The sequence below is a fragment of the Sus scrofa genome, chromosome 2 (genome assembly GCF_054392235.1).
Source record: "Sus scrofa isolate SSC_HxYL_T2T_F1_AM1 chromosome 2, Sscrofa_HxYL_maternal_Yorkshire_Landrace_v2.0, whole genome shotgun sequence".
Taxonomy (NCBI): Eukaryota; Metazoa; Chordata; class Mammalia; order Artiodactyla; family Suidae; genus Sus; species Sus scrofa.
Window position 1 is genome coordinate 73,196,801 of NC_139384.1, and position 72,089 is coordinate 73,268,889.

A 72,089-nucleotide genomic window follows, 5' to 3' on the forward strand; every position below is an offset into this window, starting at 1 on the left:
ATTCTGTTGTCTGTAGTTTTGCAGTGAATGACTTTTATTTTTTTAATTTTTATTATACTTGATTTACAATGTTCTGTCAATTTCTGCTGTACAGCAAGTGTGTACACACACACACACACACACATATATATATTCTTTTTCTCACATTATCCTCCACCATGTTCAATCACAAGCGATTAGATATAGTTACCTGGGCTATACATAGCAGGATCTCATTGCTTATCCACTACAAATGCTATAGTTTTCATCTACTAACTCCAAACTCCCAGCGCATCCCACTCTCTCCCCCTTGGCAACCACAAGTCTCTTCTCCATGTCCATGAGCTTGTTTCTTTTCTGTAGATAATTTCGCTTGTGACATATATTAGATTCCAGATATAAGTGATATCATATGGTATTCATCTTTCTCTTTCTGACTTAATTCACTTAGTATGAGAGTCACTAGTTCATCCATATTATAGAAAATGAAATTATTTTGTCATTTTTATGGCTGTCATCCCGGGACTCCAGGACTGCATAGATGCAGAGTCTGTTGTCTGAAGTTTTGCAGGAACTGACTTGTAAACTTCCAGTTCCATGACACATGGGCTCCTTAACATCCAACTTTGAGAGCTTCTTCTTACATATTTCAAGTGTCCAGATTCTATGTTCTCCATCAGGGGGCTAAATGAGTCCCTGTTTCCTAATTCATACAATGACCATTATATCTACAAAGAGGGAGGCCAGTTAGGGGAGGTGCTCATAGCCAATCCCCTAAATGGAGAGCTGAAGGGAGAAACCTCTTCAACCTTGTATCATAGCCCTCCCATCCCCTCCCCACCCATTCTTCTTTTTTATTATACTTGATTTACATTGCTGTGTCAATTTCTGCTGTACACAAATATATATATATATATATATATATATATATATGCAAATTGTGTGTACATACACACACAAATTCTTTTTCTCATACTATCTTCCATCATGTTCTACCCACTTTTCTTGATGGTATGGGCTTGTACTGTAACTCTAGAATGAGAAGTGTAACCCCACTTCAGAGCCTTGTCTCACAGACATTTCCAACTCTGTGATATAGCTCTGGAGAAATGATCTGGAGGACCCTGCATGCTTACTTTCCCTGGTTAACTCTTTTATGGACACAGTCATGGCATTTGGAAGTTCCCCAGGCCAAGGATTGAATATGAGCTGCAGCTATGACCTATGCACAACCTATTGCAGCTGTGGTAACATAGGATCCTTTAACCTACTGCACCAGGCTGGATATCAAACCTGCACCTCTCAGTGACCCAAGCCCCTGCAGTCAATTTCTTCACCCACTGTGCCATAGTGGGAATTCATCCCTGGTTAACTCTTGTTCATCTGTGGGTTTCATACCAGAATTTAATCTGTATTTTCTCATTTAACATTCAAAAAAAACCCATAAGATATGAGGGAAAATGCTGAAATCTGCCTTCCAAACCCTAATCATTTTGGGATGCTGCCATCAGCAGACTCAGAGCTCTCTCCCAACTATTCTCCAAGCCAGGGCTGTTCCACTCCTGCCATGTCCCTGCAGGGGCTCTGTGTCCCCTAGACCACATTATATTCTTTACTCTATATTCCCTTTCTCTTTACATATTATCATGGACTAAACATTTGTGCCCCTACTAAACTCATATGTTGAAGGCCTAACCCACAATGTGATGGTGTTTAGTGATGGGGTCTTTAGGAGATAGTTAGAGTTAAATACACATGGGGCTTTCATGGTTGGATTAGTACCCTTGTAAGAAGAGTTGCAAGAAATCTTGCATTTTTCTCTCTTTATACACTTAAACATGGAGAAAAGGCCATGTAAGCACAAAGTGAGAAGTCAGCCATTTACAAGCCAGGAAGAGAGCTCTTACTAGAAACAGAACCCTGTCAAACCTTGATCTTAGACTTGATTAAGATCAAACCTGATCTCTAGAATTATGAGAAAATAAATTTCTGTTGTTCAAGCTACATAATCTATGGTATTTTGTTATAACATCCTGAGCTAATACACAGGTCTTCAACAATCCTGGACATGGGGATCATGTATGCCTTGTTCACTTTAGTTTCCTTCTGTTTGACATCATGCCTTTCAAAAGACTAAATGTTCATCAAACATTTGAAGAGCTAATGGACACATTTCCAATAGGATGAATAGCCTTCCTCAATATCCTAGGACAGGGGGTGGCAAACTATGGCCCTTGGGCCAAATTTGACTTATGTATAACCTGTTTATGTACAGCTCACAAGCCAGGAATATTTTTTACATTTTTGATTGAGGTATGATTGACATGTAGCATTGTATTAGTTTCAGATATACAACAGAATTCAACATTTGTGTGTTGCAAAATTACAACACAGTAAGTCTCATTAATATCTGTCCCCACACATATTCACAATGTTTTTATTTTATGATGAGGACTTTTAAGATTTATTCTCTTTGCAACTTCCAAGTAGGGCAATACTGTACTATTATTAACTATAGTCACCATACTGTACATTACATTCCCAGGATTTCTTCATTTCGTAACTGGAAGTTTGCACCTTTGACCTCCATAATCCTTTTTACTTACACCCATTGCCTGCCTCTGGTAACCACTGACGTGTTTTCTGTATCTATGAGCTTGAATTTTTATTTGTTTGTTTTTAGATTCCACATATAAGTGAGATAATACAGTATTTTTATTTCTTCAACTTATTTCAGTTAACATAATGACCTCGAGGTCCATTCATGATATCAAAAATGACAGGATTTCATTTTTTCTTATGGAAAACAGTATTCCTGTGTTTGTGTTGTGTGTGTCTGTATGTGTATGTGTCTTTTTTTGTATCTTACATTTTCTTTATCCATTCATCCATCAATAGATACTTTACATTTTTTATGGCCACACCCCATGGCATATGGAAGTTCCTGGGCCAAGGACTGAATCCAAGACACAGTGGCAGCAATGCTGGATCCATTAACACACTGCACCAGGACAGTGATCAAAATTGCACCTCTACAGTAACCCAAGCCACTGCAGTCAGTTTCTTAACCCACTGCACCCCAGTTAGGGTTAGGGTTAGGGTTAGGGTTAGGGTTAGGGTTAGGGTTAGGGTTAGGGTTAGGGTTAGGAGCTCTCTACTTTTACATTTTTTAATGGGTGAAAAAAAATCAAAATAACATTTTGTGTCATGTGAACATTACATGAAATTCACATCCAGTATTGATAAATAAAGCTTTATTATAACACAGCCATGATCAGGAGTTCCTGTAGTGGCTCAGCAGAAACAAATCTGACCAGTATCTATGAGGACACAAATTTGATCCCTGACCTTGCTAGTGGGTTAAGGATCTGGTGTTTCCATGAGCTGTGGCAAAGGTCACAGATGTGACTCAGATTCCCACATGGCTGTGGTGTAGGCCAGTGGCTACAATTCCAACTCCACCCCTAGCCTGGGAATCTCATATGCCATGGGTGCAGCCCTAAAAGAAAGGGAAAAAAAGCCGTGATCATTCACTTATGAGTGTCCTTAGCAGTTTCCATGCTACAATTTCAGAATTGAGTTGTTACTATGGTAAATTTTGTATGTTAAATTGACTGGGCCGTGGGATGTCTAGCCAACTAGTCAAACATGATTTCTGAGTGTATGGGTGAGGCTGTCTCCAGAAGTGATTAGCATTTGAATTGGTGGATCCAGTAGAGCTAATGGCCCTCTCCAGTGTGGATGAGCATCCCCAATCCATTGAGAGACTGAATAGAATAAAAATGTGGAAGCTGGTTAAATTAATTCAGCCTGACTATTTGAGCAGGGATATCAATCTTCTGCTCTCCACACTCATGGTTCTCAAGTCTTCAGACCCAAACTGGAACCACATCATCAGCTGTCTGGCTCTCAGGCCTTCCAACTGTATTACTGGCTTTCCTGGGTCTCCAGCTTGGAAATGACAGATTGTAGGACTTCTCAGCCTCCATTATCATGTTAGTCAATACCTCATAATAAACATTTATACGCACGCGCGCGCGCATGCGTGTGTGTGTGTGTGTGTGTGTGTGTGTGTGTGTGTGTCCTATTGGTTCTATTTCTCTGGAGAATCCAGACTGATACACTGGCCCACAAAGTCCAAAATATACCTGTCGTGATCTGAGCTTTCAAATTATGTGAAAATTGGTGTGAGGATGAAAGAAGATGGTGTCTATCAAATGGTTTATACTTCAATCACCCAGTTATACAGACATGACTTAAAGGACCCTCTAGCAGCTAAACCAACTCTAGCTGCAAAAAATTTACTTATCTCCCCCTGAGAGCTCCATGAAGGCAGGACCTGTGTCTCTCTTGATCTCGCCTTGGACGCGGTGAGTAATAAATATTTTTGAATGAGTGACTAATTAAACCCATAGAAAACAGAAGCAATTAAGAAATACAGACTATGGCATGAACACTATCATTCTTTTGGATGTTGTTTGTATTAATATCTCTTGAGAATGGTTTTCCTGCTCATAGACTTTCAGCATCTGGAAGAGTCTTTGTAGGAAGGAGAGGCTTCAGAAAAGGGTTTACCCAACATGCCTGAGGCGTTGAGCCTCAGCTAGCCCTTGATCTGTTGACAGTTTTCTGAATGCACTGTTGGGCACAAAAAAATTCCAGATTTTGTAAAAATTGAGAATCGAACATGTCCACCACGACTTCTTTCACATTGCTGACACAATAGATTTCTTGAAACACACATAACAAAGTCTTTTTTATACTCTCTTCATGACTCAAAGAATAATACTTCAGATTTTTCCATGGAATTAGAGGATACAGTTCAAAAGATTTTCAGAATATGTTTTTTTTTTTCTTTTAAATGGTTTTTATTTTTTCCATCGTATCTGGTTTACAGTTTTCTGTCAATCTGTCAATTTTCTACCGTACAGCAAGGTGACCAGTCACACAAACTTATATACATTCTTTTTCTCACATTATCCTCCATCATGCTCCATCATAAGTGACTAAATATAGTTCCTAGTGCTATACAGCAGGATATCATTGCTTATAAATTTTAGAAATAATATATGGCTATAGAAAGATAACCTAAAAAGGTTCCTTTGAAAAAAAGAAATAAGAAATTTAAGAAGTCTTTAAGCACTAAGTTTCTTTGCCAGTTGGGTTTGTCAGGGTAAGATCAAAAGTCCTACCATATTGCATTTTGGTAGAACTTGGTCTTTCTCAGGAGTCTCATCTCCCTACATTTCCTACCCTCAAGTTATAGAATATGAGAGTAGTTAAATATACTACCAAAAAATACCTGTCTTTTCAAAATGTATGTCCTGATCCCTCTGCTTCAAGATTTTGAAATATTATTTCCTGCAGAAAGTCATAAAAAGGGGAAAGTGGAAGATTAATGAAAGGTTGGAAATGTTATCTCTTGTAAATCACCTGAGATGTAAAGGAAGAAGCATTCAATTCTTCTTTTACCTATCCTTACCATCCTAAATATGAGTTATTTATTTCTAGGTCTATAGGAAGCTCAGGGTAATTTCAGATGCTTGAGATGGGCAACTTCACATCTTTATCTCTACTCAAGAAGTTTATGAATATTGCACTTTGGGAAATTAGACAGAAATAGACACAAGGGAAAATATTTTGTTTTTCTTGAACAAGACTACAGGAAGCCACAGAGAGATGCCATAATGAGAGGGACACATTTCTACATCTTTTAAACACAGAGACACCAAATTTTATGAGACAGTATAAGGTAAATTCAGTAGTATATTTGTTTTGTCCTTTGATAGTGGAAAGAGCTGATCAAGTACCTGCATTTAAAAATCATTCATTGGCTATATGATGCCATTACTGTATTTTGCTACACAGAAAGTACATTTCCTTCCTCACTGTGTATATTATCTCTGATGGGATAGAGGATAATGGTAAATATTTATTCAAATAGCTATAATATGAGGCAGATTTTGATGGTTCTACAGTAGGTCAACCAAACCTATGTATAATAGGTGTGCTAGGCAGAAAATGGTCCCCTAAAGATATTCACATACTAATCTCTGGAACCTGTGAATTTATTGCTTTACATGGAAAGGAAATGTGTTTTGTAGTGTAATTAAGATAAGGATTTTGAGAAGGAAAATTATCCTGGATTATTAAGATGAGCCAATATAATGACCAGGGTTCTTATAAGGAAACGGGGGAAATAGAGAGTTATATACAGGAAAATAAATATAATGACATAAGCAGAGGAAACTGAGGGAGACTTGAAGATGCTAAAGGCTTTGAAAATTGAGTGAAGCATGGGGCCACTAGCCAAGGAATGCATGCAGCCTCTAAAAGCTAACAAAAGAAACAAATATTCCCCTAGAGACTCCAGAAAGAATGCAATTCTACTGAACCTTGATTTTAGTCCCATAAAACCCATTTTGGAACGACTGAGAAGCAAGAAGATCCTGGCTGGGGGGACATCAGATCTCATTGTTCTCCCAATCTTTCGACTCCCCCCCAAAGCCCCTCAATAAAATGCATTGATCTCAAAAAAAAAAAACAAAAAAAAACAAAAAAAAAACATTTTGGACTTTTAACTTCAAGATCTGTAAGATAAATCTGGTGTTGCTGTGGCTGTGGTGTGGCTGGCAGCTATAGCTCCCATTAAACCCCTAGCCTGGGAACTTCCATATACTGTGCGTGTAGCCTTAAAAAAGAGATTAAAAAGTGTCATGATTTTATCTACATTTTGAAAAGTTAGTTCTGATTTCTGTGTAAAAGATGCATTGGGAGGTGACAAAGGTGGAAAGAGTATTCAGGAGGATGTTGCAGTTGTTCAGGCAAATGACGATGGCAGCCTAGCTGAGGAGGAGGTGATGGAGGTTGAGCCAGATGGACAAACTGGGGACACACTGAGAAGATAAGCACAACAGGATTGAAAAATGGGTAGGTTGTGATGGGAAATAAGACAGTTGTTGGAAATAACTTTTAGGTTCCAAACTTGTGCCACAGGATTAATGTGGTACCATGTAGATAGAGAAGGACACCATGGGAAAGGATTGGACTAGGGTAAAGATTGCAACGTTTGTACTGGAAGGCTGAGATGAAGATGTCTTTTGAGATGTCAAAGATGTCAAGTACTTCTCTAGATTGCAGAGGAAATGTCAGAAGTAGAGAAAGATAGTGGGTAACACTTGCATCTAGCTGATGACTGAATCTAAGGAAGAAATATTATTGTCTAGAAGGAAAGAATTTAATGCAAATTGAAATTGTTTTGGAACCAATCCACTTGTTAGAACTATAAAGGAAACAATAGAGAAGAAAGAGAGAGAATGGAATAATGACATGGAGGGGCATGTAAGTAGAATCTAGAGGGAATAAGGAAGGAGTGTTTCATGAGAAAGGGGTGATGAATAATCAAAAGTTTCTGAAAGAACTTTTTGGGAGATGGAAATCATTGTAGATCTAAGAGATATTTGTTTCAGTGGAATGATGGAGGAAAGAAGCTATATCTTCATGGGTTGAAGGAGTGGTTTAAAGGAAAGGAAATGGAGACAAGAGTGAAAAGTCAACCCTCAGCTGGTAGCTAGAAGAGGGCCAAGTAGGACAAGTTTGTAAGATAGAAGAGGACCAAACATGTATACATGACTATGGGAAGAATACTGTTGAAAAGTTGAGGGAAGGAGGGAAGGAGGGAGGGAGGAAGAGAGAGGGAGAGAGAGAGAGAAAGGGAGGAAATATATGTGAACAATAATGTAAGGATAACTGATAAGGCATGAATGATGGGGTCCAAAGTGCAGGTGGAAGCACTGTCTTCGGAGAGAAGAAGGAAAATTGTGTCAGTATGGAGAAGGTGCATGTCACTGTCTGGTACAGTTTACGACATGGAATTCACAAAGTGTCATCAATGATGACTTTGATTTTCTCTGTGAAATAGGTGATGAAAATATTTCTTAGAAAGGGGGAGGAGATAGAAGATTCAGTGGTGGAACCAGTTCTTATGGAGGTTGGTGAACAAGATAATGAGAGAATTGCTGAAGGACTTCCAGGCATATAGTAAGCTCCTGTAAATAGGAAGTAAAACTCAAGGGATTTAACAGAAGATGGAAGAGGTGATAAAACATCAGTAAAATGTTTGTAAGTTTAAAGTAGTAATCGTTGGTTCTTAGTAGTCACTGCCATGAATTATCCCATGTCATTACTGCCTTTCCTTCTTGGTTTTCCATTGGGTAGACGGTGACAAAAATATTAGGCAGCCTTGTTAAGAAAGTCTAAAGTGCTAGATAACACACTTCTGTTTAATGCATAAATAAGTACATAATTCCAGCCCCAATTTTTGCATTTTTGTAGGGGTGCTGTTGAATGAGTGTTACATGGAAGAAGGTGTAGAGGAAAAGGATAGAATAATGTGTCTCTGTGTGGAATGTGCCTTGCCACTTCTGATCATTGATTCTTGCTTATTTAGTTAACTATTCATGGCACATAGCAGATGTTCAATAAGGGTATTTATATATGAATAAATGATAAACACAGTTCCCTAAGCAACAAGAGTGGAATATATTTTCAAACAAACTAAGACCATTTCTAATGGTTAATGGGTCAATGAGTAAAACCAAGTGTGAGCCATCCTAGGACATCAACTATTGCATACCTAGTTGTTGAGTGGTAAAGCATGTGCTGCACAAGTGGATTAGTTAGTTACACTCTGTGTCCGCAATGTGAGATCTTACAGCACTATATTTGAAAGCATCAGACTCGGTCTTGCTGGACAGTGTGTACTTCTCAGACCTGGATTTGGTTATATAGATCCCTTTGAACCATTCCCCATATTGCTTCCGGACCTGCAGAGGCAAAACCACACTCTGAGTCAACTCGCTGAAAGGAGTGAGGTTGGGAAGAGTCCTGAGTGGGAGTCAGACAGTAGTACCTGTTGGTTGAGGAGGCAATACACCAGGAAGATGAAGACACCCTGCAGGCTGTTGATGATGGTGAAGAGGTAGGCCATGACATGGGCAGCTGGTCCCACCTGCAGGATTCCCAGACACCATGTGCATCCCAAGATAAAGAGCTGAGCTGTGGCTTTAAATGTCAGCTTCCTGGATAGGAGAAGAAAGGAGGCTCATGATGCACCCTGAGCAACACAATCAAGGCCATTCTCATCTTTGACCTATGCATGCTTCTGCCTTCCCCTGTTGGTAATGAGTTTTCAGACTGAATTGCGATTAGCTTTGATATTTACTATCAATGATTCTCCACAATAGAAATGCCACTCAGGTCCAGAATGGCACTTTAATTTGGATTGAAGAGGGTAGTGACACTTCATAATGTAAGTTGAAAAATACCTTTATGATGCTCCATGGAGATCCCTAATTTCATTCAACCAATATTACATGCATTATACACTGTGCCAGGGCCTCAGAATTAAAAATAACAAAGGCAAAATTGTTACTATCATAAAGCTCACAATCTATTCAAATGACAGATATACAACCAAACAATAACATGCAAATTTTGGGAAATATTATAGAAACATGAAAGAAAGAGCATCATTTATGCCCAAGGGCTCCTGGAGCAAAGGACTACCCAAGCCTCCCAGGAGATTTGATTTTGGCTAGGAGTTTCTTTTTTCCCAGAGAGAGGAATGGAAGAAGGGTGAGAAGGAGCTTGAAATGACGGTGGAGTATGAAAGTGTGCTGAGTTGTGGGAGCAGTCACAGATTTTTCTAAGGACTTCATGGGAACATATTTGTTCTTTGCCTTTTTGTCATAGGACTGATGACAAAAGCCCAAAGATTGTTGCTGAGGGAGTCACAAGCTGGGCTTAGAGATGGACACTGTACACCACTGGATCTGAACTGGCTTCCATAGAAGGACAGCTGCATCTGTTCTATTCTGGGTTCCCGCAGAAGACTCTAAAAGGGGCACTAGGAACTTCCCAGGCACACACCTTTGCTCTTGGGACAACACTTCTGTGGGCTTGTCAGCTGCTGTTCCATCTTACCTTGTGTTCTGGAGGGTGGACACATCACTGTTGAGGGAAGAGAGTTTGCTTTTCAACATCCAGAGGGTCACCAGAAAGAAAACTAAATTGACCTTCAGAAAACCACAAAATTTTTATTGAATAAAATTTTGATCCTTTGTCTAGTCTGTCCAACCTCAATTCTGCACTTATATTCCATGTCTAGTAACAGTATTAGAGTGTGAAGTTTTTGCCATAGGAATAGTCTTAGAAAACCAAAGCAAACCCAGGACAAGTCAGGAACATTCTTGCTCCCCTCACCTCCTCACTCCCACCACATTTACAGTTATGCTCTTCTGATAGCCCTCAGCTGAGCATTAATGATGCTTTGATGTCTTCACTCACCGAGAAGATGGAACAGACTGGTCCAAGGAAACTCCATTTAAATCCCTTTTTTGAGTTGAGCCAGCAGCTAAGCAAGGGAGAGAATGAAAAACTCATTGGTCCACAGAAATCTAGAAAAATTATATAAATTCATTCATTCATCAACAAATACTGAGTGTTCTGTGTCAGGCTCCATGGCTGGCTCTGAAGATAGAGTGGTCAAGAAAATAAATATGGTCTTAAGCCATAAATCTCACATCAGTACAAGACACACAATTAGATACATGGTGATGTTAAAAGAAAACTGGGAGGTGATGATAATGTATAACTGAATATCATGCTTAGTTTGGGAACCAAAGGATTAGGATGGTTATAGAGTAGATTCTAACAATCCTAAATGAAAAAAGAAACATTTTAGCTTAGATATTAATAATGAGTGGATGTTTACTAAGGGAAATAGTGTGGAAAGAGGGAAGAAGTCTATAAATGTGTTTGTTTTTGAGAGTCCTGTGACCCTAACATGGTTTTAAGGTGACTTTCTTGCAGTATTCAGTTTAATTTTTTTTATCTGCTGCAACTCCCATCCTCTGATTTTTTTTTTCAATTATATGACTTTATTGAGATATATTTCACATACCGTGAAATTCACCCATTAAAACTGCATAGTTTAGGAGAGGAGGATCAAGATGGCAGAGGAGTAAGATGTAGTGCTCACCTTTTCCAACAAACACATCAAAAAAAAACATATCTACATTTAGAACAATTCACACAGAACATCTAATGAACACTGGCAGAAGAACTTAAACCTCCAAAAAGGGCAAGAAATCCTCCAAATAACTAGGTAGAGCAAAAGAAAAATAAGAGAGAGAGAGAAGGAATCAGGAAAGAACTATCACTTTTGAGATGGAGCTGTTAAAGAGGAAAAACTCACACCCAGGGAAGCCACCTAACTGATGGAGAAATCAGCCAAGATAGAGAGACCTTAAAATTGTTGAGAAATGGCAGAAACTGGACTGAGGAGGGCAAAGAAAAGTGAGAGTCAAACAGAACATCTGCACCACTGCCCGAGGCACCACAGCCTGAGATTCTTGGTCAGATGCTGGGCACTGAAACTCAGGCTCTGGAGGTGAGTACCAGGGAGAGGACTAGGGTTGGCTGTGTGGAGACAGCCTGAGGGGCTAGGAAGCAGTGTGCTACTGGCTTGGAGCAGAATGCCAGAGCCAAGGGAACCTGGGAGGAGTTCTGGGCCTGCAGGAAAAGCAAGGTGCCACTGTTGGGGAGGCTGAGAGGAGGAGGGGTGGACAGCCACAGGAATCTCATTCCCTGTGTATGCACAGGTCCTCAGAGTGTGAGGAGGCTCTGGTGCAGGCTACTGCTGGTGAGAGGCCACTTCCTCAGTCTATGGGAAACTGGGCACCTCTTGCATGGTCCACAGTGGCAGAGAAAAACCAGAGCAGTCATCTCAGAAACCAGATAGAGGTATGGTTCACAACCACTAAGGCTCTGTGAACAGGCTCCACCTGCAGCCCCACTCATCTCAGAGGTCAGCAAAAAAAGGGCATTGCAACTGAGCACCACCAACTGTTGCTCTCACTCCCCTAAGAACACAACCTCCCTGCTGCTGCCACTGCCAAACACTCCAGGCAGTGCCCACACATTCCTTATCACTGTCACTTCCCGGGACCCTGCAACTAGGAGAAGCCTAGCAGGATGAGGCTAAGCAGGATGAGGTGTTTCTTGCGTAGTCTACAGGTGGCAGGGACAAACCGTCACAGTTATCTCTGACTCCAACAGTGGCATGACCTGCCACCACTAGGGGTCCATGAACAGGCACCACTTGCAGCCCCAGTCAGCTCAGAGGATACCACAGAGGAGGGCATTGTGACTGAATACTACCTGTTGTTGCTCTCACTCCACTGGAAATTCACACACCCTACCACTGCCACTTCCAAATGCTCTGGACACTGTCAAAATCTGCCTGAGGCTCATTATCACTTCCCAGGGCCATGCAACTAGGAGCAGCCTGTGACACCTTCCCACAGGTCCTTGCTACTGTCAAAAGCCCAGCAACCAGGCAATGACTACTAGCCCTGCCCATTGCATCCTTCTCCCTAGAAACACACTCAGTACCCAATCAAGGGGATATTATAATAAAAATGGCAAAAGTTAAAGATAAAGAGAGGATTCTAAAGACAGCAAGAGAAAATAAAAGCATTAAGTAGAAGGGAATCCCCATAAGTCTATCAGCTGATTTCTCCACAGAAACACTACAGGCCAGAAAAGAGTGGCAAGATATATTCAGAGTTTTATAAGGGAAAAATTTGAAGCCTATAATACTCTATCTATCAATAATATCATTTAAAGTAGGAGAAATAAGAAATTTCTCCAACAAAAAAAGCTAAAGGAGTACAGAAATACTAAACCCATTCTAAAATAAAAACAGAAAGTGCTTCTCTAAATGAAAAAGAAGCAAGAAGAAATAAGATGTGGGAAATCACAATTGGAAAGCACTTATATAAGCCAATATACAGATGTAAAACGAAAAAAAATCTATTGTAAAAATAACAACAAACACAAGGCACAGCAAAAGGAAAAACTTGAAGATGTTCAAAAAAGGACTTCAAAATCATAAAATATGGGAAAAGAAAGTAAGAAATCTAGACTCTTTTTTTACAGTGTGTTAGAGCATATATGACTATCAGGCTAAAGCAAGCAGACATAGGAAGGAGTTGACATACTTGAAACATAGGGCAGCCACAAATCAAAACCAAACATTACATTCACAAAAACTAAAAGGAAAAGGACACAATAATAAAGTAAAAGTAAATCATCCAATCAAAGAAAGAAAGGAACAAAAGGAGAAACATAAAATCAACTGTAAAACAAGACTTAAAATGGCAATAAATACATATTTATCAATAATTACCTTAAATGTCAGTGACTGAATGCTCCAATCAAAATACATAGCATGGCATATTGGCTAAAAAAAGCAAGAGCCTACAATATGCTGTCTAAAAGAGATTCATATTAAGGCAAATGGAACACACAAATTGAAAGTGAGCGGTTGGAAAAAGATATTTCATGAGAATGGAAAAGACAAGATAACAGGAGTCGCAATACCCACATCAGACAAAATAGACTTTAAAATGAAGCCCATAAAGAGAGACAAAAAGGACACTATTTAATGATGAAAGTATCAATTAAAGAAGAGGATATTACAATTGCCAATATATGCTCCTGATATGGGAATAGCCAAATACATACAGCAAATACTAACAGACATAAAAGGAGAGATTGATGGGAATACAATAATAGTAGGAGACTTTAAAACCCCCTTCACAACAGAATTAAAAGCAAAATTAAACCAACTGGACCTAATCAAACTGACAAGCTTTTGAACAGCAAATGAAACCTTAAAAAAAAGACAACCTATGGAATGGAGAAAATATTTTCAAATGATGCCCCTGTCAAGGGCTCAATCTCTAAAATATACAAACAACTTATACAACTCAACAGCAAAAAAGCCAACAACCCAATTGAGAACTGGGAAAAGACCTATATAGACATTTCTCCAAAGAAGATATACAGATGGCCAACAAGTACATGAAAAAAAAAAAAGCTCAACATCACCAATTAGTAGAGAAATACAAATCAAAACTACTATGAGGTACCACCTCACACCAGTCAGAATGGCCATCATTAACAAGTCAACAAATAACAAAGGCTGGAGAGGGTGTAGAGAAAAGGGAATCCTCCTATACTGTTGGTGGGAATGTAAATTGGTACAAACACTATAGAAAACAATATAGAGGTACCTCAGAAAAACAAAATATAACACTACCATATGATCAAGCAATCCCACTCCAGGACATATACCCAGACAAAACTTTCCTTGAAAAAGATTATGCAGCTTTATTCATTGCAGCACTTCACAATAACCAAGACATGGAAACAACTTATATGTCCATTGAAAGATGAAGGGATTAAGAAGATGTGGTATGTATTCACAATGGATTACTACTCAGCTATAAAAAAGAACAAAATAATGCCATTTGCTGCAACATGTATGAAACTAGATATTCTCATACTAAGTCAAGTAAGTCAGAAAGAGTAAGACAAATAACATATTATATCACTTATACCTGGAATCTCATATGCTGCACAAAGGAATCTTTCCAGAGAAAAGAAACTCATGGACTTGGAGAACAGACTTGTGGATCCTGAGGGGGAGGGAGTGGGATGGACTAGGAGTCTGGGGTTAATACATGCAAACTATTGCATTTATAGTGGATAAGCATTGAGACCCCACTGTATAGTGCAGGGAAGTATATCTAGTCATTTGTGATGGAACATGGTAGAGGACAATGTGAGATAAAGAGTACATATGCATATATATACATATGTATATATATATATATATATATATATATGACTGGATCACTTTTCTGTACAGTAGAAATTGACAAAACATTGTAAATCAACTATAATGGAAAAAATAAAAATAATTTTAAAAACTGCACAGTTCAATGATCTTTAGAATATTCAGAGCTGTGCAACCATCACCATACTCTAACTTCAGAATATTTTCAACTCCTAAAAAAGAAACTTTATTCAAATTTGCAGTCACTCCTCACCCCCACTTTTATGCACCCCCAACCCCAACCCTAGCCCCAAGGCACCAGTAGTCTGCTTTCTTTTTTAATTTACTTTTTATTTTATAATGGAGTATAGTTGATTTACAATGTTGTCTCAGTTTCAGGTATATGTGAAAGTGATTCAGTTATACATATATCTATTTTTTTCAGATTATTATGCTATATAAGTTATTATAGAATATTGAGTAGAGTTCTCTGTGCTATACAGAATGTCTTTGTTGATTATCTGTTATGTATACAGTATTGTGTATATGTTAATCACAATCCTAATTTATGCCCCTCCAAACTTTGGTCACAATAAGTTTGTCTGCCAAGTCTGTGAGTCTGTCTATGTTTTATAAATAAGTTCATTTGTATCATTTTTTATATTCCACATATTAGTGACATCTTATGATATTTGCCTTTGACTTACTTCACTTAGTACGATAATATCTAGGTCTAACCACGTTTCTGAAAAAGACGTATTTCTTTATTTTTATGGCCAATATTCCATAATGTATATATACCACATGTTCTTCATTAACTCATCTGTCAATGGACATTTAGGTTGATTCCATGTCTTGGTTGTTGTAAATATTGTTGCAATGAACATTGGGGTGCATGTAACCTAATTTATGTCACTATGGATTTGCCTATTTTGGACATTTCACATAAATAGAATCATACAATATGTTATCTTCTATGACTGGATTCTTTCACTTAACATTATGTTTTCAAGATTAATCCACATAACCACATGTTTTTATGGCTGAAAAGTCTCTTCATTCTTTTTAATGGCTGTATAATAATCCATTGTATATTGGAATTAATTTTGTTTATTTCCAGTTTTTGGCTATTTTGAACAATGTTGCTATAGCCATTAATATACAAGTTTTTGTGTGAACATATGTTTTCATATGCTTAGAACATATACCTAGGAGTGGAATTGCTGAGTCACATAGTAGCTACATATTAAACCTTCTGAGAAACTGTAAAACTGATTTTTACAAGAGGCTGAACTAGTTTTATTATGACCATCAATTTTTCCACATCCTTACAAACACTTTTTATTGTAAGTCTTTTCTCATTTTAATCACTTTATCAAATAGGTATTAAATGACATCTCATTTTGTGGTTCTTGATTTGCATTTTCCCAATTACTATTGATACTGAGCATCATGTGTTTATTGGTTATTTAAATATCTTTGGAGAAAAGTCTACTCCAATCTTTTTTTGTGGGGGTTATTTGTCCTGTTGAGTTATTTAATTATTTTTACCAACAGTGAAAAACAGAAGTTCTCTTATTGATTAACTGAAGTATAACCAAGGCCGAGACATTTTTAGTCTATTGCTCAAGGTTTATGGATAGACAGTGACAGAATTCACTCTTGTTTTAACATTAGAGTAAAATAAAGAGTAAGGAAAGACATGTCAGGACAATGAAGTACATTGAAAAATGTAAGGAAAAAAGAACAAGTGTTTAAGGACACCTGGGAGGAACACAGTTGGTGAACATAAACTTTAGCAGCATGTTGTAGTTAAGAGTATGCATCCTGGGAGGTTGACTTCCTGAAGGAAGGAGTGAGGACCTTGGCAAATTTTCTCTCCTATGAACACAACAAAAATATAAGCAAAACAACTAAAGCCAAAAATTTCAAAATTCTGGCAAACACCCAAAGCAGCAGAATAAACTAAAAATAGTCTATGAGATAGAATAGAAGCTCAATAATAACGGGGAGGAAGGAGTCTTTGATGTTTTAACTCAGTTCCATTCCCATTTCTTCTCTCTCCAGCTTACTGGTGAAACAGCCAAAATCTGATGGCACTGCAGACAGCAGAGATGTATATTTTTGAATCTGCATTAAAAGCACCATCATTGTCATCCCCAGAGCACAGTTAATATTTTTTTCTAATCCTTTAGCTCTCTGGGAGATCTTTATTCTTCTAATTTGGTGGCTATTTGATTTGACTGAGAGCTGATCTCAGTGGGGGCCAAAATACTTACACCTAGGGCATTATCAAAACTAAAGCAAACTCTCATATCACCAGCTGCCCAAAGCTGTGATTTCAGGTGAGGTCAATAAGAACTTGGGAATTTAGAAGGAAAGAGTGGATACTAAAGAACAATAGGGAATTTTGAAAAAAATCTCAAATCTCTCTGGGAATCTAAGGAAGCACAATAATGTGCCCATGCTCAAGAAATATCTGGGGGTAAAAAAACACATCAGTCTTTTATCTCTGGCTGGCTTTATAGCTTTTTGCAATCAGGAACTGAAGGCCCAACTGCTATATAAACTTCCTGAAGTTTGAAGGTGTGCCTTATCACACAAGTACCTTTGCAAAAGAGTGTAAAGTATATAGGCAAGGAACTTAATAAATCTTATGACCAAACATTGGGTGGATACCAAATTATACTAAAACAAGTATAACCCCCCTAGGGGCCCAGAATTAAAAATAAAAGCAACTAAAGCTAGAAGAGATATCAAAGGCCACACACTGAAGGGAATTATTAATATACATAGTCCAGAAATGTCACAAACAAAAAACATGTAGAAACAACAAACCTGGGAGAGTGGAGGAATCTGATAAAAAGTGTTGTGATATATATAAAACACCTAGTTTTAAACAAAAAATTATGATATGTGTAAAGCAACAGGAAAGTACACAAGATACACAAGAAAAATATCAGGCAAAAGAAAGTGAGCCTAAGTACAAATTTTGTACTTAAACAAAGTTTTTAAATCATTAATTATAAAAACATTAATGTAACTAAAATATACCATGTCTAAAAAATTAGTGGCAAGTATGACAACAATGTCTCACCAAATAATATTTATACAGGGGTAGAAATTGTGAATGGAATCAAATAGAAATTCTGAAGTTGAAAAGTACAATAATTGAAAAGAAAATTTCACCAGAGCGACTCAAGAACAGATCTGAGCCAGCTAAAGAAAGCACTAATAAATTTGAATATAGGACAACAGAGATTATACATTTCAAGAATACAAAGAAAAAAATGAAGTGAACAGAACTTCCAAGATCTGTGGCACAGGACCAAGTGTACCAACATATACAAAATTGGAGTCTTAGAAAAAGACAAAAAACGGAGGGGTGGAAAATACTTAAAGAAATTAATAGCTCAAAACTTCCTAAATTTGAAGAAAAATATTAATCTACACATCAAAGAAGTTCAATGAACTACCAATGGAATAAGCTCAAAGAGAGTCACACCTAAGCACATCATAGACCTGCTGACAAAAGTCAATCTTGAGAGTGATGAGATAAAACTCATTTTTCATGAATAAGAGCTCCTCAATAAGATTAACAAATGACTTATTGCATGAAATCAAAGATCAGAAGGCAGTGAAATAATGTATTCAAAGAGTCAAAAAATATAGTCAACCAAGACTTTCATATAAAGCTACATTCTCCTTGAAAATGAAGAAATTAAGCCATATCAAGATAAACAAAAACAAAATAAATTCTTGATGCCATAACTACAAGAATTTCTACAAAAAATATTAAATGAATCCTTCAGGCCAATATGAAATGACACTAGATAGTAATATGAATCCACAGACAAAATAAAATAAAGAGTACCAGTAAAGGAAACTATATAGGTATTGTGAAAGATACTCTAAACACATTTTAGTTTGTAACCTCTTTTTTCTGTTTTAAAAGTTAACTGCACAAAACTGTTTTGACTCACTTTTGAAAATGGGATTAAGATGGCAGAGTAGAAGGACTGGAGCTTAACTTCTTTCAAAGAAGCAGCAAAATTACAACCAACTGCTGAACAACCTTCAACAAAATAGACTGAAAACTATCAAAAAAGATATCCTACTCCAAAGAGGAGGCCACATCAACATGTTAGGAGGGGTGATTACGTGATGTAAGAAACTCATACCTACTGGGTGGATGGCTCACAGACTAGAAAGTAACTATATCACAGAGGCTTACCTGTGGGAGTGAGAGTTCTGAGCCCCACACCAGGTTCCCATGCCTGGGGAATCTAGCATTGGGAAGGGGAGCCCCTGGGACATTTCGTGTTGAGAGCCAGCAAAGTTTGTATGCAGGAGCTCCACAGGACTGGGGGAAATGGAGATTCCACTCTTGAAAGGCACACACAGGCTGGGTCCCAGCAAAAGCAGAGACTTAATAAGAATCTGTTTGAGACCAGTCTGCAGTTCTTGGAGTATCTATTGGGAAAACAGGGGTGACTGTGGCTCATTGTAGGGGAAGGACTATGGAGGCAAAGGTCTCAGGAATAATCATCAGTGTGAGATCCTCTAGAGGTGGCCATTTTGGAAAAATATGGCCCCACCCACCTGGGCTGAGAATCCTCAGGCTGAACACTAAACCAGGTGGGAACATAGCCCCAATCATCAGCCAACAGGTTGCCTAAAGATGACCGAGGCACACAGCTGCCTCTAATCACACCCAGAGACAAAGCCCCACACAACAGAGGGATAAGAATCTGGAGCTCCCATCATGGCACACAGTGGTTAACAAATCTGACTAGGAACCACAAGGTTGTGGGTTCAGTCCCCAGCCTTGCTCAGTGGGTTGGGGATCCGGCGTTACTGTGAGCTGTGGTATAGGCTGCAGATGTGGCTCGGATTCCATGTTGCTGTGGCTCTGGCATAGGCCAGTGGCTACAGCTCCGATTAGACCCCTAGCCTGGGAAACTTGATGTGCTGCAGGAGCAGCCCAAGAAATGGCAAAAAAAAAAAAAAAAAAAAAAAGAATCATCTTCACCTACCAGAGGTAGGAACTAGTTCCTCCCATCAGGAAACCTGCAGCAAGCCCATGTACTAACTTCAGCCACAAGGGGAGCAGACATCAGAAGGAAGAGAGGCTACTACACTATTCTCTGCAAAAAGGAGACCACACCAAAAATATACACAAAATGAAAAGGCAGAGAATTATGACTCAGATAACTCAGATAAGTGATCCAGAAAAAAAATAATAAAAAGAAAGAAAAGAAGCTAACTGATCTCGAGATTACCAACCTCCATGAAAGACTTTAGACTGATGATAGCAAAGATGAGTCAAGATCTGGGAAATAAACTGGAAGCAAAGATTGATAAATTATAAGAAACAATGAGCAAAGAAATGGAAGATTTAAGGATTAAGCAAGCAGAGATGCTAAATAAAATAACTGAAATAAAAATTCACTGGAAGGAACCAACAGCAGAATACAGGATTCAGAAGAACAAATAAGTGAGGCGGAAGACAGACTAGTGGAAATCACTGATGTGGAACAGAAAAGACAAAAAAGATTGAAAAGAAATGCAGACAGGCTAAGAGAAATCTGGGACAATGTTAATCACACCAACATTGGTATTATAGGGGGTGCTAAAAGGAGAAGAGAGAAATGACCAGAGAAAATATTTAATAGCCAAAAACTTCCTTACCATTGGAAGGGAATCACTCACTCAAATCCAGGAAGCACAATGAGTACCATATAAAATAAACCCAAGGAGGGACACCCCAAGACACATATTAAATCAAACCGACCAAAATTAAAGACAAAGAGAAAATATCAAAAGCAACTATGAAAAAGAAACAAATAACATACAAGGGAACCCCGATAAGGTTATTGGCAGATTTTTCAGCAGAAACTCTGCAGGCCAGAAGGGAGTGGAAAGATATTCTTAAAGAAATGAAAGCAAAATATCTCCAACCAAGAACTTTACCCAGCAAGGCACACATTCAGATTTGAAGGACAAGCTTTTCAGACAAGCAAAAGCTAAGATAATTCACCAACATTAAGCCAGCTTTACAACAAATACTAAAGGAACTTCTCTAGGTGAAAAAGAAAAGGCCACGACTAGAAAGAAAAATATTACAAATGTCAAGAATCACCAATAAAGGCATACATATAGTAAAGGTAGGAAATCATTCACACACAAGTATCCTACCAAAACCAGAAATTGTGAGAAGAGGAGGGTACAAATGCAGGATAATGGAGATGCATTTGCAGTTAAGAGACCAACAACTTAAACCAACCTTGTATATATACATATAGACGCCTATATCAAAATTTCATGGTAACTGCAAACCAAAAGTCTACAACAGATATACACACAAATAAGAAAAAGCAATCCAAATACAACACTAAAGTTAGACACCAAACCACAAAAGAAGAGAACAAGAGAAAAAGGGAAGAAAAAAAGACCAGTAAAAAATCCAAAACAATAAAATGACAATAAAAACATACATATTGATAATTACCTAAATGTAAATGGATTAAATATCCCAACCAAAAGACATAAACTAGCTGAATGGATACAAAAACAAGACCCATATATTGCTGTCTTCGTTAGACCCACTTCATTTCCAGAGACACATACAAATTGGAAGGGAGAGAATGGAAGACAATATACCATGCAAACAGAAATCAAAAGAAATCTGGAGTAGCAGTACTCAAATCAGACAAAATCAAACTTAAAGAAATTATATGAAACAAAGAAGGACATTATAATGATCAAAGGGTCAAACCAAGAAGATATAACAATTGTAAATATATATGCACCCTACATAGGAGCACCTCAATATATACGGCAACTGCTAACAACCTTTTAAAAGGAGAAATTGACAACAACACAATAATACTGGAGGACTTTAACAACCACCTATAGCAATGGGTAGATCACCCAAAGAGAAAGTCAACAAGGAAACACAGGCCCTAAATGATTCATTAGACCAGACTGGCTTAAAAGATATTTATAGAACATTCCATCAAAAGCAGAAGAATACATATTCTTCTCAAGTGCACACAGAACATTCTCTAGGATAGATCACATTCTGAGCCACAAATCAAGCCTCAGTAAATTTAAGAAAATTGAAGTCATTTCAAGCATCTTTTCCTACCACAATTCTATACAACTGGATATCAGTAAGAAAAAAACTGCAAAAAACACAAACATGTGGATACTAAACAACGTGCTACTAAACAACCAATGGATCACTGAAGAAATCAGAGGACATTAAAAAATATCTAGAAGCAAGTAATAACAAAGACACAACAATCCGAAACCTATGGAATTCAGCAAAAGCAGTTCTAAGAGGGAAGTTTATAGAAATACAAGCCTACCTCAGGAAAGAAGAAAAATGTCAACAACAACAAAAAAATCTAATCTTACACCCAAAGCAACTACAGAGAGAAAAACAGGCAAAACACAAAGTTAGCAGAAGGAAAGAAATCATAAAGATCAGCGCAGAAATAAATGAAATAGAAATGAAGAAAATCATCGAAAAGATCAATGAAATGAAAAGCTGGTTCTTCGAAAAGATCAGCAATATTGATAAATCTTTAGCCAGACTCATCAAAAAAAAAAAGAGAGAGGACTCAAATCAATAAAATTAGAAATGAAAAAGAGAAGGTACAAGAGCCATCACAGTGATACAAAGGATCATAAGAGATTACTAAAGCACCCATACGCCAATTAAATGGAAAACCTAGAAGAAATGGACAAATTCTTGGAAAATACAATCTTCCAAGACTAAACCAAGACAAAATAGAAAAGATGAACAGATCAATCATAAGTACTGAAATTGAAACTGTGATTTCAAAACTTCCAACAAAAAAGAATACATACATACATATATATGTATATATATATGGAGAGGGCTGGGTCACTTTGCTTCACAGTAGAAAATTGACAGAACACTATAAACCAACTATAATGGAAAAAATTAAAATAATTTAAAAAATCTAAAAAGTAAATAAAGAACAAAAACTTCTAACAAACAAAAGTCCAGGACCAGATGGCTTCACAAGTGAATTCTATCAAAAATTTAGAGATGACTTAATACCTATCATTCTGAAACTATTCCCAAAAAAAATTACAGAGGAAGGAACACTCCCAAACTCCTTCTACGGGGCCACCATCACCATGATCCCCAAATCAGACAGAAATACCACACACACACACACACACACACACAAAGAAAATTAGAGGCTAATATCACTGATGATCATAGATGCAAAAATCCTCAACAAAATATTAGCAAACCAAATCCGGCAATACATTAAAATGATTGTACACCATGATCAAGCAGGATTTATGCCAGGGATGCAAGGATTTTTCAATATCTGCATATTAATAAGTGTGATACACCACATTAACAAACTGAAGAATAAACACCATACAATCCTCTCAATAGATGCAGAAAAAGCTTTTGACAAAATCCAACACCCATTTCTAATAAAACCCTCCAGAAAGTGGGCATAGAAAGAACCTACTTCAACATAATACACGCCATATATGACAAACCCAGAGCTAACATCATTCTCAATTGTGAAAAGCTGAAAGAATTCCTGCTAATATCAGGAATAAGACAAGGATGTGAACTCTGTCACTACCATTAAACATAGTTTTGGAAGTTCTAGCCACAGTGATCAGAGAAGAAAAAGAAATAAAAGGAATTCAAATTGGAAAGGAAGAAGTTAAATTATTATTACTGTTTGCAGATGGCATGATACTATACCTAGAAAACCTGAAGACACTAACAGAAAATTGTTAGAACGCATCATTGAATTTGGCAAAGTTGTAGGATACAAAATTAATACACAGAAATCAATTGTATTTCTATATGCTAACAACAAAAGGTCAGAAACAGAAATTAGGGAAACAATCCCATTTGCCATCACATTAAAAAGAATAAAATACCCAGAAATAAACCCACCTAAAGAGACAAAAGAACTTTACTCTGAAAATAAGATTCTGAGGAAAGAAGTCAAAGATGACACATACAGATTGAAAGATACATCATGATTCTTGGTTTGGAAGAATCAATACTGTCAGAATGACTATACAACTCAAGGCAATCTATAGATTCAATGCAGTCCCTATCAAATTATCAAGGACATTTTACACAGAAATAGCACAAAATATTTTAAAGTTGGTTTGGATGCTCAAAAGATCCATAATGGCCAAAACCAAATTTTATAAAGGTGTAGAAATTAAACAACACTGTCCTAAATAATGAGGAGGAATGGACAGTTGGTCTTCAACAGGCTGCTAAGACAAGTCAATATGGGAAAATATTCTTTTCAAAAAATGGTGTTGGAAAAACCAGGTATCCACATGCAAGTGAATGAAATGAAGCGCCCTATCGCACAACATACATGAATATCAACTCACCAGCTATCATAGACATAATTGTGATAGCTAAAGCTAGAAAACTTCTAGCAGAAAAAAAAACCCTTGCATTAAGCAACAGTTTCTTAGATATGGCATCCCAAGCATTATCAACAAAAGAGAAAAATAGATAACTTTAACATCATCAAAATTAAAACTTTTCTGCTTTAAAGGACATCACAAAGAAAATGAAAAGACACAGATAGGGAGAAAATATTTCCAAATCATGTATTGATTATGGACTAATATTCAGAATATATTAAGAACTCTTACAACTCAGCAGTAAAGACAAATAACACAATTTAAAAACAGCGAAAAGATTTGAATAGTTATTTCTCCAAAGAAGACAAGCAATTGATCAATAAGGTAAAAAGATGCTCAATATTATTCATCATTAGGGAAAAATGTAAATTGAAACCACAATGAAATATCACTCCATACTCATTAGGATAGCTACAAGTAAAATGTAGAAAATAAGTGTTTACAATGATGAGGAGAAATTGAAACCCTCATACATTGCTGGTGGAACTGTAAAATGGTACAGATGCTCTGGAAAATAGGTGTTGGTGTGTCAGAATGCTAAACATAGTTTTTCCATTTGATCCCAGAAATTCTACTTATAGATATGTACCCAGGAGAAATGAAAACATATGCCCCACAAAAACGTGTACATGTTTGTTTATAGTGGGAAAAATAATACAGCCAAAAAAAAAAAGAGAAAACAATCTAAATGCCTATCGACCAATAGGTGGATAAACAAAATGTGGTATATCCATAAAATAGAATATTATTGACAAAACAACAGCAACAGAAACAACAAAGATAGATAATAAATGCGTGCTACTACAACTTGGATGAGCCTTAAAAACATCATCGTAAGTAAAAGAATCCAGTCACAAAGACCACATGCATGATTTCATTTGTGTGAAATATTCAGAATAGGCAGATCCATAGAGACAGAAAGTAGTTCTTCTTAGAAGTTGTCAGGGGTTGGGACAGAGGACTAGGTAGCAGGAATGAGGAGTGAACGTTATTGTGTATGAGGTTTCTTTGAGGAGTTGAAAATGTTTTAAAATCAGATTGTGGTGATGGCCGCTCAACTCTGTGAGTATTCTAAAAACCACTGATTACATGTTAAAAGGGTGAATTTTATGGTATATGAATTATATAACAATAAAAATGCAAACATATTTAAACTAGTACTAAAAGCTGAAAATATAAGAGTGCAAACTAAGGAGCTTGACTCCCTGATTTTAAATCCTAGCTCTGGTACTTAACTAATTGTGCACCATTGGGCATTTACTTAAAGTATTTGTGTCTCAATTTAATCACCTGTAAAATAGGGTAAATGACAGTAACCGATTAATAGTATTGGTGTGAAGATTAACTGAATTAACACATCTGAAAATGGTTAGAAAAGTGGGAGTTCCCATTGTGTTGCAGCAGGTAAAGAACCTGACCAGTATCCATGAGGATGCAGGTTTGATCCCTGGCCTGACACAGCTATGCCATGGCTATGGTATAGGCCAACCACTGCAACTCCAATTAGACCCCTAGCCTGGGAACTTGCATATGCCTTGGGTATAGCCCTGAAAAGAAAAAAAATAGTGTCTGGCACAAAGTAAGTACCATATAAATCTCCACTATGGTACAATCTATTACTTTGATCACTTTAATCAGCTCTACTGTTAGAAATGAAAATCTTACAGAATTAGGATAAAGAAACAAGTTAGATTGTTCTAAATGATGTCCTAAGTACTTCCTTTGATTTCATCTTTGCTATTTCAAGCACAGAGATCAAAGGCATTCTTTTTAATTACTGTCATCTTTCACCAGAAAGATGCTCCAGGGATTATTACTTTTCATTTCTTCTATATATTAGGGATTATTACTTTTCATCTTTCTATGTATTATGCTCTGGCATGGTGAAATGCTATGTTGCTTCTATAAATAATATCATGGTTGTGCTGGAGAAGACAAAGAGAGTGGAAATTTGCCTTTACCTGGTGGGTGTTCCATAAAGATAAGGCTGGGATGCTGCAGATATGGTCACAATCACAGCCGGGACTCCATAGCCCACAGGGAACATGAGCTTCTTCATGAACTTGTTCACACTGGAGTAGTTGACCACAATCAGGTTGCGTGCAGTGAGGAAGAGGTGCAGGCCCTCCAGCAGCATCCAGGTGAAGGAGGCCAGGTAGAGATAGTGTAAGGCACCTGCAATGATGCTACACAGCACCTGGGGGAGCAGTAAGATATTGCGAGGAGGGACTGTCAGAACCTCTTCTACACCTTGCCACTGGGGAATGCTGATATATATGAAGGGGTTGTCAAGGGAGTGTTTGTCTTCTAATTGTGTGTGTCACTGTGAAGTTGGCTACTTACCCATCTAACCTTACCTAGAACCCAGGCCATTTTCTTAAGGGGTCAAAGGCAGCATGACTTCAAGAATTCACCATCCCCTGGGGCAGGGCAGTGGCATTTTGGGGCAGTATAAGTACCTTGATCTCAGTTCTGTCGATGGCTGTTAGGAAGAGCAAGTGGGCCAGGAAGAGGCAAATGGAGAGCTGCAGGTGGAGTGAGGTGCTTGTATTGTGAATGGCTTTGCAGAACAGGAAGGTGAGCACCGCCAGGAGAAGGCACAGCAGAGAGAGGCTCAGCCCCACGTAGCTGATCACAGTCAGTGCAGAATCCTTCTGGAAACCAGCAGAAAGGAGATCACAGTCACACTCTCCTGCTCTTGGGTAATATCCCTTCCACCATTTTTATTTTTATTTTTTGGCAAAGAATAATCAGGAATGAAGGATCCAGGTAAATTTGTGTTGCTTACGGGTAACTTCCTTCAGGTTTAGAATGTTAGAGTTTTATGGAATCTGAAGTGATTATTTATTTTTCTGGAGGATTTGAAGGATAAGATGGTCTCCAGTCAAGACCACACCCTGCAACTCACAAGGGTTTACTTTCCTGTAGACTTTTGTACATGACTAACATTACAGGTCACCATGAGAGGTTCATAGAGTCATGAGGCTCCATGCGGAGCACCATCCTTCATCCCCATCATGTGCTGTTGTCTGTATGTGGAGACTGGATGTCTAGGTATTCAGCTCCCCAGCATGGACTCCACTCATCTCATCCCTGCAATACTTGTTCCTGGTTGGTCACTAATCCTTACAGATTTAGAACTGGATCCTTTGTTAAAGGAGTAAAACTACTACACGTTGACAGTAGCGGTGGCTTAAATTCACATTTCCCTACCTCTTTTGCAAATAATTCTAAGTCTATGGAGAAATGAAAAAGACATCCACCAATTCCATTTCCATGTAACTAAGAGAAAGAGAGTGGGAAGGAGAGGGAGGATTCAAATGATCAAGAAAATTCAGGTAAATATTCAAACTAAGTGCATCTGGATAAAGAGAAACTGGATATTATTTACACTGTTCTTATTTTGGAACATAACTGTTAATTTGAAAATTTTTCTGAATAAAATATCAAAAAATAAACAGCAAAACCTGCAGATGATTTTGATGCATACAAAATCTTGATGTTTTTTATGTAACAACAAAGATCTAATTTCTGTACCATAAAAATAGCCCCACGAATCCATTTAATTTTTTTTTGTCTTTTTGCCCTTTTTAGGGCTGCTCCTGTGGCATATGGAGGTTCCCAGGCTAGGGGTGGAATCAGAGCTGTAGCTCCAATCTTTCAGATGAGTAATGATACAAAAATTTGATAATACCTTGTGGTGAAGGTGTGAGGAGTCACACACACACATTTATATAATGCTGGAGGGAATGGTCAGAGATACAGCCTCTTTATGTTGGAAAATAGAAATATCTACTAATACACAGTTATTAATTTTACCCACTAAACATCCTAAATGTATACTCAAACATGAGAATAATGAAGGATGTCTAAATCATTGCAATGTTATTCATATTAGCAAATGCCCAGAAACAAAATGACCATTAGGAGGAGTTTTGACATGTAATTTATGGTACATTCACCTAACAGAAGGCAATGTGTCCATTAAAAGGATGGAAGAATCTCTTTGTGGATGGAAATAGAGTGATCTCTCAGATGTAATAAATAAAAACACAAAATGAACAACAGTTAATAATGCCACTGTGTGAGTGAAAAAAAAGGGGGAGATCAAGAACAAATACACATGTTTATTTTATAGATATAAAATACTCATAGAAAAATATAGGAAAAATTGATATTCGTTTGCAGAGGCAAGAGGAAGTAGGTGAACAGCGTTAGGGATGCAATGGAGAATCATCAATGTTACCTCTCCTGTTTGAATTATGAAACATGGATATTTTAACTCTCCAATAAATATAAAACAGTATACAAATAAAATTAGTAATATTGTGTTATCTAGAAACATGGCAAGATGAAACACAGCCTTGGAGAACTGCTCAAACTCCTGAGAGCTACTATGAGGTCTGGCCCTTTGGCTAGGATCCTTTCCATGTTTGTTTTCATGTAGACGCTAAAGTAAATACCCATTAACTGAGGTCACCTGAGTGAGTATGTTTTGATGATCCAGAGAAATAACTAGCTCATCTGACCAGGGCAGGAGATAAAAACTTACTCTGACCCATCTGTACTCACTCAGCCCCTCTAACCTCTGCTATCACCAAGTCTTCCTTTCTGCAGCCCCTAAGCACCCTTCTCCTGAAGACCCCTTCAGTAAGAAGAATTCTAATTGGCAAATATGACCCCACCCCATCTTCTCCCATGCTTTCAATAAAATACCAATCTAGGTGCTGCTGTGAAGAGACTTTGCAGATGGAATTCAAGTCCTCTATCAATTGACTTCAAGAGAGGAGTTTATCCTAGGTGGCCTGACCTAATCGGATGAGTCCTTAAAAGATCTTGGCTCCTCCTGGAGAAAATGATTCAAAGGTTGAGAGAATTTCGATATGAGGGAGTTTCTCCTGCTGGTCTATGGATAGAGAGCACCACATGGGAAGGAATCCAGGCAGCCCCTAGGAGCTGAGTCTGGTCCCCTGCTGATAGCAAGAGAAGAGACAGTCCTCCCACCACAAGGAACTTAATTCTGCCAGAAATCAGGGAGCTTAGAGGAGGACTCCAAGCCTTAGAGGAGAGACTTTTAAGACTTCTAGAATCCTGAAAAGACAGCCCATCTACACCATGCCTATTTGTTGACTTGAAGAAGCTTCAAGATAATAAATTTGGTTATATAGCTGCAACATGTGTGGGGATTTGTTACACAATAGTAGACACTGAATTCAGTCCCTCTCAGGGCTCTCACCTGTACTTCGTAGTGAGCCATGAGGATGGCAAAGCTGCTGAGGTGGGTGCACTGGCAGATGGTGCTGTTGTCTTTGGTGCCCACCATCCTGCAGCCACTGGTGGCCCAATGACCACTTCCATTCTGGCCATGCTCCCAGAAGACGCAGAACACTTTCTCTCTTGGACCAGGGATGACTGACTGTAGGAACAGGAAGTGGGTGTGAGCTCATGGTTCTGATGTTCAGAAATGCTCACCCCAAGCTTGCTTTTTCAGGTGTTTCCTGGGGAGATTGTGAACCCATGGGGGAGCTGCCTGAAGCCCAAGACTGTGTGCAGGACTCATGCCCTCTTGCATACCCACAGCTCAATCCCACCATGACTCACATGTTGGAAGATAAAGGTGACCGGGTGCCTGAGGTTCTGAGGGTCCTTGTTGCTGATAAAGGCAGAGATGACCTCTGATAGCAGATCATGATAGATTTCCTGTAGCACGCCTTTATGTGTCTCATTCAAAGCTGCTTGTTCCACAGTATCCAGGACCAGCGGGGCCTTAGCCAGAAACTTTCCCATCCCTGGAGTGGACAGAAGGCCCGCCACAGCAGGGCCTGCACGATGAGACTAATGTTAGTATCTCAGGGTCCTCAACAGTACACCTTCTTCAGATAGTTTTTCCCTATGGGACTTCAATCCAAGGAGATAAAACTTTGAGTTTTATCTCAACCTCTGGCTGAGATAAAAATTACCAGAATCTTATCATCCCACCACTCTCACTGGAATTGTTACAACATTCCTGAGGCCCTCCCCTACCCCAGCAACCTGGCCTACTCCTTCCTGTCCTCCACTAGGAAAGGTATGTGGCCCACTCCTCACCCCACCCCTATGGGGCAATATATGCCCCCAACAAGCCAGCAAGCATATCAAAATATCAGATCTTTCCCCAAGAAATCAGCAGGTCAACAGGTGTATGATAAGACCTCTCCTCTTATCTTTTGCCTCTGGGGTATGAAAATAGAAATGACCATAGTCCCAGAATCCGTTCTCCCTGATTGGCAGGAAGTTGGCTAGCTATGTTAACAGCATTTCTTCCCTCAATAAACTTGTCTTTTCTTCACCCTGCTCTGAGTCTGGAAAACTCTTTTTTCAACAATCATTCATGGACATGACATTTTCCTTTGACTCTCTGCAGCCCATATTTCCATTTAAGCTTCAATTCTCTATTTGTCACATCTTTGGGCATCTTGTCCCACTGTGAAGCTTCAGTGACCCTCCCCCTATTCAGTCATTACCTGGGTCACCAGATTCATGCACTGTATCCCAGGTGAGCAGCATCTTTGTCTGATTCTGAATCAAGGTGATATTCTCGTATCCTTGCTCCTGCACCTTCAGTGACAGCTCTGTGTGTTGTGGGAGTCATGTAAGGGAGTTGGATTAGTAATTGTGACTGTGGGCGTTATTATAATACCATTTTTATAGTAAACCTTTTTAATTATATTACAACCATCCTTGTAATATCTGCCTCAATTTCATTCACATAATAAAAATTATGGTATAATGACAGTTAAATCTGGTTCAATGACAATTTTACAAGCTTATTTAGAAAGAGTGAAAATAGTAGACAATCAAAAGCAGCTAAAAACAAAGAGTTCCTTGGTGGTCTAGTGGTTAAGGACCCAGCATTGTCACTGCTGTGCGTTGGGTTAATGCTCTGGTGTATGTTTGATACCTGGCACATGAACTTCTGCATGACATGGATGCAGCCAAAAGAAAAAGTAGCTAAAAAGATAAGGTGTGTCATAGTGCTTAATGTTTCTGTAACTGATGGTAAGGCTTACATAATATAACCATATATTATACCTTTTTTAGTTTTTAGGGTCACACCCATGGCATATGGAAGTTCCCAGCCTAGGGGTCAAACTGGAGCTGTAGCTGCTGGCCTATGCCACAGCCATAGCAACATGGGATCTGAGCTGTGTCTGTAACCTACATCATGGCTCACAGCAACACCAGATCCTTAACCCACTGAGCTAGGCCAGGAATCAAACCATGTCCTCATGGATACTAGTCAAGTTCACCACTGCAGGAACTCCCAAAACTATACATATTATATACAAAATATTATGCAAAATGTTATTATGTGTACCAAGTAATGCCATAATTTTACACATAATATTTGTTATACATAATAATGGTATATACACATGTATGAAACCAAGTGGAACTCTGCGGCCCTCACCACCACCAAGTATGAAGCCCCTTCCATGTCTCCTGCCTCTTGTTTATAGAAAAGCTGAAGTCTCCCAGGCTTCCATAAGTCACAAAAGAGCAGGATCAAGCAGTTAACAATTAGGACAATAGAGTCGCAGAATCTTTTAGTGTTCAAGGCACATTTATGAATTGTTTCACAAGACACTAACTGTCACCAGGGGGGAAAAGCTACCTGGATGATGACCAGACTGTAGCCATGACATAGGCTGTTCCATCTTGAGCTGTATTGAATCTATAGCTAGTATAACTCCAAGAACTGTCCTCAAGAGAATGGGATTAACGTTATTGCTCATAATAATCTATATCTTTGTGAGCATCAGAATAATTGTATCTTGCTCTGCCCACATAATAAGCAAACAACTAAGATGGTCAGCAAAGAGATGCTACAAACCCATGTCAACATCCCCCACTTTAAGAATATGGCACCCTATGTCCGCATGGAGAAGTTACAGAAGATGGGCCTTCATCCCTAATCCCATAGAAATGGAATGATATCTAACAGTGAGGATTTGTAAGCAGCTCTTTGCCTCTTGCATATTTGCCTATTTCTATCTCCCTTAAACATTTTTTAGGTTTATTTTATTATTATTAAAATATAGTTGATTTACAATGTTTCAGCAAGTTCTGTTTTACAACAACGTAACCCAATCATACACATTTCCCTGTGCTGCACAGTTACAATCCCATTGCCCATCCATTCCAGGTAACATTTAACCTAACTCCTGATTTGTGCTCTACTGAATGCACATAGTCCCTTTTCTAACCTGTTGATTCTTTTCCTAGATTAAAAGAAGTAGGAGGAGTTCCCAGTGTGGCTCAGTGGTAGCAAACCTGACCAGTATCCATGAGGATGTGGGTTTTATCCCTGGCCTCATTTGGTGGGTTAAAGATCTGGCATTGCCTTGAGCTGTGGTGTGGGTCACAGACAAGGCTCAGATCCTGCATTGCTATGGCTGTGGTTGGCTGGAAGCTACAGTACCAATTTGACCCCTAACCTGGGAACTTAGATATGCCACAGATGCAGATCTAAAAAGCAAGAAGAAGAACAAGAAGGAGGAGGGGGAAGGGAGGGAGAGGAGGAGGAATGAAGAAATAAGTAAAGAATGACTAGTGCTCTACCCCCAGCCCACACAGACAAGATAACATCTGAAGAAAAACAGGAGGAGTCAATCAGCCTGGACATAATGGAAAATCATGCAGAGATTGACATTCTACCGTGACTCACTGAAATTTTTCCTCTTTTTCCTTTTAAAAACTGCCATGGCTGAGCAGAATCTTGGGAGCTAGTTTTGGCAGAACAAGCCTGCTTTCTCCCCATATTGCTGGCTTTCTGATTAAAGCATCATTTCCTTTCTACCAACATTTGCCTCTCAGTTACTGGCTTCTGAATGGCAGGTAGCCAAACTTGAGTTCAATAACATGTACAACATGAATTTACAAAGAATTATTCAAAATTGTGAAAAATTTTGCTAACTAATGTAATCCCTGACAGTTTTTTGTTTGTTTGTTTGTTTGTTCGTTCATAATGCCAGTGCTTGACTTAATCTTTAGGCACCTGCTTCAAAGAAAATAAATACATTGTCATCAGGAGAACTAGATAAATATACAGGACTTCCACCTACTAAAACTCCTTTGTTTTAGAGGTCTTCATTAATTTCAACAGCTGACAGTTTAGGCTACCTAGTTTTAACTCTTCACACAGTTTCAATTCTGGCTTTTGTGTTATAAATGCAGTAACAAAGAGTGAGCTCAATGCCCCCTCTATACACCTCAATAAAGCAGACCCTGACCCATGTTCTCATTCCCTCTCTCTCTCTCCCTATCTCTCTCTCTCTTTCTCCCCATGTGGTACGGCCCCAAGTGTGCTGTGTACTTTCCAGGTATTATAAACTTTTTCAAAAGTTTCATGATGTTTATTGCTGAAAGGAGTCTTGCAATCATAATAAGAACTAAAATTGAGCAGGACCCTATGGTATAACGGACCCGTCCCCCATGTCTCCTGCTTTAGTTCCTCTCTGAAGAACCTAGATAACAGTATCTGATGCACATTTCCTGAGTTGCCTTATATACGTTGAAAACCCCCCAAAATGGAAGAAGTTAACCACTTGATGACCATGAGGACAGTATCCCACAGACTTACTGGAGCCTGAGGATTGATATGACAGCTTGTTATCTCACCATCAACTAGATAATTGTGAATAAGCCAGTCATATACCCTGAGACTCCCCTCCTTCACCTTGCCTGTAAAAATGTTTCCCTGAAGCCCACAGTAGAGCTCAGGTGTTTTGAGCATTAGCTGTCCTGAACCTCTTGTCTGGCACCTTGAAATAAATGTTATACTTTCCTTCACCACAACCCTGTGTCAGTAGATTGGCTTTACTGAGAGAGGGTAAGCAGGCCCAAGTTTGGTTCAATAACAGAACCACCAGGGTCATTCCAATAACATCATTAGTTATTGATAGGCAGGGACAAGCTCCAAACAATAACCTAGATGAAATTCCTACAGACACACAAAATTACAAAAGTAACTGAAGAAGACACAGAAAGTCAGAAAGTTTGAACAGACCTATAACTATTAAGAAGATTGAATGAGGAACCAAAACTTCCCAAAGTGAAAAGCCCAGATCAGAATCCTACTAACCATTTAAGGAAGAATTAACATGAATTCTTTGTCAACTCTTCCAAAAAGCAAAGGAGGAAGAAACACTACCTAAATAATTCTAAGAACCCACCATTACCCAGGAAACAAAGCCAGAGAAAGATATCACATAAAAAATATAGATAAATATCTCTTATGAATATACATGTAAAAATCTTTTTGTTTTTTTTTTGTTTGTTTGTTTGTCTTTCTGCCTTTTCTAGGGATGCTCCTGAAGCATATGGAGGTTCCCAGGCTGGGGGTCTAATCGGGGCTGTAGCCACCGGCCTATACCAGAGCCACAGCAATGCAGGATCTGAGCTGTGTCTGCGACCTACACCACAGCTCACAGCAATGCCAGATCCTTAACCCACTGAGCAAGGCCAGGGATCAAACCTGCAACCTGATGGTTCCTAGTCAGATACATTAACCACTGAGCCATGATGGGAACTACTAGATGTAAAAATCTTACACAATATATTAGGAACAATTTTACTCAAGGAGGTTCAAGACTTGTGCACAGAAAACTACATTCAATGCAATACTAACAATATCTCAGCAGCATTTTTTTGCAGAAATGTAAAAGTTTATCCTAAAATGCATATGATATTGTAAGAAGCACAAATATTCAAACAATATTGAAAATGAAAAACAAATTTGTAGTTTTTACCTTCCTGGTTTTAAAACTTAACTATAAACCTACAATATTCAAAACAGTATTGTATTGGCATAGATATATACATCAATAAAGCAGAACTGAGCATCCAGAAATACACCTGTTAATCTAGAATCAATTGATTTTCAAGAAGAGGTTCCAAGACCTTTCAATGGACCAAAGAATAGTCTCTTAAATCAGTCGTGCTGGGACATCTGGTTATCCACACAGGAAAAAAAAGAAGATGGATCCCTACCTCACACAATATACAAAAATTAGCTCCAAATGAGTGGAAGACCTACATTTAAAAGCTAAATGTAGAACACTTAGGAGAAAACATAGGGATAAATCTTCATGGTCTTTGATTTGGAAGTAGTTCTTATAAATGACTGAAAAAAATGCAGAAGCAACAAAAGAAACAATAGATAATATAGACAATCAAAATGTAAAATATTTTTCATGGAAGTGAAAAGACTATGAAGAAAATGAAAATTCAATCTTCAGAATGTGAGACTACATCTGCAAATCACATATCTCAAAAGATCTACCATTGGACTGTATAAAGAACTCCAACATCTCAACACCAAATGTCGAATAATTGAAAAACAGGCAAAGGACTTGAATAGACATTTTTCCAAAAAAGATAGACAAATATTCAACAGTGACATGAAAAGATGTTAAGCATCTTTATGCCCTAGGAAAATGCAGATAAACCATGATGAGCTGTCACCTGACACACACTAAAATGAGTATAATAAAAATACAACAAAATGAAAGTAACAAGTACTGCCAAGGGTGAGGAGATTGGAACTTTTGTGCATTGCTGTTGAGAATCTAAAATGGAGAAATAGACACTTTGGGAAAATAGCTTAGTGCCCTTCAAAAAGTTGAACATAGAATTAATGTATCACTCAGGGATTCCACTCCTAAGCATGTACCCCTCAAAAAACTGAAACAAGGTTTACAATTCTGTATTCCAATATTCATAATACACTATCTTCAATAGCCAAAAGGTGGCAACAACTCAAATTTCTATCAATGGATGGATGGATAAACAAAAAGTGGCATATCCATACACAATGGATTATTATTCAGCCATAAAAAGGAATGAAATACTGAGACACACTACAACATGAAACAATATCAAAAACATTATGCTGAGTGAAAGAAGCTAGACTATCAGGTCATATATTGTATGATTCTATTTATACAAAATATCCAGAATGAAAAAGCCATAGAGATAGAAAAGAGATAAATGGTTGCCAGAGGCTGAAAGAAAAAAATAAATGAGTGACTGCTTAGTGGGTGCCAACTCTACTTTTGGGATGATGAAAATACTTTGGAAATAGAGTCGAGGGTAGTACAACTCTGTGAATGTAGTAAATGACAGTGAATTGTATACTCTAGGTAAAAAGGTGGCTTTACATGAATTTTATCTCAATAAAACAAATCATATTTAAATATCAAATAATACTAAATTTATATGCTTCAAAATTGAATAATTTGTTTTCTTTTGAAGCTGCTTATGTTTTATCTTAATTCTTCACTGTAATTATTTCATCTGATAATTTTATAATGAAAATGTACATTATTTACAGTTTTTCATTTCTTTTCAATTATTTGCTTTTTTTAACTGATATAAAATTGACATAGAATATTGTAATAGTTTCAGGTATACAACACAATGATTCAATATTATTTTACACTACAAAATTATCCCCACAATAAGTCTAGTTACCATCTATCTCCATAGAGTATTTTTTCTTTCTTTCTTTTTCATTTTATGTTGGTACCTGTGGCACATGGAAGTTCCCAGGCAAGGGATCAATAGGAACTGCAGCTGCAGGACTACACCACAGCCATGTGACCTATGCCACAGCTTGCTGCAATGCCACATCCTTAACCTACTGAGCAAGGCCAGGGACTGAACCTGCATCCTCACTGAGAGAGCATCAGGTTCTTAACCTGTTGAGCCACAATAGGAACTCTTTTCTCCATAGAATATTGTTGACTATATTCCCTGTGCTATATATTATAGCCCCTTAACTTATTTATTTTATAACTGAGGGAAGTTTGCACCTCTTAATCCCCCTCACCTATTTTGCTCTTAACCTTTTATTTTATTTCATTCATGAGATGAACACTGAGATACAAGCATGGTCACTTGACTGTAATGGAACTAGAAAAGGAATGAGCAGAGGAGAAGCCTGGGGACAGTCCCAGGTACTTACTTGTGCCAGCAGATGAACTAAAAGTCATTGCCCCAATGGGCAGGGCCTTGCCCAGCCATCTCAGAGCTTTCTCCAGGCCCAGGAGCAGATTAGTGGCCACATACTGCTTCTCTGATTGGGACAGGTTTTCCAGGTCCTGGGGCCCCTCCAGCAGATCACCAACCTCCTGTATGAGGTCCTGGGAAGGGGGGTGGCAAAGAGTCAGCAGCCTATGGGCCAGAGAGGCTGCATGAAGTTACCCACTCAGCCACAGAGAACAGATCCTAGAGACTGAGTGATATAAAGACAGTGCCCGATGGAATTTTCTGGGTGGTCTTTGCCTCTGGAATCCAGTCACTCAGAGGTCAACCCTGTTCACGAATGCCAAGTATGAGGTGAACCCAATATCCAGAAACAGCAAGAGGAAAGGTCATTGGTAGGTGCACAGTAATGTCTAACAGTGAGCACCAATTCATATCCACTCATTCCACCCAGCCTGGAAGAGGTGGGGCTTCAGAGCAGTGCACCATTGCTTTGGGGTGTCTCCTCCCAACCCAAAGCGTCCCCCATCTGTATGGGATGCCTCCACCTCCCTTGGCTCTGCCCTTACCTGGATAGTGCTCTGAACAGAGGCTGAACTGAAGTTCCCACGCAGATGCTGGAGTCTGTGAAAGAAGCAGGAGAGCCTCTGGGGAAAAGGAGATGAGGGAGTCAGAGAGGCTCGGATGCGGGTGGAAGAGTTTGGGAGAAATGGGTAGGCTGTTCCAAGAGATTTCCTGCCCCTGGGTCTGTGTGCCACTCACCTGGCTCTTGATTCCAGGGGGTGGCATCCAGGTGGGGAAGGAGACCTCTGTGGGGGACAGGACAGTGGTTCACTAGGTGTGGGAGTGTCTGTATTTGTTGTGGGTGGGGTCTGGGGTCAGGTCAGGACAGGTACCTTCACAGACGGTGGTATTTTGCTTATTCTGGAATCCAGGTTTGGGCACCCAGCCTTGGCGGCAGTGGCACACATATGAACCTACAGTGTTGGTGCAGATGGTGGAGTTGTGACAATGATGCTCCCCGGAGCTGCACTCGTCCTTATCTAGGAACACAAAGGTCGCTGCTGGGATAGAGGTTTGATAACTGTCTTGGGAAATTCCCAAAGTGGTGGGCACAGATTAAAAAAAAAAGTAAAACAAAGTAAAAGTAAATAAAACCAGTCCCCAACAGCTATCACTCTTTTGTGCTTTGTGATGTCAGATAACTTCCCATCAATTCTATGAGGGAAGCACCATTGTCAGCCCCTTTTTACAGATGGGTAAACTTGCACAGAAATAACTTGTGCAAGATCATACAGTTAACAAAGGGCTAAGCTACTTATATTTTTATCTATGAAATATAGGGGCTGTATTAAACCAACACATACAATCACAATATTATCACATCTCCTGTGTTAAAGGTGACTTCAGAATAAGTACCTTGGCCAGGGTCTCACACACACAGCAAAGCTAGGATTTAGGCCCTTGGCTCATGCAACCCCTCTCTGGGTCCCTAGAGAGGGATGGACCAGGACAGCTGTTCATTGAGCTCCCACCAAGGGGCACAGCTCCCAGGGATGCCCAACTTCAGAAGGTACATTAGGTCATAATGATTATAATTTTAAAAGCTGCAGTTCCCTGGTGGCGCAGTGCATTAAGTATTTGTCAGTGCTGTGGCCCAGGTGTAATACCTGGCCTGGGCACTTCCACATGATTCAGGCACAGCCAAAAAATAAAATAAAACAAAATAAATCGAACCCCGCCAACCATCACTCTTTTGTACTTTGTGATTTCAGATACTTTCCTGCAATTCGATGAGGAAAGCACCATTGTTAGACCCTTTTTACAGATGGGTCAACTGAGGCAAAAAGAGGTATATAACTTTTCAAAGATCACTAAAGGCAAATGTGAATTCATTTTTATCAGTGAAAGATAGGGACTCTAGCACACACACACACACACACACACACACACACACACAAGATCACAATGCTATCACATCTTATATGTTAACAGTGACTTCTGAATAAGTACCCTGGCCAGTGTCTCACCCATGCAGCAAAGCTAAGATTTGGGCCATTGGCTCCTGCACCCTCTCTCTGTGCAGGTGGCACAGTCAAAGGCACATCTGTCCCTACTCATACTTGGGTGTTACACCTGCAACAAAGACCCTGCCCCCTTGATTCTTCACGAATGATTCTGGTGACCCTGAACCTCTTGCTTGGAGACGTGGAAGATGCAGGGTCATTTTACCTTTACAAGTGTTCTCACTCTCATTCCTGAACATTGATGCCCCAGAAGCAAGCACATATCCTGGGATGCAGTTGCAGTGGTAGCCTCCTTCTGTGTTCTGGCAGTCTGCAAACTTTCCACAGGACATGGTCGAGGGTGGTCCACACTCATTGATATCTGGAACATAGCAAGGCAGTGGGTTACCTCTCAAAGGCATGAGTTCCTACAAAGTAGAGATCCCCATTTCTTTCCTGTCACCCCAAAACTGGTCCAGATGCATATTCCATGTCTGTGTGGAAAGCATTAGCCTCTCAGGCAACACTGCTGAGGCTGGGCTACAGCTGCAGCAAGCCATTCCTGAAGACTGTGCAATCAGCTCTGCTCTTCTTGGCCCTATGGCTGATACCCCAGGATTAGACGTGGCAAAGTGAGAGGTGGGTAAAGGCTTTGCATCCCCCTCCCCAATCCTGAAGGAACAAACTGAGGCATAGACTCCACACTCCTGGACACCCAGCTTCTCTCTCTCTATGAAGCCAGGTGTATTCATTTCTTATCTCTCCACCTATTTTTTCCCTTTCATTTTTTCTGTTCTTGATGACAGTTCTGGGGAAAAAGACAGAGGCCCCCAACCAATATCCATACCCCTACAGGAACTGGGCTGTACTCCACAATCTCTGCCCTTTACGGTTCCAATTAAGGAATTGCCTGGACTGGCAGGAAGTGGTGAAAATCCACATCTGAGCAAGACCTGCAAGGGGTGAGGGCTGAGTAGCTAGAGCAGCTATCAGGTGCTTCTGGGCAATGGGTCATAGGTATTTCTGTCATCTCAGCCCTTGGCCTCCCACTGGGGACGTAGATCTACAGCCCCTGCCAAGTGGGGCTCAGCCTCAATCTTCTCTCTCCAAGTAGTCTGGGACACCAGACTCCTGGGTTGATTTCCTCAGTAGAGTGTCAGGCCCAGAGCAGTGGTCCGAAATGGCAACCTATTTTGCCATCTGTGCAGATGAAAACATCTTTTTCGTAATTTTATTTATTTCTATTAAAGTATAGATTTTTACAGTGCTGTGCCAATTTCTGCTCTTCAGCAAAGTGACACAGCCATATATATATACATATATACACACATACATACACATTATTTTTCTCATATTCTCTTCCATCATGTTCTATCACAAGTACTTGGATATAGTTTCCTGTGCCTTACAATAATACCTCACTGTATATCCATTCTAAACATAATACTGTGCATCTCCTAACCCCAAACTCCAAGTCTACGCCACTCGATTCCCTCACCCACCCCTTGGATAGAAGCCTCTTCATTCAGCTGACTCTTCGGAGGCAGGGAGGAGGTGGACATCAGCCTGCCCTCCCCTGACACAGCATCCTCCTAGGCCCCAGTGCTCAGAGCTCCCTCAGAACCATGAACTGGAATCACTGCGGACGGTCAGAGTGGAGCCATGCATGGAGAAACAGAGGCCGAGGGGCTGAGAGGCGGGATCAGGGTCCCGCGAGGTGTCTTCTCCCGCAGGAATTTTGGCCAGGGGCGGGGCCAGCCAGGGACACTGGGCCTATCCCTGGAATTCTCCCTCGTCCCACATTTCTGGACAGTATCCCATGGCCCTCCTTGGCCAAGGGGTTCTGAGAGGGTTCCAGTGTGGTCAGCTCTCCCCCTAACAGTCACTGACAATGATGGAGAGGGTAGATATTGTTCTGGATCACAGGGCACTGAGCTCCGTGAGCATCGTGAATGTCAACCTCTCTTTTATTTTCCACAAAAAGAGGCCATGGGGGCGTCATCTTTGTTTCAAACATCCGGAAATGACCCTGTGCAGAGGCGTCTATGCCTTGGGGTTCAGAGAGCCTCAGGAGACCAGGTTGGTACTCAGGATGCTCTTCTGATGCCTCCAGAAAATGGGACAAGGAATCCAGAGAGCAGCCCAGTCTCCTCTCCAGCAGATACCATGTTCGGAACATGGGCAAACATGTCCTTGAATGTGATGAAGCCTGGAATGCTGAGCTAGGATTGCATAGACATTCCAGGTGAACTGGCCACAGAGCTAGGTCTTCAGGCAGCAAATTCTAGTCCAAACCATCAGACGGCTCTCTCCCTGTCACAAAACTCATGGTCCATTTGGGCCCTCCCCCACCTCCCTCTTGTTCACCCATGACTCTGAAGGGGCTCACACAGCGGATGGACGGCTCCCTGAGTCTAAGCACACTGAGTGGAACCCATGACCACCATGGGTGGTCGTGCAGGTTTCTCACTGCTCAAGGATGTCTAGCCAAAGAAATAAGCAGGGGACAAAAAGCAGCTCACTTTCCATTCCTCAAACACGGGGTACACAAGATGAGGGACCTTTTACCGACTCACAGGAAGGCTCTGCCTTCTGTCCTCGCCACATGGTTCAAGTGCAAGATCCACCCACAGAGGCCCCTGGGAACCAGCAGGGCCTCCCCACAGATGCAGGTCCACTCTAGCTTCCTTCCAGGATTCTGTGTTATCCTCCCTCCACAGGGAAGGAGGGAAGGGGCTGCAACTAGTTTGGGGGCTCTTCCTCTTCCTTCCTCTAGAAGGGTGGGCTTGCAGACCCTCCCGAGTCCTCCTGACACTGGGCTTGGCCTCTTCCTCACCTCTCACCTTCACGCTCCTCCCATCCCCATCCTCAGTATTCAGCTCTAACCACCTGTCTGGTCACTGCTGGCCTCACCTGCCACTACAGATGCCTAAACCCTGCCTGCTTCCCTTGGAAAGGAGACGAGACCTAGCGATGTGTGGAGAACAGGCTCCTCCCGGGCCCTTGGTGAGGCGTTGGACCAGGACAGCTGCTCTCTGAGCCCCACACATGGGGCACAGCCCCCGGGATGCACAACCTGGATAAGATACATTGGATCATTATGATTATAGTTTAAAATCCCAGAGTTCACTCTTGGCATAGTGGGTTAAGGTTCTGTCACCTAGGGTGTTAAGGTTGCTGCTATGCCCCTGGATTGATACCTGGCCTGGGAACTTCCACATGCAATGGGCACGGCTAAGGAAAACAAAAAAAAAAAACAAAAACAAAAACGTAAAACAATGTAAATAAAATAAAGACCCAACAGCCATCTCTGTTTTGAGCTTTGTGATCTCCCATATCTTTCCTGCAATTCTATGAGGCAAGTACCATTGTCAGCCCCTTTTTAGAGTTGACTCAGCTGAGGCTCAGAGAGGTGACATATCTTGTCCAAGACACACAGATAACAAAAGGCAAAGCTACTTTTGTTTTTATCTATGAAATATAGGGGCTCTAGAAAAACACACACAGTATCACTATATCATCACGTCGTGTAGGTTAACAGTGACTTCTGAATAAGTACCCTGGCCAGTGTCTCACCCACACAGCAAAGCTAGGATTTGGGCCAACTGCCCATGCAGCTTCTCTCTGTACAGGTGGGACAGGCACAGGCACATCTGTCCCCACACATACTTGGGCACCACACCTGTACCCAAGCCCCTGCCCCCTGGAGGCTTCAGGAATGATTCTAGTGACTCTGAACCTCATGCGTGGAGAGGTGGAAGATGCAGGGTCATTCTTACCTTGACATGTGTTCTCACTCTCATTCCTGAACGTTGGTTCCCCAGAAGCAAGCTCATATCCTGGGATGCAGGTGCAGTGGTAGCCCCCTTCCGTGTTCTGGCAGTCTGCATTGTTTCCACAGGACACGGTTGCAGGTGGTCCACACTCATTGATATCTGGAACACAGCAGGGCAATGTGTTACCTCCCAAAGGCATGAGTTCCTGCAAGGCAGAGATCCCCATTCCCTACCTGGCTCCCCAAAACTGGCCCTGATGCCTAATCTATGTCTGTGTGGAAAGCATTAGCCTCTCAGGCAACACTGCTGAGGCTGGGCTACAGCTGCAGCAAGCCATTCCTGAAGACTATGCAATCAGCTCTGCTCTTCTTGGCCCTGTGGTTGACATGGCAAAGGGAGAAGTGGGTAGAAGCTCTGCATCCCCCTCCCCAATCCTGAAAGAACAAACTGAGGCACAGGCTCCACACGCTTGCACACCCAGCTCCTCTCTTGCTAGGAAGCCAGGTGTATTCATTTCTTACCCCTCCACCTGTATATATTTTCCCTTTCACTTTTTTCTGTTCTTGATGTCAGTGCTGAGGGCTAAGGCTGAGGCCACCCAACCAATATTCATGTTCCCCAAAGCACTGGGCTCTACCCCACAATCTTTGCTTTTTCTTATTCCTTTAAGGTCTTACTTGGACTGTCATGAAATGGTGAAAATCCACATCTGAGCAAGGCCAGTGGTGGGTGAGGGCTGAGTAGCTGGAGCAGGGAGCAGATGCTCCTGGGCTCTGCATGGCAGGTGTCTCTGTCATCTCAGCCCTTGGCCCCCCACCTGGGACATAGGCCTATGGCCCCTGCCAAGTGGGGCTCAGCCTCGATATTCTGACCCCAAGTAGTCTGAGTCACCATTAATCCTAGGTTCATCTCCTCTGTAGAGGGTCAGGTCAGGGCAGTGGTCCCCAGTGACAACCTCTCTTGTGCTCTGGTCCAGATGCAAAGCCCGATTTATTGATTGATTAATGTATTTATCAATTACAGCATTGTGTCAATTTCTGCTGTACAGCGGTGACCCCGTCAAATATTTTTTCACATACTGTCTTAAATCATGTTCTGTCAAAAGGATTGGATACACTTCCCTGGGCTGTACAATAGGACCTCAGTGTTTATCCATTTGAACTGTAGTAGTTTGCATCTACTAACCCCAAACTCCAAGTCCATCCCAATCCCTCTCCACCTCCTTTGATGGAACCGTCTCAGTTCACCTGAATTTTCAGGGAGGAGGTCGCCTTCAGTCTACCCACCCCTGACACAACGTCCTCCCAAGCACCAGTCAACAGAGCTGCCTCAGACCCATGAACTGAAATTACTGGGGAGGGTCAGGCTGGTGCACTGCATGGGGAAAACTGATGGAAATCTGAGCAGCTGAGAAGTGGGGTCAGGGTGCCAGGAGGCATCTTCTCCAGGTGGATTTTTGACCAGGGGCAAGGCTTGCAAGGGACAAGGGGCCTGCCATTGAATTCTCCCTCCTCACACATTTCTGAAGAGTATTCCAGGGTTCTCCAAGACCCAGGGATTCTGAGAGTGCTCCAGTGTGGGCAGCTCTCACCCCAGCAGTCACTGACAATGACAGAGAGGATATGTACTGTTCTGGAACACACAGTGTTGTGAGCTCATTGAGTACCCCTCTCTTTTGCTTCACACAAATCAGAGGCCAAGTGCAGGTGGGGGGAACGTGCCACACATCCAGAAATGACCCTCTGCAGAGCGATCTGAGCATGGGGTTCAGAGAGGGTCAGGAGTCTGGGAAGATACCCAGGACTGTCCTCAAATGACCAGAGAAGGTCGGATAAGGAACCCAGGGAGCAGGCTGGGTCTCATGCCCATAGCAGACTCCACATCTAGGACATGGGTGAACACATCCTTTGATGCAAGGGAGCCTGGAATGCAGAGATGGGATCCACGGACAATCCAGCTGAACCCGTCCCAGGGCTAGGGCTTCAGGCAGCAGGACCTGGTTCTAAAGAGCAGACTACTCTCTCCCTGTCACACAGCTCATGGTCCATTTGGTTAAGATCACCCACAACCCTCTTGTTCATCCATTACTCTGCTGGAGCTCACAACAGTGGATGGACAGCACTCCCAGTCCAAGCACACTAAGTAGAATCCATGACCGACATGGGCAGCTGTGCAGGTTGCTCACTGCATGAGGATGTCCGGCCAAAGAAACAAGTGGGGGATGAACAGTAGCTCACTGTCCATTCCTCAAACACAGGGTTCAGAAGATTAAGGACCTTTTTCCAACTCACATGAAGGCTCTCTCTTCTTCCTGGGCCATGTGCTTTGAGTACCATATCCACCCAAAGAGGCCCCTGTGGACCTGCAGTGCCTCCACACAGATGCAGGTCCCCTTGGCCTCCCATCAGGAGGCTCTGCTATCCTTCCTCCACAGGGTAGGAAATAAGGGGCTGAGACTAGGTTTGGGGCTCTTTCTCTGCACTAAGGCGGTGGGTGGACCCTCCTCAGAGTCCTCCTATCACTGGGCTCAGTCTCCTCCTCACCTCTTACCTTCACTCTCCTCCCATCCCCATCCTCAGCATTCAGTTCTAACCCCTTCTCTGGATGATCTGTGTCTCCCATCTGGTCACTACTGGCCCCATCTGCCCCTGCAGTTGCCTAAAGCCTGCCTGCTCCCCTTGGAAAGGAAGCAAAATCTAGTGATGTGTGGAGGCAAAGCTCTTCCTGTGTCCCTGGTGAGGGAATGGAACAGGACTGCTCTCTGATCCCCCACTCTGAGGCACAGCTCCTGCGGATGCCCAATGTGGAGAGGATACATTAGATCATCATGGTAATAGTTTAAAATCCCAGAGTTCACTCTTGGCATAGTGGGTTAGGTCTCTGTCACCTGTTGCGGTTAAGATCGTTGTTGTGCTGTAGGTTTCATTACTGGTCAGGGTACCACTCTATGTAGTGGGAACAACTGAAAAAAAAATTAAGACAAAGTAAATTAATTAAAAACTCAACAGCCATCACTGTTTTGTGTTTTGTGATCTCAGATACCTTCCCAGCAATTTTTGAGGCAAGCACCATTTTCAGCCCCCTTTTACAGATGGGTAAACTCAGTCACAAAGAAGTGACATAACTTCTCCAAGATCACACAGTGAACAAAAGGCAAAGCTGCTTTTATTTTTATATATGAAATAAAGGGACTCTGTTAAACACAGACAGAAGATCACAATATTCTCACATCTCCTATATTAAATATCACTTCTGAATAAATAACCTGACCAGTGTCTCACACACAGAGAAAAGCTAGGATTTAGGCCCTTGGCTCATGCACCCCTCCTCTGGGTCCCTGGTAGGGACTGCTGCTCTCTGAGCCCCCACCCTGGGGCACAGCTCCCGGAGATGCCCAATGTGGAGAAGACACATTAGATCATCATGGTAATAGTTTAAAATCCCAGAGTTCACTCTTGGCATAGTGGGTTAGGTCTCTGTCACCTGTTGTGGTTAAGATCGTTGTTGTGCTGTAGGTTTCATTACTGGTCAGGGTACCACTCCATGTAGTGGGAACAACTAAAAAAAATTAAGACAAAGTAAATTAATTAAAAACTCAACAGCCATCACTGTTTTGTGTTTTGTGATCTCAGATACCTTCCCAGCAATTTTTGAGGCAAGCACCATTTTCAGCCCCCTTTTACAGATGGGTAAACTCAGTCACAAAGAAGTGACATAACTTCTCCAAGATCACACAGTGAACAAAAGGCAAAGCTGCTTTTATTTTTATATATGAAATAAAGGGACTCTGTTAAACACAGACAGAAGATCACAATATTCTCACATCTCCTATATTAAATATCACTTCTAAATAAATAACCTGACCAGTGTCTCATACACAGAGAAAAGCTAGGATTTAGGCCCTTGGCTCATGCACCCCTCCTCTGGGTCCCTGATAGGGGATGGACCAGGACTGCTGCTCACTGAGCCCACAGCCTGGGGCACAGTCCCCACCCAGAGATGCCCAACCTGGAGAAGTTGCGTTAGATCATAATGATTGTAGTTTAATACCCCAGAGTTCACTGGTGGAACATTGGGTTAAGGATCTGTCACCTGTTGTGGGTAAGGTTCCCTTTGTGGTGTAGGTTTGAGAAGTGACCAGGGTAGAAGTCCCTAAAAAAAAAAAAGTAAAAAAGTCACCTCCCAAAGACATGAGTTCCTTCAACGCAGAGATCCCCATTCCCTACCTGACTCCCCAGCACTGGTCCTGATGCATATTCCATGATTTCTTGGAATGAATTACACTCTCAGGTAATATTGCTGAAGCTGGGCTACAGCTGCAGCAAGCCATTCCTGAAGATTGTGCAATCAGCTCTGCTCTTCTTGGCCCTGTGGCTCACACCCCAGGTTTAGATGTGGCAAAGCGAGAGGTAGGTAAAAGCTCTGCATCCCCCTTCCTAGTCCTGAAAGAACAAGCTGAGGCATAGACTCCACACTCCTGGACACCTAGCTACTCCCTCTCTAGGAAGCCAGGTTTATTCATTTATTTTCTCTCCACCTGCATACCTTTTCCCATTCACTTTTTTTTCTGTTCTTGAGGACAAAGGCTGAGGCCCCCAACCAACACCCATATCCCCCACTGGCACTGGGCTTTACTCTACAATCTCTGCTTGTCCATCTACCACCCCTAGGTCACTCTACCTTCACAACTATCTAAGGGGCTGGTGATTATCTCCCCAGACAAAGAAGTGAATCCTGGAGAGCAGTGGCAGGCAGTGCTATTTATACATGTGTATCCTGGAGGGCACCATAGAGCACAGGTTGTAGCAATATCTGTAAGGATGGATACCATGTTCAGAAGGCTCAAGAAATAAAGGAAAACAGTTTACAGTTGTGTGTGCCAGAGCAGAGGAGGGAAGGGTGGGATGAGGAGAGTTTATTGCCATCAAAACAGGAAGCACTCAAAACATTCTGGGCATTTGGGGAAGAAGAAACCACTTCTCTATTCCCAGAGAACTATTTCTGAACCTCACTTGCAAAATAAGCCTCCATTTCCCCCATTTTTAATGAGAGGTCCTGGACTCTGGCATGCACTCCCCATCTTCCCCACTGATGGAGCTGGCTGGGAAGACTCACCTGTAGTGCTCTGGGTTGCAGGTCCACATGGAAACATCAGCAGCACCAAGAATCCTGGGCAGAAAAACAGAGACAACAAGGATAGGAAATTGGAACTCCCACTTCAAACCTTTTCCTCATGGCTGTAGCCTCCTGAGTAGGGAGGCTCTGGCCCTGTAGCCCATCACTTTCCTGTAGCAGCCCCATTTGTACAGAATCTGGGACTCAGATTTTCTCCTCCATCTCGCAAGTGTCCCCAAGGAATCAGTAAATGACAGGCACAGCCCTTGTGGAACCTCGGTTGCTACATGTAAGGGGACAGAATGTATACAGATAGCTGATGACTGGGACACATCTTAGAAACCCCAACTTCTTCCAAAAGAGGGATTACATCTGCAGGAGAAAATCCTCAGATTGGTGTGCCTTTTCCCGTACCCAGGTTCTTTGTTCTCTGGCAATGGCAGAAATCTGCTTTGAGGTTTTCTCTCCAGGATCACTCTTCCTATTTAAGGTAACATATAAGAAGAGCATGGGTATTGGAGTCAGACAGCCCGAAATCTGAGCCCTAGCTTACAGTATCTGCAGGACAGCGATCCATGGAATTGAGGGACAAGGAGTTGAGGACAGTTGAGTTTTAGAACTAAGGCACCTGTGGGTAGAGCCAACACCTCCTGGTTGAGTGGCCTCTCCAGGCTTAGCACCCATGGCTTCTATGGTTCTTTACAAATGAGCTTATGGCTCTGCTATAGTGCATAGAGGGCACAATTTTCCCCTTGATTTGCAGTGCTGCCCTAAGAAAGGAGTTACTGACAGTAGTAGGCTTTGGGGTATGAAACTGCTGTGGGTGTAAGGGGTGAAATCTACACCACAGGCAATGACCAGTCTCCCCTATCAAGGTCTGTCATCCCAGTCAAGTGACCCCTATGAAAATCTTCTCAGATCTGTGTGCCTTTACATGATCTTTCTTGGGTAATAGAGAAAAAAAAAAAAAAAAAAAGAAGTCCTCTTTTGGACTTCCACTATTTCACCATTGCGTAAGGTGACAGAGGACCCTGGTGGACAATTTAGAACTTGATATGCTTAAGTATGCATTCAAACTTCCACCTGGTTGCCACACATCTTTGGGAACATCACTTATCCTTTGAATCACAATTTCTCCAGTGTAAAATGAGTACAGTGGTCGTGATAGTAGGATGAGATTTATTTTAGTCATAGATGAGTGAGAACTAATAGGGACTTAGCACAGTACCTGGCAAAGAGTGAACAGTCAACACATGTATGCTAAAGAGAAAGAAGAAGTAAGAGAAGAAAATGAAGTGAATGGATAAAGACGTGGTACATATATACAATGGAATATTACTGAGCCATAAAAAAGAATGAAATAATACCATTTGCAGCAACATGGATGGACCTAGAGGTTCTCATAATAAGCAAAGTCAGAAAGAGAAAGACAAACATGATATCACTTGTATGTGGAATCTAAAATATGACACAATTGAACATATCTACAAACAGAAACAGACTCAGACATAGAGAACAGACTTGTGCTTGCCAAGGGGGAGAGGCTGTGGGGAAGGAAAGAGTGGAGGTTTGGGGTTAGAAGATGCAAACTATTACGTATGGAATAGATAAGCAACAAACTATTATATATAGGATGAATAGTATAGGGAACTATATATAATATCCATAATGGAAAATGGATATTTCCACACACACATACACACACGTATGTATAACTGAGTCATTTTGCAGAAGAAATTAAAAAAAGAAATTAAAGCTACATTGTAAATCAACTATACTTCAATAATTTTTTTGAAAAAGTAGAAGAGGAGTTTCCATCGTGGTGCAGCAGAAACGAATCTGACTAGGAACCATGAGGTTGTGGGTTCCATCGCTGGCCTTGCTCAGTGGGTTAAGGATCTGATGTTGCCATGAGCTATGGCATAGGTCGCAGACACAGCTCAGATCTGGCATTGCTGTAGCTGTGGCCTAGGCCAGCAGCTGTAGCTCTGATTAGATCCCTGGCCTGGGAACCTCCACATGCCCTGGGTGTGTCCCCAAGATGCACAAAAAAAAAAAGTAGAATAAAATGAGCAGAGATTCTCTCCTGTTTATGTATTACAGACCTATTACCTAAGAAATACTTGTATCTGGATCAGACTCCAGGCTCAGGCAGAATTACATGCTCACCTTGGTTCTCTCAAGGTCAGAGTCACAGACTTCCACTCTTCACTCTTTGCCCATGAAATGTTCCTTTTCTCTTGGGGTTCTGGTAAAGAGAACCAGGCTCCAGGGCCAGATCACCTCAGTCCAAACCCATCATGGATCTGCCCCTTAGGAAATTTGTTTAGGCCTTCCATGCCTCAGATGCCCCACCAACTATGTCCCTTCCATTCTCTTAAGAGTGGCATCCAAAGCAGAATCAAATGGGTGACATTACAGCATAACATCCCATATATATGAATAAAATAATTCAGTCTTCTGAGACTATTATAGACATGCACACCTAAAAGTGTAAATATATTGAAGAAACAAATTTTGCTCTCCATTTCTTTCCCTTTTGGGGGATGGGGGTGCGTGACTGCAGCATGCAGAAGTTCCCAGGCTAGGACTGAAACCCATCTCATAGCAGTGATGCTGTGCGCAATGACAATGCCAGACCCTTAACCTGCTGTGCCTCAAAGGAACTCCTGTTCTTCATGTTTTTAACTGCTCACAGCATTTTGTAACTTAGACCCTCCAAAATGTACCCAGCTTTAAAAAAGAAAGCATCTTCCACAAATACATGATAAGAAATCTGGGTATTTTTATAAAACCAGGAAATAAATTACAACCAATGAGGATAACATATTAGAAACACCTAACCAAATATGTAATATACATACATATATATATATATATATATATATATATATACTTTAAAAATTTAAATAAAATTTTATTATAGTAAAAAATAGAAACACCTAACCTACCAGGTAATGGGTATTATTCTGAACACTGAAAGAAATAAAGACTAATTGGAATTAAGCTAACCTAACTGATACTAGTTTCTACTAATTCACTGTTATTGGATTCAAATCATTCCACGACCCACACAAAGCCTAAGACTAAAGGACAATGTTTTTCTTAGCATATCAGAGTTTATAGAGAGTTTGGGCTATGACGTCATCTAAAAAAGTGTATAAGTGGTGAGGTGGTTAATTGTATGTGTCAATTTTGCTCAGCCATAGTACCCAGCTATTTGGTCAAACACTATTCTAGATGTTGCTGTGAAGGTGTTTTAGATGAGTTAACATAAAAATCAGTACATTTAAATAAAGTATATTACCCTCCATAATATGGTGGGCCTCATCAAATCACTTGAAGACCTTAGAAGAAAAAAACGACCTCCAAGGAAGAGAAAATTCTAAAAGATGCATTCGTCCTATGTTCATTGCACCACTATTCACCATAGCCAAGACATGGAAGGAACCTAAATGTCCATTGACAGGTGAATTGATTAAGAAGATGTGGTGCATATATACAATGGAATACTACTCAGCCATAAATAAGAACAAAATACTGCCATTTGCAGCAACATGGATGCAAATAAAGATTCTCATACTAAGTGAAATAAGTCAGAAAGAGAAAAATATATACTGTATGATATCACTTATATGTGGAATCTAATATATGCCACAAATGGACCTATCTACAGAAAAGAAACAGACCCATGGACATGGAGAACAGGATTGTGGTTGCCAAGGAAAGGGGGAGGGAGTGGGATGTACTGGAGTTTGGAGTTAGTATCGCTTTTGGAGTGGATAAGCAATGAGATCCTTCTGTATAGCACAGTGAACTATATCTTATCACTTGTGATGGAACATGATGGAGGATAATGTGAGAAAAAGGGTGTGTATGTGTGTGTGTATATATATATGTATATATATATATGTGTGTGTGTGTGTGTATATATATATATAACATATATATATATAACCGGGTCATTTTGCTATACATCAGAAATTGACAGAATAATGAAAATCAAGTATAATAAAAAATTTAAAACTAATAAATAAACAAGAAAATCCTGCTTCCCGACAGCCTTCAGACTTGAGATACAATATCAAGTTGTACCTGGGTTTCCAGCCTTCCTGCCTGTCCTACAGATCTTTGAACTTTCTATTTTTTTTTTTTTGTCTTTTTGTTGTTGTTGTTGTTGTTGCTATTTCTTGGGCTGCTCCCTCGGCATATGGAAGTTCCCAGGCTAGGGGTCCAATCGGAGCTGTAGCCACCGGCCTACGCCAGAGGCACGGCAACGCGGGATCCGAGCCGCGTCTGCAACCTACACCACAGCTCACGGCAACGCCAGATCGTTAACCCACGGAGCAAGGGCAGGGACCGAACCTGCAACCTCATGGTTCCTAGTTGGATTCGTTAACCACTGCGCCACGACGGGAACTCCTCTTTGAACTTTCTAATCTCCACATTCTCATGAACTGGTTCCTTAAATTATCCCTTTCTCTCCCACTATATATACATCCTACTGGTTATGTTTCTCTGGAGAACTTGGTCTAATACAGGTGGTAAAATGAGAAAACTTTGTTAAAGCCCCCAACTTTCTACTTTGAGTACTTAATATAATTGCATTAATGTCCTTCTAAAAATTCCTTCCCTGCTCTCCTTTCAGAGATAGTGGGTAGCTGTAAGAAAAGCAAAAGTCAGAAGTAAAGCAAAGAACAGAGAAAATGATCAAAATGGATAAATAGTCCCAGTGAGTTTTAGTCATTCATCCCTTTTGTTATAATTCTACCCACCTGGAAGCAACCTTAGATATCTGTTTCTCATGGTGCAGAGACCAGCAAGCTCAGCTATGGAGGATGCCTTCTCTTGGTCTGTGTGTGTTAAAAGGATTTCTAGTCTTCGGCAAGACTTGTGTTTTATATGAGCAGACAGGAAATCATGGGCCTGGATGCTTTCTTCCCCCTCTTCTGCTGGATGTTTTCTTCTCTGAAACTTCTAATTTACATAGCATTACTTGTGTTTTTACTGCAAGCCTCCAAGAGGGTGGTTTTTGTGTCTTTTTGATATAGGAAGATTCCCCCCTACATCAAACATGAAGAATCATTCCACTGATATTTTTGCCCTTATGAGGATCTTGGTTCAGAGTGAACAGGCTTCTCTAATCACTACCTATTAACAGACTTTTTAATTTTTCACTTTGAAATCAATGTAGATTAAGAGGAAATTGCAAAACAATACACAGAGGTCATTTTCCCACAAAGATTATCATTGTATGCAATGATAGTCCAACTTCTAAATTGAGAAACTGGCATTGGCACAATGTGTGTGTATGATTCCATGTCATTTTATCACATGTATCAATTCATGTATAACAATCACTGAAATGGAGATAGCATAAATATCCCATCATCACAAAGATCTCCCTCAGGTGAGTGTCTCAGGTTCCTAGCCAAAATCATCACTATCAATAGTCTGTTTCCAACAGAACACCCACCAATGAGCATGTGAGTGAGCTTGGAAGTGAAGCCTTCTCCAGTCAAGCCTTTAGATGAGACCACAGCTTCAGCCAACAGCTTGACTGAAGCTTTGTGAGAGATGCTGAGCAGAGGACCCATACCCCAACACGGAAAAAGCTATACAATAAATATATGGGTTTTTTGTCTTTTTTTTTTTAGGGCCACACCTGTGGCATATGGAGGTTCACAGAATAGAGGTAGAATCAGAGTTGGGCAACGCTTGATCCTTAACCCACTGAGTAAGGCCAGTGATTGAACCAGTGTACTCATGGAGGCTAGTCAGATTCGTTTCCACTGAGCCATGATAGGAACTCCTAAATATTTGTTTTTTTAACCCAAGTACATCAACAGATGATTGATGTTATATACGTTTTATACATAATATATAATACATGCATAAAATATGTATGTACATACAATGGAATGGTAGCCAAGAAAAAGAATGAAATATTACTATTTGCAGCAATATGGATGGACCTAGAGATTATCATATTAAGTGAAGTAAGTCAGACAGAGAAAAACAAATATTATGTGATTTCACATATTTTGGGGGTCTAAAAAACAATAAAAATGGACTTATATACAAAACAGAAACAGATTCACAATGTTCTTATGGTTACCAAAGGAGAAAGGGAGGAAGGGGTAAATTAGGATTATGGTATTAGCAAATACAAATTGTTATACATAAAATACATAAGCAACAAGGATTTACTGTATAGCAGAGGGAACTATATTCAATACCTTATAATAACCTATGATGGAAAATAATCTGAAATATATATATATGTGAATCACTTTGAATCACTGTTCTGTACACCTTAAACTAACACAATACTGTAAATCAACTATACTTCAATTAAAATCAAATAATACATTAATAATTAATAATAATTAGTATGTGTTGTTTTATCCTGTTAGGTGTGTAGGGGTGATTTTTAAGGCAGCCACTGGTAGCTAATACATGCCATAACAGAATTCTCCTTGATGAGGCTCTAAACTACCCTGTCAGCCTTATCTTCCCCTCTCCATCAGACCTTGCTCCTCTCACAACCGGATGTTGGAAAGCCAGGACTTATCTCACACTGTTCCTGTCTCAATGTGGCCCCAACACCAGCTAAGACATGATCATTTCTATATATTGTAAAACACAGGGAATATAACCAATATTTAAAATAACTGTAAACAGACAGTAACTTTTTAAAATTGTATATATACATATATATGTGTGTATATATATATTTTTTTTCAAAAAAACTGATGAGTATAGAGGTGCCCAGGAGCATGGCTGCAGTGAGGTATCTGACTCCATTTCCTTGACAAATCTCAATTTTTGGAGCTCATAACTCAACTGTAGAAACATATTTTGACACAGAGTACAGACATGGTTGCCAACGGGAAGGGGGAGTGGGTGAGAGATAGAGTGGGAGTTTGGGGTTAACAGATGCAAACTATTATATGTAGAATATATAAACGATAAGCACAGGGAACTCTATTCAATATCCTGTGATAAGCCATAATGGAAAAGAATATAAGAAAGCCATAATGGGAAAGACTATATAAATCACTTTGCTATAGAGCAGAAGTTAATATATTGTAAATCAACTATACTTCAATTTTTTAAGTAACTTAAAAAACAAACAACACCATAAAAAAGGAATTCCTGCTGAGGTTCAGTGGGTTAAGGATACAACTGTGTCACCTTGGGTCACTGTAGGGGTGTAGGTTAGATCCCCAGCCAAGTGCACTGTATTAAAGGATCTGACATTGCTGCAGCTGCAGGGCAGGTTGCAGCTGCAACTTGGATTCAATCACTTGCCTGGGAACTTCCATATGCCTTGGGTGCAGCAACTAAAATAAAACCAGCAAAAACAATCCAAATAGGAATCATGAGGTTGTGGGTTCGATCCCTGGGCCTCACCTAGTGTGTTAAGGATCTGGCATTGCCATGATCTGTGGTGTAGGGCAAAGACAAGGCTCAGATCCTACCTTGCTGTGGCTGTGGTGTAGGCCGGCAGTTGTAGCTCCAAGTGGACCCCTACCCTGGGAACCTCCATATGCTACAGGTGTGGACTTAAAAAGCAAAATCAATCAATCAATCCATCCATCCATCCATCAATAAAAATTAAAAAAAAAAAACAAAAAAACCCAATGCAGTTCCCTGGTAGCAAAACAGGTTAAGGATTGAACATTGTCAACACTGGCTCAGGTCATGGCTGGGATACAAGTTCAATCCCTGGACTGAGAACTTCCATATGGTGCAGGTGCAGCCAAAACAAACAAACAAAAAGTAATATGCTTTGCATTTAACAACAACAACAACAACAAAGCCAAGCCTAAAAATTGGCTCTTTGATAAAGGAGGAAAAAATAAAAAACACACAAAACAAAATTTGGCAAAGCTGAAAGCCCACTTTTGTCAGTCCTCCTCAGATTCAGCTGCCAGTGCAAGGGCCCCGAGGTTACCCACTGGGGGTGAGTGCCAGTTGGATACAGTAAGGGGAAAGGAACAAGTAGAATGACAGTGTGATAACTCAAACTGTGGGTCCCCTTAACTTTAGATCACCCATGTAGTGGGTTGAAGTGTGTGTTAGTCAGCTAGGACTGTCATAACAAAATAGCAAAGACTGAGTGGCTTAAACAACAGAAATTAATTTTCTCACAGTTCTAGAGGCTAGATGTCTAAGATTAAAGTGACAGCAGGGTTAGTTTCTGGTAAGAGCACACTCCTTGGCTTGCAAATGGCCACCTTCCTGGCATGTTTTCATATGGTCTTTCCTCCGGGAATAGGCAGTCCTAATGTCTCTTTCTCTTCTTATAAGTACACCAATCCTAGTAAATTAGGACCCCGCCCTTATCACCTCATTTAACTGTCTCTTTAAAGGCTCAATCTCCAAATACTTCTTACTGGGGGCTAGGGCTTCACCATATACAGATAGAGGGGGATACAGTTCAGTCCATAAAAATAGTATCCTTTGAAAAGTTCATGTCTACTCCAAATCTCAGAATGATGCCTTATTTGAAAATAGGGAACTGGGAGTTCCCATCGTGGTTCAGAAGAAAAAATATCTGATTAGCATCCATGAGGATGCAGGTTCAATCCCTGGCCTTGCTCAGTGATTTAAGGATCCAGTATTGCTGTGAGCTGTAGTGTAGGTCACAGATGTGGCTCAGATCTGGCATTGCTGTGGCTGTGGCATAGACCAGCAGCTACAGCTCCTATTCAACCTCTAGCCTGGGAACTTTCATATGCCCTGGGTGTGGCCCCAACAAGACAAAAATGAAAATAGGGAACTGGAGTTCCCATTGTGGTTCAGCAATAATGAACCCAACTAGTATCCCATGAGAATGCAGGTTGGATCCCTGGCCTCCCTCACTGGGTGAAGGTTCTGGCTTTGCCATGAGCTGTAGTGCATGTTGTAGATGTGGCTCAGATCTGGTGTTGTGGCTGTGGCATAGGCCAGCAGCTACAGCTCCAATTCAACCTCTGTCTTCAGAACGTCCATATGCCCTGGGTGTGGCCCTAATAAGACAAAAAAAAATGAAAATGAAAATATGGAACTAGAATTGCCATTGCAGCTCAGTGGTAATGAACCCAACTAGTATCCATGAGGATGTGGGTTGGATCCCTGGCGTTGCTCAGTAAGTTAAGGATCCCACATGGCTGTGGCTGTAGTGTAGGCTGGCAGCTGCAGCTCTGAGAACGTCCATATGCCCTGGGTGGCCCTAAAAAGGCAAAAAAGTGAAAATGAAAATAGAGAGCTGGAGTTCCCATTGTGGCTCAGTGGTAACGAAACTGACTAGTATCCATGAGGATGTGGGTTGGATCCCTGGCCTCTCTCAGTGTGTTAAGTATCCCACATGGCTATGGCTGTAGTGTAGGCCAGCAGCTGCCACCCTGATTCGACCCCTAGCCTGGGAACTTCCATCTGCCCTGGGTGTGGCCCTAAAAAGACAAAAAAAAAATTGTAACGAAAATAGGGAACTGGAGTTCCCATTGTGGCTCAGTTGTCAAAAAAAAAAGAAAAGAAAAGAAAAGAAATTAGGGAACTAGAGTTCCAATTCTGGTGCAGTGGATTAATGATGCAGCTTGTCTCTGTGATGATGCCAGTTCAATCCCCAACCCAATGGATCCAGTGTTGATGCAGCTATGGTGTAGGTCACAGCTGTGTCTTGGATTCCATTGCTGGCCTGGGAGCTTCCATATGCCCATATGCCATGGGTGAAGCTTAAAAAGAAAAAAAAATAGAGACATTATATGTGTAATTATTGAAGGATTTCTAGAAGAAATCATCTTAGATTAACCAGGTGGGCCTTCAATCCATTGACTGGTGTCCTTGTAAGAAAAGTAGAGGACACAGTGAGACATGGAAAGGGGAATAAGGCCATGTGAAGGGAGAGACTGAATTTGGAGTGATGTGGCCACAAGCCAGTGACATCTGGAGCCACCAGAAGCTGGACTAGACAAGGGAGGATTCTCTCCTAGAGCTTTCAGAGAAAGCGTGTCCTGCAACGTTCTGATTCCAGACTTCCAGAAGGGAACTGTGAGAAAAGATGTTGAAAGCCACCAAGTCTGTGATAATTTGTTATACCAGCCACAGGGAACTAATACCACCTGAAACTTGGATACAAAGTTTAACTTGGATACAAAGATAAACTTCCTAATCTAGATATAGGATCCAGAACCAGCCCGCTTGGGTTTAAACCCAGTTCTATCACTTACTGTATGTGTGTCCTTAGGCAAGTTCCTGAGCTTTCCTTTGCCTCAATTTTCTCATCCATAAAATTGGGAACCAGTTTCCACTATGGTTCAGTGGATTAAAAACCCAATTATAGTAGCTTGGGTCACTGAAGAGGTGCAGATTCTACCCCCAGCCTGATGCAGTGGGTTAAAAGATCTGGAAATTTAATCCCTGGTCCAGGAACTTCCATATGCTGCAGGTGCAGCCATAAAAAGAAAAAAAAAATGGAGACATAATAGCACTTGCCACACAAGATGTTGTATGAGTTAAATGAGTAATACTAATAAGCTACTTAGTAGAGTAACTATTTACATAGTAGGTGTGAAATAAATGTTACTAGTATTAATACACTATTACAGTTATTATGCTCTGAAATCAGATTTTTAATTATGAATTAAATCAAGCTGACCAGATTTGTATCCAATAATCTCTCCCAATTTTTTCAAGATTGAAATTCCAAATCCCTTGAGCAATTGCTTTTCCTTTTCTTCATTATGCTCTTTCCTAAAATATGATTCCTAGGGTAGGAAATAAATGAGTTCTGGTATCATATATGTGATTTTACATACTGATTTACATCATGGATTCTTGGATGTATTCTATGCAAATATCTACCCTTTCAACACTGAAGTCACTAGTTTTGCTGTCTACTTCCTTTACAATTTCCATAGCATTTAAGCCAATATTTAATTATTTATTCATGCTGTTTCAGATTCCTTTCCACTGTGGTTTGTTACAAGATATTGAATATAGGCCCCTGTGCTATACAGTATTATCTTGTTGTTTATCTGTTTTATATATAATAGTTTGTATCTATTAATCTCTAACTCCTAATTTATCCCTCCCCTCATCTTTACCCTTTGGTGACCATAAGTTTGTTCTCTATGTCTGTGAGTCTATTTCTGTTTTGTCAGTTCACTTGTATCATTTATTTAGATTTCACATATAAGTGACACCATATGATATTTATATTTCTCTATATGTCTTACTTCACTTAGTATGATAATCTCTAGGTCCATCCATGTTGCTGCAAATGTAGGCCAATGTTTTATATGCAGAAGTTGCCCATCAAACCTGGCTACTAGTCAGAAATTACATTTCCCATTGCAGACTAATAAGAACTGAGGTCACATAAAGTGATCAATATTTCCCCACATTTAGGGAAAATATTAAAGCATGTATTGAGCACCTATATACTCACCACGAACCAGAGAGAAAAAAACAATACAATGAAGTTGACATTTCAAGGAAGTCTTCCTCCATTCCATACCATTGCACTTCAAATTATCCAATGATCCACAAAGAGCAAACAGATTAACTACATCAGATCTCTCTTAACACATTTGGGGAGTGTGGGGTCATTGATCTATGGGATTTGATCCAAATCAATAATCCCATGGGTAGAAAAATGAAAAATGCCATTTAAGCTCCAAGTTTTTCCCCTGAAAAATGTGTCAGTCTCTTATTTCTAAGAAAGTTAGAAAAATCTTAAAAATATTATTTTGCAAATAGATTTATTTGTATAATTTTTTAGGTTCTACATATAAGTGATATTATATATTTGTCTTGACTTACTTCACTTAGTTTGATCATCCAGATCCAGCCATGTTGCTGTAAATAGCATTATTTCATTCTTTTGTATGGCTGTGTGATATTCTACTGTATCAATATATCATATTCTTTATCCAGAACATATTTACAAAACTGAAACAGACTCACAGACGCAGAAAACAAACTTATGGTTGCCAAAGGGGAAGGCAGGCAAATTAAGAGCTGGGAGTTAAGAGATACACACTATGATATATAAAATAGGTGAACAACAAGGTCTTACTCTATAACACAGAGAACTATATTCAATATGTTGTAATAATGTATAATGGAAAATAATCTGAAAAGAATACATAAATATATTTGTATAACTGAATCGCTTTGCTATATACACCAGAAACGAACACAACTTTGTAAATTAACTATAGTTCAATTTTAAGTTAAATTAAAATATAAAGAAACAAGAAAAACAAAACAAAAAAAGTCCTAATTTTCCCCTTTATTATTTCATTTCTCCAGATAGTATAAAAACAGATAAGGAAAAAAGAAAGAAGAAAAAAAAAAGGAAATGACCCTCAAACTAGATAAACAGTTCCCATGTCATATCTGAAGGGTATAAAATTCATTCAATGTGGTACATGAAGTTTGCAGACTTAAATTCCCAGCTCACTGAATGTTTTTGTTTGTTTTGTTTGTTTGTTTTGAGAAAAGCAAAGGCTATTTATTCCTAGCTGACTGGAGCAAGGGAGAACTCCACCATCATTGCCTCTCTTGTCCTCCTCTGCCTGATCCAACAGATATTGAAGGACCACAGAACCATGACTATATATTCACCTTCTTTTCAAGCACACATAGAATATTTACCTACATTGCACACGTGCTGGGCTAAAAAATGAGCCTCAACTAATTTAAATGTGTGGCAAACTGCAGATCACATTCTTTGGCCCCAAAGCCACATTGGAAATCATCAACAAAAAGATGACTAGGGGAGGTGGAGCAAGATGGTGGAGGAGTCAGAGGTCGTGCACACCTTCTCCAACAAACACATCAAAAAAACACATCTGCATGTAAAACAACTTGCATGGAACATCAACTGAATGCTGGCAGAAATTAAACCTCCAAAAAGGGAAAGAAGCACTTGACATAACTGGGTAGAACAAAAGAAAAAAAGAGAGAGAAAAGGAATCAGAACAGGACTAGCATTCCCAAGAGGGAGCCATGAAAGATAAAAGAAACCCACCTCCTGGGAAGCCACCTAACTGTTGAAAGATTGGCTGAGTCAGGGGACCTCAAAGTTGCCAAGAAAAACACAGCAGCTGGTCTGAGAACAACAAAGCAGAGTGAGATCCGCACAGACCATCTGAACCACTGGCTGGACACCACAGCCTAAGATGCTCGGGCAGGGTCTGGGCACTGAGACTCAGGCTCTGGAGGTCAGTTCTGGGGAGAGAACTGGGGATGGCATGAGGGGCTAAGGAGCAGTGTGCCATGGGTTAAGGAGGGGAAAGCCATGGCAGAGGGAACCCAGGAGAAGGTCCACACCCACAGGAGAGGCAAGGTGCCATTGTTGGGGAGGAGAGAGGAGGAGGGCAGACTGCCATAGGAAACTCCCTGTGCAAGCATTCACATGCCCACAGGCTGAGAGGGCAGGGAAGCTCTGCAGAGGCTATGGGACAGCCAGAAGCCTCTTGCTTGTTTAGGGGAGATTAGGCACTTCTTGTGCAGGTTACTGGTGGCCAGGCACCTATTGTGTGGGCTAAGGGCATCAGGGGGATAAGTGTGATGTGATGCCTTTTGCACGATCTACAGGTGGCATGGACAGACTGTGGCAGTCATCTCAGAGTCCAGAAGGAGGCATGGATTGCCACTACTGGGGGCCTGTGGGTGGGCTCCACCAGTGACCCCAGTCACCTCAGGGGTTGGCAAAAAACAAAACAAGAGGGCATTGCAACCAAGCACCATACACGGTTGCTCTCACACTCCTGGGAACACACCTACCTGCAGCTGCCACTGCCAAATGCTCTGGGTGATGCCCAGACACTTGGTCACTGTCCCTTCCCAAGACCCTACAACTAGGAGCAACTGGTACAGCACCTTCTGCGTGGGCTAAGTGGGACAGGGTGCTTCTTCCTTGGTCTTCAGGCGACAGGAGCAAACTGCCGCAGTTATCCCTGATTCCAGAGGTGGGCATAGCCCATTGCCATTGGAGATATCTGAACAAAAATCACTTGTAGCCCCAATCACCTAAAGGGAACCACAGAGGAGGGATTGTGACCAAATACCACCTGTTGGTGCGCTCACACCTCCAGGAACACACCTGCCCTGCTGCTGCCACTGTCAAATGTTCTGGGCAGTACTCACATGCCTGATCTCTGTCACTTCCCAGGATCCTGCAACCAGGAGCACACTTTACAACACCTCATATGTCAGCTAAATGAGACAGGTTGCTTCATGCATGGTCTACAGGTGGCAAGGGCAAACCACCACAGTTATCACTGATTCTAGAGACAGTCATGGCCTGCTCCCAATAGGGGTCCCTGAACAGGCACCACCTGCAGTCCCAATCACCTCAGAGGAGGGCATTGCAATCAAACACAAACTGTTGTTGCTCTCACTCCCCTGGGAACTCACTCACCCTGCTGTTGCTACCACCAAATGCTCTGGTCACCTTGAAGATCTGCCTAGAGCTTATTAACCACTTCCCAGGGCCCTTCAACTAAGAGTAGCCTGAGGCACCTTCCTGCAGGTCCTTGCTTGAGGGCCGAACAAACAGGCACTGACTGCTGGCCCTACCCATTGCCTCCTTCTCCCTAAAAACACACTGAGAATTCTGCAAACAACAGCCTGCTCACACTGAAGAAAGAGACAGCAAATATTCAAACTCCCACGCCAAAAATAAATAGTAAACCCCCCAAAAATACAAAGGGGTATTATTGCATAGAAGTAGCCTTACAAGACTACAGTTTGGCTTCCCTGAACTCACAGAAAAAGGAAAATACAAGCAAAATGAAGAAGTACAGAAACCATTCCTAGTTAAATGAACAGGAGAATTCACCTAAAGCAGTCAACAACGAAAGAGACCTCTGCAGTCTAACAGACTTTGAGTTCAAAAGGGAGGTATTGAGAATACTGAAGGAATTAAGAGAGGATATTAACATAATGCAGACTCCCTCAGAAAGAACTAGAAAACATAAGGAGGTGCCAAGAAAAACAAGAAAATTCATTTGCAGAGATACAAACTGAGCATAAGGCAATAAAGAGCTGAATGAATAATGCAGAGGAACGAATTAGTGATGTGAAAGATAAAATAATGGAAATCACCCAATCAGGACAGCAGATAAAACCAAATGAAAAAACATGAAAGCAATATAAGAGACTTATGGGATAATATAAAGCAGGCCAAACTACGCATAATGGGAATTCCAAAAGAAAAATAAAAAGAAGAGGGGCTTGAAAATATATTTGAAGAAATTATGGCTGAAAACTTTCCAAATGTAAAGGATACTGATATCAAGATACAGGAAGCACAGAGGGTTCCAGACAAGCTGAACCCAAACAGGCCCACACCAAGACATATTATAATGAAAATGACAAATTTAAAGATAAAGAGAGGATTCTAAAGGAAGCAAGAGAAAAGCAAAACATTAATTATAAGGGAACCTCCATAAGGCTATCAGCTGATTTCTCTACAGGAACACTACAGGCCAGAGGGAGTGGCAAGATATATTTAAAGTGCTGAAAGGAAAAAAATGTGCAACCTAGAATACTCTATCCAGCAAAAATATTATTTAAATTAGAAGGGGAAATAAAGAATTCCTCCAACAAACAAAAGCTAAAAGTGTACAGTAATACAAAACCCATTCTAAAAGAAGTCCTGAAAGGGCTTTTCTAAGTTAAAAAAAAAGACAGAGAAAAAAGAGAAAAAGAAGAATTAGGATGGAGGAATCCACGATTGGAAAGCAATCACTTATATAAGCCAGCATACAGATCTAGACATGAAGATGTTGAAAAAAAAAGACATCAATATTATACAACGTGGGGAAAGAAGGTAAGACAATACAGATTTTTAAAAAAATTTTAATGATATGTCTAAGCCTATATGGCTATCAGACAAAAGCAAGGATAGGAAGGGCTTAACATGCTTAAAAAACAGGGCAACCACAAATTAAAACTAAACATTGCATTCACAAAAACTGAAAAGAAAAGTACTCAAGCATAAAATAAATGGAAACCATCCAACCAAAAAAAGAAAAGAAGAAGAGAGAAACATAGAATCAACTTGAAAATAAGGTTTAAAATGGAAATAAATACATATCTATCAATAATCACTTTAAATGTCATTGGACCGAATGCTCCATTCAAAAGACATAGAGTGGCAGATTGGATAAAAAAGCAAAAACTTTTAATCTGCTGCCTACAAGAAACTCACCTTAGACAAAGGACACATATAGATTGAAAGTGAAGGAATGAGAAAAGATACTTCATTCTAATGGTCAAGAAGTTATTGAATTGTGGGAATTGCAATACTCATATCAGACAAAATAGACTTTAAAACAAAGGCCATAAAGAAAGACAATGAAGGACATTATTTAATGATTAAAGGATCCATTCCAGAAGAGGATATTATAATTGTCAATATATATGCCCCTAATATAGGAGCACCCAGATACCTACAACAAATACTAACAGACATAAAAGGATAAATTGTTGGGAATACAATCATAGTAGGAGACTTTAACACCCTGCTCACAACAATGGACAGATCCTCTAGACAGAAAATAGCAACAGAGATCCTAAAGGAAACAATAGAAAAGTTAGACTTAATCAACATTTTCAGGCCATTACATCCAAAAAAATCAGAATAAACATTCTTCTCAAGTGCACATGGAACATTCTCAAGAATTGATCACATACTGGGGCACAAAGCTAACCTCGACAAATTTAAGAATATAGAAATCCTTTCAAGTATCTTCTCTGACCACAATGGCACAAAACTAGAAATCATCCACAGGAAAAGAAATGAGAAAAAACTTACTACATGGAGACTAAACAACATGCTACTAAAAAAACAGTGGGTCAATGAGGAAATCAAGAAGGAAATTAAAAAATACCACGAGACAAATGATAATGAAGACACAACCTCTCAAAATGTATAGATGCCACAAAAGCAGTGCTCAGAGGGAAGTTCATAGCAATACAGGCCTTCCTCAAAAAAAGAAAAATATCAAATTGATGTCTTAACCTACCACCTGAATGAATTAGAAAAAGAGGAACAAACAAAATCTAAAATCAGCAAAATGAAGGAAATCATAAAGATCAAAGAGGAAATCAATAAAATAGAAATTCAAAAAACAATAGAAAAAAAATCTATAAAACCAAGAGCTGTTTCTCTGAAAAGGTAAACAAAATTGACCAGCCTTTAGCTAGAGTCACCAAGAAGAAGAGAGAAAAAACCCAAATAAACAAAATCAGAAATGAAAAAGGAGCAGTCATAACAGATACTACAGAAATATAAAAAACCATGAGAGAACACTATGAACAATTGTATGCCAAAAAAATTGACAAACTAGAAGAAATGGGCAACTTTCTAAAGTCTTACAGCCTGCCAAAACTAAATCAAGCAGAAACAGATCAACTGAAAAGACCAATCACTAGAAATGAAATTGAATCTGTCCTAAAAATCACTCCCTGAAAATAAAAGTCCAGGAACAGATGGCTTTACAAGTGAATTCTACCAAACATTCAAAGAGGAACTCATACCCATCCTCCTTAAACATTTCCAAAAAGTTAAAGAAGAAGTAACACTCCCAAAGACATTCTATGATGACACCATCAGCCTAATTCCAAAACCAGACAAAGACGCAATCAAAAAATAAAACTATCAGCCAATATATTTGATGAATATGATACAAAAATTCTCAACAACAGTCCTAAAGTCAGCAGAAGGAAGGAAATCATAAAGATCAAAGAAGAAATCAATAAAATAGAGATTCAAAAAACAATAGAGAAAATTAACAAACTAAGAGCTGGTTCTTTGAAAAGGTGAACAAAATTGACAAACCCCTGGCCAGACTCACTCAAAAGAGGAGAGAAAGAACCCCAATAACCACAATTAGAAATGAAAAAGGAGAAATCACAACGGATACAGCAGAAATACAAAAAACCGTAAGAGAATACTACGAACAACTATATGGCAACAAGTTTGACAATCTGGAAGAAATGGACAATTTTCTAGAATCTTACAGCCTGCCAAAACTGAATCAAGCAGAAACAGACCAACTGAACAGACCGATCACTAGAAATGAAATTGAAGAGGTCATAAAATCACTCCCTACAAATAAAAGTCCAGGACCAGATGGCTTCACAGGTGAATTTTATCAAACATATAAAGAGGAATTGGTGCCCATCCTCCTGAAACTCTTTCAAAAGGTTGAAGAAGAAGGAATACTCCCAAAGACATTCTATGATGCCACCATCACCCTCATTCCAAAACCAGACAGAGATACCACCAAAAAAGAAAACTATCGCCCAATATCATTGATGAATATAGATCCAAAAATTCTCAACAAAATCTTAGCCAACAGAATCCAACAACATACCAATAAAATTATACACCATGACCAGGTTGGGTTCATCCCAGGTTCCCAAGGATGGTTCAACATACGCAAATCAATCAGCATCATACACCACATTAACAAGAAAAAAGTCAAAAATCATATGATCATCTCAATAGACGCAGACAAAGCATTTAACAAAGTTCAACATCCATTCATGATCGAGACCCTCGCCAAAGTGGGTATAGAGAGAACATTCCTGAATATAATCAAAGCCATTTATGAGAAACCCACAGCAAATATAATACTCAATGGGGAAAAACTGAAAGCCTTCTCACTCAAATCTGGAACAAGACAGGGATGCCCACTCTCACCACTGCTCTTCAACATAGTTTTGGAAGTCTTAGCCACAGCAATCAGACAAACAAAGCAAATAAAAGGCATCCATATAGGAAGAGAAGAGATCAAACTGTCACTGTATGCAGATGACATGATTCTATACCTAGAAAACCCTAAGGACTCAACCCCAAAACTCCTTGAACTGATGAATAAATTCAGCAAATTAGCAGGATAGAAGATTAACATTCAGAAGTCAGTTGAATTTCTGTATACCAGAAATGAAATATTAAAAAAGGAATACAAAAGTATGATACCTTTTAAAATTGTACCTCACAAAATCAAATACCTCGGAATACACCTGACCAAAGAGGCAAAGGACTTATATGCCGAGAACTATAAAACTTTAATCAAAGAAATCAAAGAAGATGTAAAGAAATGGAAAGATATTCCATGTTCCTGGATTGGAAAAATCAATATTGTGAAAATGGCCATCCTACCCAAAGCAATCTACAGATTCAATGCAATCCCTATCAAATTACCCAGGACATTTTTCACCAAACTGGAACAAACAATCCAAATATTTATATGGAACCACAAAAGACCCAGAATCGCCAAAGCAATCCTGAGAAACAAAAACCAAACAGGAGGCATAACTCTCCCAGACTTCAAGAAATACTACAAAGCCACAGTCATCAAAACAGTGTGGTACTGGTATCAAAACAGACAGACAGAGCAATGGAACAGAATACAGAATCCAGAAATAAACCCTGACACCTATGGTCAATTAATCTTTGACAAGGGAGGCAAGAACAAAAATGGGAAAAGGAAAGTCTATTCAGCAAGCATTGCTGGGAAACCTGGACAGCTGCATGCAAAGCAATGAAACTAGAACACACCCTCACACCATGCACAAAAATAAACTCCAAATGGCTGAAAGACTTAAATATACGACAGGACACCGTCAAACTCCTAGAAGAAAACATAGGCAAAACACTCTCTGACCTCAACATCATGAGTATTTTCTCAGGTCAGTCTCCCAAAGCAATGGAAATTAGAGCAAAAATAAACCCATGGGACCTCATCAAACTGAAAAGCTTTTGCACAGCAAAGGAAACCAAAAAGAAAACAAAAAGACAACTTACAGAATGGGAGAAAATAGTTTCAAATGATGCAACTGACAAGGGCTTAATCTCTAGAATATATAAGCAACTTATACAACTCAACAGCAAAAAAACCAATCAATCAATGGAAAAATGGGCAAAAGACCTGAATAGACATTTCTCCAAAGAAGATATACAGATGGCCAGCAAACACATGAAAAAATGCTCAACATCGCTGATTATAAGAGAAATGCAAATCAAAACTACCATGAGATATCACCTCACACCAGTCAGAATGGCCATCATTAATAAATCCACAAATAACAAGTGCTGGAGGGGCTGTGGAGAAAAGGGAACCCTCCTGCACTGTTGGTGGGAATGTAAACTGGTACAGCCACTATGGAGAACAGTTTGGAGATACCTTAGAAATCTATACATAGAACTTCCATATGACCCTGCAATCCCACTCTTGGGCATCTATCCGGACAAAGCTCTACTTAAAAGAGACAATTGCACCCGCATGTTCATTGCAGCACTATTCACAATAGCCAGGACATGGAAACAATCCAAATGTCCATCAACAGATGATTGGATTCGGAAGAAGTGGTATATATACACAATGGAATACTACTCAGCTATAAAAAAGAAAGACATCATGCCATTTGCAGCAACATGGATGGAAGTAGAGAATCTCATCCTGAGTGAAATGAGCCAGAAAGACAAAGACAAATACCATATGATCTCACTTATAACTGGAATCTAATATCCAGCACAAATGAACATCTCCTCAGAAAAGAAAATCATGGACTTGGAGAAGAGACTTGTGGCTGCCTGATGGGAGGGGGAGGGAGTGGGAGGGATCGGGAGCTTGGGCTTATCAGACACAACCTAGAATAGATTTACAAGGAGATCCCGCTGAATAGCATTGAGAACTATGTCTAGATACTCATGTTGCAACAGAAGAAAGGGTGGGGGAAAAACTGTAATTGTAATGTATACATGTAAGGATAACCTGACCCCCTTGCTGTACAGTGGGAAAATAAAAATAAAAAAAAAATAAATAAAATCTAATACCCAACTTCATGATAAAAAAAAATTAAAATAAAAACCTACAGATGAGAAAAAAGTCTTACCGAGAAGTCAAATAAATATCCTTACTCTCTACAAAAAAAAAAAAAAAAAAAAAAAATTCTCAACAAAATTTTAGCCAACCGAATACAAAGATATGTAAAAAAGATCATACACCACGATTAGGAGGGATTCATCCCAGATGCACAAGGATGGTTCAACACACATGAATCAATCAACGTCATACACAACATTAACAAAAGAAAAGTCAAAAACCACATGATCATCTCTATAGATGCAGAGAAAGCACTGACAAAGTCCAACATCTATTCATGATAAAAACTCTCACCAAATGAGGAAAAATTCCTTAACATAATCAAAGCCATTTATGACAAACCCACAGCAAATATAATAATGGGGAAAAACTGAAAGCCTTCTCACTCAAATCTGGAACAAGACAGGGATGCCCACTCTCACCACTGTTATTCAACATAGTATTGGAAGTCCTAGCCATAGCAATCAGACAAACGAAAGAAATAAAAGGCATCCATATAGGAAGAGAAGATGTAAAACTGTCACTGTATGCAGATGACATGATACTATATATAAAAAACCCTAAGGATTCAACCCAAAAGCTACTTGAACAGATCAGAAAATTCAGCAAAGTATCAGGATAGAAGATTAACATTCAGAAATCAGTCACATTTCTGTATACTAACAATGAAACTTTAGAAAAGGAATACAAAAATACAATACCTTTTAAAATTGCACCCCAAAAAATCAAATAACTGGGAATACACCCGACCAATGAGGTGAAGGACTTATATGCTGAGAACTATAAAATATTAATCAAGGAAATTAAAGAAGATGTAAAGAATGGAAGGTATTCCATGCTCCTGGGTCAGAAAAAATAATATGGTAAAAATGGATATACTACCCAAAGCAATCTACAGATTCAATGCAATTCCTACAGATTAAATGGCTATACTACCCAAAGCAATCTACAGATTCAATGCAATCTCTAACAAATGTGACATTTTTCACAGAACTAGAAGAAACAATCCAAAAATTTATATGGAACCACAAAAGACCCAGAATTGCCATAGTAATTCTGAAGAAAAAAACCAAGCAGGAGGCATAACTCTCCCAGAGTTCAGGCAATATTACAAAGCCACAGTCATCAAGACACTGTGGTACTGGTACCAAAACAGACATACAGACCAATGGGACAGAACAGAGAACCCAGAAATAAACCCAGGCACCTCTGGTCAATTAATACTTGACAAAGAAGGCAAGAACATAAAATGGGAAAAAGACAAGTCTTCTTAGCAGCTCTTGCTGGGAAACCTGGACATCTGCACGCAAATCAATGAAACTAGAACACACTCTCACACCATGCATGAAAATAAACTCAAAATGGCTGAAATATTTCAATGTAAGACAAGACACTATCAAACTCCTGGAAGAGAATACAGGCAAAGCATTCTCTGACATCAACCTTACAAAATTTTTCTCAGTGTCAGTCTCCCAAAGCAGCAGAAATAAAAGCAAAAATAAACCAGTGGGACCTAATCAAACTGACAAGATTTTGCATAGCAAAGCAAACCAAAAGGAAAGCAAAAAGACAACTTACAGAATGGGGGGAAATAGTTTCAGTGATGCAAGTGACAAGGACCTAATCTCTAAAATATACAAACAACTTATACAACTCAACAGCAAAAGAGCCAACAACCCAATTGAAAAATGGGTAAAAGAACTGAAGAGACATTTTTCCAAGGAAGATGTACAGATGGCCAACAAGCACATGAAAAAATGCTCAACATCACTGATTATTAGAGAAATGAAATCAAAACTACCACAAGATATCACTTGACACTAGTCAGAATTGCCATCATTAATAAGTCCACAAGTAACAAATGCTTGTGGGGGTGTGGAGAAAAGGGAACTCTTCTGCACTGTTGGTGGGAATGTAAGCTTGTACAACCATTATGGAGAACAGTATGGAGGTACCTTAGAAAACTATACATAGAACTACCATATGACCCAGCAATCCCACTCTTGGGCATATATCTGGACAAATCATTCCTTATAAAAGACACATGCACCTGCATTTTCACTGCAGCACTATTCACAATAGGTGAGACATGGAAACAACCCAAATGTCCATCAACAGATGATTGGATTAGGAAGATGTGTTATATATACACAAAGGAATACTACTCAGCCATAAAGAAGAATAAAATAATGCCATTTGCAGCAACATGGTTGGAACTAGACACTCTCATCCTGAGTGAAGTAAGTAAGAAAGAGAAAGACAAATACCGTATGATATCACTTATATCTGGAATCTAATATGAGGCACAAAGGACCCTTTCCACAGAAAAGAAAATCACAGAATTGGAAAAGAGACTTGTGGTTGTCAAGGGGGAGTGGGAGGGAGTGGGGTAGTTGGGGGGCTTGGGGTTAACAGATGTAAACTAATTGCTTTTGGAATGAATTAACAATGAGATCCTGCTGTGTAGCACTGGGAACTATGTTTAGTCACTTATGATGGATCATGATAATGTGCAAAAATAGAATGTGTGCATGTATGTGTAACTGGGTAACCATGCTGTACTATAGTGAAAAAATTGTATTGGGGAAATATCTATTAAAAATAATAATAACAGGATTTCCTGTAGTGGCTCAGTGGTTAACAAATCTGACCAGGAACCATGAGGTTGCAGATTCGATCCCTGGCCTTGCTCAGTGGGTTAAGGATCCAGTGTTGCCATGAGCTGTGGTGTAGGCTGCAGATGTGGCTTGGAGCCCTCGTTGCTGTAGCTCTGGTGTAGGCCGGAGGCTACAGCTCTGATTAGACCCCCAGCCTGGGAACCTCTATATGCTGTGGGAGCGGCCCTAGAAAAGGCAAAAAGACAATAATAATAATAATAATAATAATAATAATAACAAGAAAAATAAATATTTTTAAAAATTAAAAAAAGATGACTAGAATAAAACCCTTGTGATTGGGGTTGAAGAAGCATGGTTATACATACATCATGGATGGACAGGTCAAAGATAGTGTCTTTGTCTACTATGGTTTCCATCACAAAGTGTACAGGTCAGGGGGCTTAAACAACAAAAATTTACACTTTACCACATCTTTCCATTGGCTAGTTAGTTTTATCCATATACATTTAACTTATTTT

At 40.1% G+C, this 72,089-nt stretch overlaps 1 protein-coding gene across 2 annotated transcripts; it reads right to left on the reverse strand.

Moving 5' to 3' along the window:
- Positions 1-4,822: 4,822 nt before the first annotated feature.
- On the reverse strand, positions 4,823-53,004 carry LOC110259331 (adhesion G protein-coupled receptor E2). 2 transcript variants are annotated; one of them, XM_021083633.2, is made up of 20 exons: positions 52,829-53,004; positions 48,054-48,107; positions 47,031-47,090; positions 46,422-46,496; positions 45,826-45,900; positions 42,942-43,097; positions 39,389-39,544; positions 38,053-38,199; positions 37,919-37,965; positions 37,726-37,803; positions 37,137-37,314; positions 30,634-30,741; positions 29,732-29,952; positions 29,367-29,546; positions 26,590-26,784; positions 26,092-26,327; positions 10,327-10,393; positions 9,964-10,055; positions 8,891-9,059; positions 4,823-8,804 (listed from the first exon to the last, which is right to left on the reverse strand). In XM_021083633.2, exons 7-20 carry the CDS (start codon positions 39,513-39,515, stop codon positions 8,658-8,660), a joined length of 1,992 nt encoding a protein of 663 aa, XP_020939292.2. In that variant the 5' UTR covers positions 39,516-39,544; positions 42,942-43,097; positions 45,826-45,900; positions 46,422-46,496; positions 47,031-47,090; positions 48,054-48,107; positions 52,829-53,004; the 3' UTR covers positions 4,823-8,657. The 2 variants fall into 2 exon arrangements, with proteins under 2 accessions (XP_020939292.2, XP_084868727.1); XM_085012601.1 differs by having other exon boundaries at positions 26,590-26,781; positions 52,829-52,991.
- Positions 53,005-72,089: the final 19,085 nt, after the last annotated feature.

What these genes read in the sequence shown, in the direction of transcription:
- LOC110259331 (XM_021083633.2), bottom strand. Translation starts at nt 39,515, where the DNA reads ATGTCCTGTGGAAAGTTTGCAGACTGCCAGAACACAGAAGGAGGCTAC. An exon ending in CAGTCTGTTCCATCTTCTCG is followed by an intron (nt 10,056 to 10,326) that starts GTGAGTGAAGAC and finishes GGTTTTCTGAAG; the next exon opens with GTCAATTTAGTTTTCTTTCT. An exon ending in TCCACCCTCCAGAACACAAG is followed by an intron (nt 9,060 to 9,963) that starts GTAAGATGGAAC and finishes TCTCCTATCCAG; the next exon opens with GAAGCTGACATTTAAAGCCA.